Genomic DNA, 72,089 nt, shown 5'->3' with positions numbered 1-72,089 from the left:
CCATGTCTCTATGACTACACTCTAAATAACAGTTACCATAACAACACTAGAACAGTCCATGTCTCTATGACTACACTCTAAATAACAGTTACCATAACAACACTAGAACGGTCCATGTCTCTATGACTACACTCTAAATAGCAGTTACCATAACAACACTAGAACGGTCCATGTCTCTATGACTACACTCTAAATAACAGTTACCATAACAACACTAGAACAGTCCATGTCTCTATGACTACACTCTAAATAACAGTTACCATAACAACACTAGAACGGTCCATGTCTCTATGACTACACTCTAAATAACAGTTACCATAACAACACTAGAACAGTCCATGTCTCTATGACTACACTCTAAATAACAGTTACCATAACAACACTAGAACGGTCCATGTCTCTATGACTACACTCTAAATAACAGTTACCATAACAACACTAGAACGGTCCATGTCTCTATGTTTTGCAGTCTAACTAACAGTTACTATAGCAACACTAGAACGGTCCATGTCTCTATGACTACACTCTAAATAACAGTTACCATAACAACACTAGAACGGTCCATGTCTCTATGTTTTGCAGTCTAACTAACAGTTACCATAACAACACTAGAACGGTCCATGTCTCTATGTTTTGCAGTCTAACTAACAGTTACCATAACAACACTAGAACGGTCCATGTCTCTATGACTACACTCTAAATAACAGTTACCATAACAACACTAGAACGGTCCATGTCTCTATGTTTTGCAGTCTAACTAACAGTTACCATAACAACACTAGAACGGTCCATGTCTCTATGTTTTGCAGTCTAACTAACAGTTACCATAACAACACTAGAACGGTCCATGTCTCTATGTTTTGCAGTCTAACTAACAGTTACCATAACAACACTAGAACGGTCCATGTCTCTATGTTTTGCAGTCTAACTAACAGTTACCATAACAACACTAGAACGGTCCATGTCTCTATGACTACACTCTAACTAACAGTTACCATAACAACACTAGAACGGTCCATGTCTCTATGTTTTGCAGTCTAACTAACAGTTACCATAACAACACTAGAACGGTCCATGTCTCTATGACTACACTCTAACTAACAGTTACCATAACAACACTAGAACGGTCCATGTCTCTATGACTACACTCTAAATAACAGTTACCATAACAACACTAGAACGGTCCATGTCTCTATGACTACACTCTAAATAACAGTTACCATAACAACACTAGAACGGTCCATGTCTCTATGACTACACTCTAAATAACAGTTACCATAACAACACTAGAACGGTCCATGTCTCTATGTTTTGCAGTCTAACTAACAGTTACTATAGCAACACTTGAACGGTCCATGTCTCTATGACTACACTCTAAATAACAGTTACCATAACAACACTAGAACGGTCCATGTCTCTATGTTTTGCAGTCTAACTAACAGTTACCATAACAACACTAGAACGGTCCATGTCTCTATGACTACACTCTAAATAACAGTTACCATAACAACACTAGAACGGTCCATGTCTCTATGACTACACTCTAAATAACAGTTACCATAACAACACTAGAACGGTCCATGTCTCTATGTTTTGCAGTCTAACTAACAGTTACTATAGCAACACTAGAACGGTCCATGTCTCTATGTTTTGCAGTCTAACTAACAGTTACCATAACAACACTAGAACGGTCCATGTCTCTATGACTACACTCTAAATAACAGTTACCATAACAACACTAGAACGGTCCATGTCTCTATGTTTTGCAGTCTAACTAACAGTTACCATAACAACACTAGAACGGTCCATGTCTCTATGTTTTGCAGTCTAACTAACAGTTACCATAACAACACTAGAACGGTCCATGTCTCTATGACTACACTCTAAATAACAGTTACCATAACAACACTAGAACGGTCCATGTCTCTATGTTTTGCAGTCTAACTACCTAAAGTCATACTATCCCTCGTGCGTTGAGACAACCACCTTGCTAAATCACATCTTCAGCCGATACATCAGCCTGAAAACAACTGACAGTTTACACACTGAACCCAGTTGTAGACTTCATCCCAAACAGCAGTACTGCTGACCAAGGCCCGGACTATGTAGGGAGATGTCCATGTGCTGTCAGTTGTAGACTTCATCCCAAACAGCAGTACTGCTGACCAAGGCCCGGACTATGTAGGGAGATGTCCATGTGCTGTCAGTTGTAGACTTCATCCCAAACAGCAGAACTGCTGACCAAGGCCCGGACTATGTAGGGAGATGTCCATGTGCTGTCAGTTGTAGACTTCATGCCAAACAGCAGTACTGCTGACCAAGGCCCGGACTATGTAGGGAGATGTCCATGTGCTGTCAGTTGTAGACTTCATCCCAAACAGCAGTACTGCTGACCAAGGCCCGGACTATGTAGGGAGATGTCCATGTGCTGTCAGTTGTAGACTTCATCCCAAACAGCAGTACTGCTGACCAAGGCCCGGACTATGTAGGGAGATGTCCATGTGCTGTCAGTTGTAGACTTCATCCCAAACAGCAGTACTGCTGACCAAGGCCCGGACTATGTAGGGAGATGTCCATGTGCTGTCAGTTGTAGACTTCATCCCAAACAGCAGTACTGCTGACCAAGGCCCGGACTATGTAGGGAGATGTCCATGTGCTGTCAGTTGTAGACTTCATCCCAAACAGCAGTACTGCTGACCAAGGCCCGGACTATGTAGGGAGATGTCCATGTGCTGTCAGTTGTAGACTTCATCCCAAACAGCAGTACTGCTGACCAAGGCCCGGACTATGTAGGGAGATGTCCATGTGCTGTCAGTTGTAGACTTCATCCCAAACAGCAGTACTGCTGACCAAGGCCCGGACTATGTAGGGAGATGTCCTTGTGCTGTCAGTTGTAGACTTCATCCCAAACAGCAGTACTGCTGACCAAGGCCCGGACTATGTAGGGAGATGTCCATGTGCTGTCAGTTGTAGACTTCATCCCAAACAGCAGTACTGCTGACCAAGGCCCGGACTATGTAGGGAGATGTCCATGTGCTGTCAGTTGTAGACTTCATCCCAAACAGCAGTACTGCTGACCAAGGCCCGGACTATGTAGGGAGATGTCCATGTGCTGTCAGTTGTAGACTTCATGCCAAACAGCAGTACTGCTGACCAAGGCCCGGACTATGTAGGGAGATGTCCATGTGCTGTCAGTTGTAGACTTCATCCCAAACAGCAGTACTGCTGACCAAGGCCCGGACTATGTAGGGAGATGTCCATGTGCTGTCAGTTGTAGACTTCATGCCAAACAGCAGTACTGCTGACCAAGGCCCGGACTATGTAGGGAGATGTCCATGTGCTGTCAGTTGTAGACTTCATGCCAAACAGCAGTACTGCTGACCAAGGCCCGGACTATGTAGGGAGATGTCCATGTGCTGTCAGTTGTAGACTTCATCCCAAACAGCAGTACTGCTGACCAAGGCCCGGACTATGTAGGGAGATGTCCATGTGCTGTCAGTTGTAGACTTCATGCCAAACAGCAGTACTGCTGACCAAGGCCCGGACTATGTAGGGAGATGTCCATGTGCTGTCAGTTGTAGACTTCATCCCAAACAGCAGTACTGCTGACCAAGGCCCGGACTATGTAGGGAGATGTCCATGTGCTGTCAGTTGTAGACTTCATCCCAAACAGCAGTACTGCTGACCAAGGCCCGGACTATGTAGGGAGATGTCCATGTGCTGTCAGTTGTAGACTTCATGCCAAACAGCAGTACTGCTGACCAAGGCCCGGACTATGTAGGGAGATGTCCATGTGCTGTCAGTTGTAGACTTCATGCCAAACAGCAGTACTGCTGACCAAGGCCCGGACTATGTAGGGAGATGTCCATGTGCTGTCAGTTGTAGACTTCATCCCAAACAGCAGTACTGCTGACCAAGGCCCGGACTATGTAGGGAGATGTCCATGTGCTGTCAGTTGTAGACTTCATGCCAAACAGCAGTACTGCTGACCAAGGCCCGGACTATGTAGGGAGATGTCCATGTGCTGTCAGTTGTAGACTTCATGCCAAACAGCAGTACTGCTGACCAAGGCCCGGACTATGTAGGGAGATGTCCATGTGCTGTCAGTTGTAGACTTCATGCCAAACAGCAGTACTGCTGACCAAGGCCCGGACTATGTAGGGAGATGTCCATGTGCTGTCAGTTGTAGACTTCATGCCAAACAGCAGAACTGCTGACCAAGGCCCGGACTATGTAGGGAGATGTCCATGTGCTGTCAGTTGTAGACTTCATCCCAAACAGCAGTACTGCTGACCAAGGCCCGGACTATGTAGGGAGATGTCCATGTGCTGTCAGTTGTAGACTTCATCCCAAACAGCAGTACTGCTGACCAAGGCCCGGACTATGTAGGGAGATGTCCATGTGCTGTCAGTTGTAGACTTCATCCCAAACAGCAGTACTGCTGACCAAGGCCCGGACTATGTAGGGAGATGTCCATGTGCTGTCAGTTGTAGACTTCATCCCAAACAGCAGTACTGCTGACCAAGGCCCGGACTATGTAGGGAGATGTCCATGTGCTGTCAGTTGTAGACTTCATCCCAAACAGCAGTACTGCTGACCAAGGCCCGGACTATGTAGGGAGATGTCCATGTGCTGTCAGTTGTAGACTTCATCCCAAACAGCAGTACTGCTGACCAAGGCCCGGACTATGTAGGGAGATGTCCATGTGCTGTCAGTTGTAGACTTCATCCCAAACAGCAGTACTGCTGACCAAGGCCCGGACTATGTAGGGAGATGTCCATGTGCTGTCAGTTGTAGACTTCATCCCAAACAGCAGTACTGCTGACCAAGGCCCGGACTATGTAGGGAGATGTCCATGTGCTGTCAGTTGTAGACTTCATCCCAAACAGCAGTACTGCTGACCAAGGCCCGGACTATGTAGGGAGATGTCCATGTGCTGTCAGTTGTAGACTTCATCCCAAACAGCAGTACTGCTGACCAAGGCCCGGACTATGTAGGGAGATGTCCATGTGCTGTCAGTTGTAGACTTCATCCCAAACAGCAGTACTGCTGACCAAGGCCCGGACTATGTAGGGAGATGTCCATGTGCTGTCAGTTGTAGACTTCATGCCAAACAGCAGTACTGCTGACCAAGGCCCGGACTATGTAGGGAGATGTCCATGTGCTGTCAGTTGTAGACTTCATCCCAAACAGCAGTACTGCTGACCAAGGCCCGGACTATGTAGGGAGATGTCCATGTGCTGTCAGTTGTAGACTTCATGCCAAACAGCAGTACTGCTGACCAAGGCCCGGACTATGTAGGGAGATGTCCATGTGCTGTCAGTTGTAGACTTCATGCCAAACAGCAGTACTGCTGACCAAGGCCCGGACTATGTAGGGAGATGTCCATGTGCTGTCATAATCTTTAGGCCTTTAGATTACCCCACCTGCATGTGATACACTCATACACACACTCATACACACACTCATACACACACTCATACACACACTCATACACACACTCATACACACACTCATACACACACTTATACACACACTCATACACACACTCATACACACACTCATACACACACTCATACACACACACACACACACACACTCACACACTCACACACACACGCACACACACACACACACACACACACACACACACACACACACACACACACACACACACACACACACACACACACACACACACACACACACACATCAAAATATTTAGGAGCATATATATATTGTTTAATTTTACCTTTATTTAACTAGGCAAGTCAGTTAAGAACAAATTCTTATTTTACAATGACGGCCTAGGAACAGCGGGTTAACTACCTTGTTCAGGGGCAGAATGACAGATTTTTAACATTGTCAGCTCGGGGATTCTATCTTGCAACTTTTCGGTTACTAGTCCAACGCTCTAACCACTAGGCTACCTGCCCGCCTGCTCTAACCACAAGGCTACCTGTACGACCATAATGATCACACTGTAGAGCCCTGCCTGAGAGAGAGAAAGGGATGAGAGAGAAAGGGATGAGAGAGAAAGGGATGAGAGAGAAAGGGATGAGAGAGAGAGATGAGCGGAGAACAATAAAAAGTGGTGAGAAGTATCTCTCTTCTTAGGTCAATGTCTGTGGGATTCTGTTCTCCTTACTTCTGGTCAGCGAGCAAGTTTCCTCCTTCCTCCAGAGACATGTGATTATTATTTGTTCTCTCTCTCTAGCTAGGTTCCCATCCTATTGGCGACAGATTTGTATGCTAATTATTTTAAAATCCGCATTAATGAAAATATGCACACTTTCCCGCAAGTGGTGTGTTTCCACCAAACTGACTTGTTGCTGATAAAGATAAAGTGTGTGAGGATGTAATGTAAAGTACAAAATGTACTTTTTCGCTTACGTTTCTATGTACCGAATAAATGTTCAACGCATTTTCAACTCTACCGAAAGTTTTGTCTTAAAAAACAGTTGCAAACTTTGATATTGTCACGCTGCTCTAGTCAACAGCTTGCAAATGCAGTAGGCTGTGCTGTGATAGGCTAGTCTACTTTTGAGATTATTATGGAGATGAGTGAGAATATTTTTTTTCTCCATCCAACGGCAGTCAACCATCCATCGCCACAATAAGACCCTTTATAGGAAAGGAACATCAAGCTCCTTACTGTGATCTTTCGCCATCCTGTGACTTCATGACTTATTTAATGTCAAATCAAATGTTATTGGTCACATACACGTGGTTAGCAGATTTTTGTATTTTTTCTTTATTTCACCAGGCAGGTCAGTTAAGAACAAATTCTTATTTTCAATGACGGCCTAGGAACAGTGGGTTAACTGCTTTGTTCAGGGGCAGAACAACAGATTTTTACCTTGTCAGCTCGTGGATTCGATTTTGCAACCTTTCGGTTACAAGTCCAATGCTCTAACCACTAGGCTACCTGCGAGTGTGGTGAAATGCTTGTGCTTCTAGTTCCAACAGTTCAGTAATATCTAACAAATAATCAAACAATTACCCAACAACTACCGAATACACACAAATCTAAAAGGGGTGAATGAGAATATGTACATATAAATATATGGATGATTGATGGCCGAGCGGCATAGGCAAGATGCAGTAGATGGTATAAAATACAGTGTATACATATGAGATGAGTAATGTAAGATATGTGGACATTATTAAAGTGCCATCTGTTACCTAATAAACTGTATCATACAACCGTGGTCATGTGACTCCCAGCCGTCACCAGGTTTCCCGAGTCGTAGTGGGAGGACCACACAACATATCATCACGTGACTCCAAATTTACTGTTACCTAATAAACTGTATCATACCACCGTGGTCATGTGACTCCCAGCCGTAACCAGGTTTCCCGAGTCGTAGTGGGAGGACCACACAACATATCATCACGTGACTCCAAATTTACTTCGATACGATGGTTATTATATCAATATGTCAAGACGTGTCCACCTCCATTTCTCGCATCATTAATTAGACATAAAAAGATCCCACCATTTCTAACAAACAAATGATCTGTGTTGTGCTGTTATATTTGTTATGACACTTCCTGTTTCCATTACAGCTGTCGGGATTTTTTTTTTTATACGGTATGACTTTACTCGCATACAAACTGTGGATGGAAACGTGATTTATGTTGCTCTCTCTCTGTCTCTCTCTTTCAATTCAATTCAATTTCAATTCAAGGGGCTTTGTTGGCATGGGAAACATATGTTAACATTGCCAATGCAAGTGGCAACAGGTCACAAGTCTTGCTGCTGTGATGGCACACTGTGGTATTTCACCCAGTAGATATGGGAGTTTATCAAAACTGGGTTTGTTTTCTAATTCTTTGTGGATCTGTGTAATCTGAGGGAAATATGTGTCTCTAATATGGTCATACATTGGGCAGGAGGTTAGGAAGGGCAGCTCAGTTTCCACCTCATTTTGTGGGCAGTGTGCACATAGCCTGTCTTCTCTTGAGAGCCATGTCTGCCTACGGCGGCCTTTCTCAATAGCAAGGCTATGCTCACTGAGTCTGTACATAGTCAAAGCTTTCCTTAAGTTTGGGTCAGTCACAGTGGTCAGGTATTCTGCAACTGTGTATTCTCTGTTTAGGAACAAATAGCATTCTAGTTTGCTCTGTTTTTTTGTCAATTCTTTCCAATGTGTCAAGTAATTATCTTTTTGTTTTCTCATCATTTTGTTGGGTCTAATTGTGTTGCTGTCCTTGGGCTCTGTGGGGTGTGTTTGTGTTTGTGAACAGTGAGTTAGGTCTGCTCTATACCAGATTAGCATACCCCCTGAGTCCGTTCCTTGTTTCACACCTGGTAGTGTGGTGGATGGGACTACCAGCTCTCTGTAACCTAGAGGGCAACCAGTGGGTCAGTCTCCTCTATACCAGGTTTCTTGTCGGATGATATTCCAGGATGAGATAGTGAAGGCTTTGTGTTCCATAAAGTGTCCAATGTTGTTGGTCGTGTGGTTTGTCTTCAGACCAGTAAGTGTGAGCAGAGCCTCCTGAGCATCTGGTACATGCCATTGGCTTGGGCTAGTGTAAGAGTGGGGGTTGGGCCTGTTTGCCTGCTCACGACCTGGGCGTATGTGTGACTTACATGTTGAGGCCCTCTTTGCGGGGGTGGGGTGCATGGGGTGGGCAGCAGGGGTATAGGTCTGATCTGAGGGGGCCTAAATGGGGTGTGGGCATTGTTGACTTGGGGGGGGTGTTGATTGTTTGGGGTGTGGGTGTGGATGTGTCTGGTGGTGTTGTGGTCTGGATGGAGGTCCTCTATGTGTAGGTCCGGGGGAGGGGGGGGGGTCCCGCAGGTCTGGGAGAGTGTCTCGCTGGTCTGGGCGTCATATCTATTGATCTGTTGCTCCTCTGTGAAGTGTTGGGGCTGCGTTTGAGAGTGATGTCTTTTAGAGTCCTGGCGAATGTGGGCACTGCTGCCTTGTAGAGGTGGACCTGGTCATAAAGGTGGGCACTGCTGCCTTGTAGAGGTGGACCTGGTCATAAAGGTGGGCACTGCTGCCTTGTAGAGGTGGACCTGGTCATAAAGGTGGGCACTGCTGCCTTGTAGAGGTGGACCTGGTCATAAAGGTGGGCACTGCTGCCTTGTAGAGGTGGACCTGGTCATGAAGGTGGGCACTGCTGCCTTATAGAGGTGGGCACTGCTGCCTTGTAGAGGTGGACCTGGTCATAAAGGTGGGCACTGCTGCCTTGTAGAGGTGGACCTGGTCATAGAGGCTGTTCAAGTCCAGGGTGGAGTGGTGGGCCAGGAAAACATTTTGTTTTGAGGCACAGTTACGGGAAATATTTGTGTTTACCCGCTGTTGGTAGCAGGGTGGAATTCTTTTCATGGTAGCAGGGTGGAGATAACCACTTTTGCATTGGGGAAAGTAGAAGAAGCTTTTTCAAATTACTCTCTTGAATGCTGTGGCCACCCTTTCCTGCTGTGTTCTCAGGTCCTTTGTGTCTGTGTATATTATTATGTGGCTAGGTGAACCTAGTTGGTCCTCAGACAGAAGGTCTAGGGTGCGCTGAGTGTTTGGACACCAGAGTTTAGACACACTGTGTTTGGGGAAAAAGCTTTTTTTCTTGTATATATTTCCCAGTTGAGTCCATAAGGAGTAGAATATGTGTCTTGTGTATGTCCTCAGTGGGTGTGGGGGGGTTGTCAGGAGGGCTATCTGGGTGGCTGACAGGGGGGGTGCTCAGAGGGGGTGAGATCCCCTGGGCTTGGAGTTCTTCATTTGTCTGTTCTGCTGTGATGTCGAGGCTATGGTCAGGGTCTGGTGTGGACTGTTCTGCTGTGATGTGGAGGCTATGGTCAGGGTCTGGTGTGGACTGTTCTGCTGTGATGTGGAGGCTATGGTCAGGGTCTGGTGTGGACTGTTCTGCTGTGATGTTGAGGCTATGGTCAGGGTCTGGTGTGGACTGTTCTGCTGTGATGTCGACGCTATGGTCAGGGTCTGGGGTGGACTGTTCTGCTGTGGTGTGGAGGCTATGGTCAGGGTCTGAGGTGGACTGTTCTGCTGTGGTGTGGAGGCTATGGTCAGAGTCTGAGGTGGACTGTTCTGCTGTGGTGTAGAGGCTATGGTCAGGGTCTGGTGTGGACTGTTCTGCTGTGATGTTGAGGCTATGGTCTGGGTCTGATGTGGACTGTTCTGCTGTGATGTGGAGGCTATGGTCAGGGTCTGGTGTGGACTGTTCTGTTGTGATGTCGAGGCTATGGTCAGGGTCTGGTGTGGACTGTTCTGCTGTGGTGTTGAGGCTATGGTCAGGGTCTGGTGTGGACTGTTCTGTTGTGGTGTCGAGGCTATGGTCAGGGTCTGGGGTGGACTGTTCTGCTGGGATGTGGAGGCTATGGTCAGGGTCTGGGGTGGACTGTTCTGCTGTGGTGTCGACGCTATGGTCAGGGTCTGGTGTGGACTGTTCTGCTGTGATGTTGAGGCTATGGTCAGGGTCTGATGTGGACTGTTCTGCTGTGATGTTGAGGCTATGGTCAGGGTCTGATGTGGACTGTTCTGCTGTGATGTGGAGGCTATGGTCAGGGTCTGGTGTGGACTGTTCTGCTGTGATGTTGAGGCTATGGTCAGGGTCTGATGTGGACTGTTCTGCTGTGATGTGGAGGCTATGGTCAGGGTCTGATGTGGACTGTTCTGCTGTGATGTGGAGGCTATGGTCAGGGTCTGGTGTGGACTGTTCTGCTGTGATGTTGAGGCTATGGTCAGGGTCTAGGGTGGACTGTTCTGCTGTGATGTCAATACTTTTGTCGTGAGCTGACGTGGGCTGATCTGCTGGCTTCTCTGCATGGGTGGCCACCTCTCTAGTGGGTTGTTCTCTGTCACACGCCATCACCCTAGACCTCTCCTCCAGCAGTCTGATTCTCTCTTCCATCCCCCTCACCCTCTCCTCCAGCAGTCTGATTCTCTCCTCCATCCCTCCCACCCTCTCCTCCAGCAGTCTGATTCTCTCCTCCATCCCCCTCACCCTCTCCTCCAGCAGTCTGATCCTCTCATCCAGCAGTCTGATCCTCTCCTCAAGTGCTCTGTTCTTCTCCTGCTCTTGCTTTTTATATTGTTGACTTTGTCTCACCACAGTCCAGAGTGCAGATATGTCTCTCTCCACCTCCATCTCTCTGGGTCTGGCTAAGGGGGTGTTTTTGTGCTGGACTGTTGTCTGGGTCTGTGCTGACTGGAGTGTAATCACCTGCTGTTCCAGCTCCACCTGCCTTACCTCCAGCTGGGTAAATGTATCCTTCATTTCAATGAGGGGGTAGTACTCTGTGCTGGGAGGTTGATTTTCAGCTTGGGGTTGCTCATTTGTCGGGTTATATAATGAAGAGGTCTGGTCTGACCCGCTCGGGGTATCTTTATCAAGGGAGAGCTTCTCCTGCTGGGCTAATTCTTTGATTAGGTGAAAGTCCATCTGAAACTGTTTGGGGTTGCCCTGTACCAACACTGTTCCAGACTTATAGAGATTTATATCAGCTGACTCAGAGTCCTCGTTGTCTAGCATCCTGAGTTGCCTCCCCTCGTTAACACCCCCTCTCTTAACAGAGGGGTAGTGTGTTAATATAGCACAGTGCCATGCCAGGGGATGGTCTGTGTGGAAGATGAGGTTGCTGATGTTCCCATTTTCATAATAGTCAGCAAAAAGGAGCTTCATTTTGTGATCTTTTCTTGCCTTTTCATTGTTTACATACACAGGGTACTGTATTTTAATTACCTCTGAACAGCCATTTGGTTGGGGTAGACTATTCGACTCTCCTGCCATTGTTGGGCTAAAGGGCTTTGACACCTCTCACTTGACACGTCAGTGCTAATTGAAGTTGTATCAAGCTTGGCAGCCTTAATTTAGAATTCAGTCCTTATAAAGTAATGTCATGTATTTTTCTTCTTGGATTTTGGAAATAGAATATAGCTTCAGACTAAACGTTACTCACTCAGTTCCAGGTTGGATGGTGTTTTCAGGTCTCTGTTGTTTTCCAGAGAATTTGCTGTTATAGAGTTGGAATAATAATCTTTGGTAGTTGTAAGCTTTCCCAGGGGATTCCGTAATTCAGTCCAAAATCAGGTTGTATGTTTTGAGTTTTGATTTGGAGTGAAGGTTATGTAGTATCCTCTATATGTCCTGGTGACATAGTGAATGTTATGTAGCATCCTGTATATGTCCCTGACAAAAAAATCCAAGTTTATCTACCTCTAAATCTATCTTTTTTCAAGAACATGCAGTAAAATGCAGGAGCTCATCTGATCATGACCTCTCTCTCTCTCACAGAAAAAATACATATATAAAGAGAGAGAAAAGAAGTAGAGGAGAATAGATGTGGATTCACAAATGGCTCGTCTTTTGGAGTAGATGGGAAGTGACATCAGTCACAGTGAGTTAATTAAAGCATCACTGTAGAGTAAACGGGAGATGGCAGCATCACTGTAGAGTAAACGGGAGATGGCAGCAGTTAACGCATCACTGTAGAGTAAACGGGAGATGGCAGCAGTTAACGCATCACTGTAGAGTAAACGGGAGATGGCAGCAGTTAACGCATCACTGTAGAGTAAACGGGAGATGGCAGCAGTTAACGCATCACTGTAGAGTAAACGGGAGATGGCAGCAGTTAACGCATCACTGTAGAGGAAACGGGAGATGGCAGCAGTTAACGCATCACTGTAGAGTAAACGGGAGATGGCAGCAGTTAACGCATCACTGTAGAGGAAACGGGAGATGGCAGCAGTTAACGCATCACTGTAGAGTAAACGGGAGATGGCAGCAGTTAACGCATCACTGTAGAGTAAACGGGAGATGGCAGCAGTTAACGCATCACTGTAGAGTAAACGGGAGATGGCAGCAGTTAAAGCATCACTGTAGAGTAAACGGGAGATGGCAGCAGTTAACGCATCACTGTAGAGTAAACGGGAGATGGCAGCAGTTAACGCATCACTGTAGAGTAAACGGGAGATGGCAGCAGTTAACGCATCACTGTAGAGTAAACGGGAGATGGCAGCATCACAGTAGAGTAAACGGGAGATGGCAGCAGTTAACGCATCACTGTAGAGTAAACGGGAGATGGCAGCATCACTGTAGAGTAAACGGGAGATGGCAGCAGTTAACGCATCACTGTAGAGTAAACGGGAGATGGCAGCAGTTAACGCATCACTGTAGAGTAAACGGGAGATGGCAGCAGTTAACGCATCACTGTAGAGTAAACGGGAGATGGCAGCAGTTAACGCATCACTGTAGAGTAAACGGGAGATGGCAGCAGTTAACGCATCACTGTAGAGTAAACGGGAGATGGCAGCAGTTAACGCATCACTGTAGAGTAAACGGGAGATGGCAGCAGTTAACGCATCACTGTAGAGTAAACGGGAGATGGCAGCAGTTAAAGCATCACTGTAGAGTAAACGGGAGATGGCAGCAGTTAACGCATCACTGTAGAGTAAACGGGAGATGGCAGCAGTTAACGCATCACTGTAGAGTAAACGGGAGATGGCAGCAGTTAACGCATCACTGTAGAGTAAACGGGAGATGGCAGCATCACAGTAGAGTAAACGGGAGATGGCAGCATCACTGTAGAGTAAACGGGAGATGGCAGCAGTTAACGCATCACTGTAGAGTAAACGGGAGATGGCAGCATCACTGTAGAGTAAACGGGAGATGGCAGCATCACTGTAGAGTAAACGGGAGATGGCAGCAGTTAAAGCGTCACTGTAGAGTAAACGGGAGATGGCAGCATCACTGTAGAGTAAACGGGAGATGGCAGCGTCACTGTAGAGTAAACGGGAGATGGCAGCAGTTAACGCTTCACTGTAGAGTAAACGGGAGATGGCAGCATCACTGTAGAGTAAACGGGAGATGGCAGCATCACTGTAGAGTAAACGGGAGATGGCAGCATCACAGTAGAGTAAACGGGAGATGGCAGCAGTTAAAGCATCACTGTAGAGTAAACGGGAGATGGCAGCAGTTAAAGCGTCACTGTAGAGTAAACGGGAGATGGCAGCATCACTGTAGAGTAAACGGGAGATGGCAGCATCACTGTAGAGTAAACGGGAGATGGCAGCAGTTAAAGCATCACTGTAGAGTAAACGGGAGATGGCAGCATCACTGTAGAGTAAACGGGAGATGGCAGCAGTTAACGCTTCACTGTAGAGTAAACGGGAGATGGCAGCAGTGAAAACATCACTGTAGAGTAAACGGGAGATGGCAGCATCACAGTAGAGTAAACGGGAGATGGCAGCAGTTAAAGCATCACTGTAGAGTAAACGGGAGATGGCAGCATCACTGTAGAGTAAATGGGAGATGGCAGCAGTTAAAGCATCACTGTAGAGTAAACGGGAGATGGCAGCATCACTGTAGAGTAAACGGGAGATGGCAGCAGTTAAAGCATCACTGTAGAGTAAACGGGAGATGGCAGCAGTTAAAGCGTCACTGTAGAGTAAACGGGAGATGGCAGCATCACTGTAGAGTAAACGGGAGATGGCAGCAGTGAAAACATCACTGTAGAGTAAACGGGAGATGGCAGCATCACAGTAGAGTAAACGGGAGATGGCAGCATCACTGTAGAGTAAACGGGAGATGGCAGCATCACTGTAGAGTAAACGGGAGATGGCAGCAGTGAAAACATCACTGTAGAGTAAACGGGAGATGGCAGCATCACAGTAGAGTAAACGGGAGATGGCAGCATCACTGTAGAGTAAACGGGAGATGGCAGCATCACAGTAGAGTAAACGGGAGATGGCAGCATCACTGTAGAGTAAACGGGAGATGGCAGCAGTTAAAGCATCACTGTAGAGTAAACGGGAGATGGCAGCATCACTGTAGAGTAAACGGGAGATGGCAGCAGTTAAAGCGTCACTGTAGAGTAAACGGGAGATGGCAGCATCACTGTAGAGTAAACGGGAGATGGCAGCATCACTGTAGAGTAAACGGGAGATGGCAGCATCACTGTAGAGTAAACGGGAGATGGCAGCAGTTAAAGCATCACTGTAGAGTAAACGGGAGATGGCAGCAGTTAACGCTTCACTGTAGAGTAAACGGGAGATGGCAGCATCACTGTAGAGTAAACGGGAGATGGCAGCAGTTAACGCTTCACTGTAGAGTAAACGGGAGATGGCAGCATCACTGTAGAGTAAACGGGAGATGGCAGCAGTTAACGCTTCACTGTAGAGTAAACGGGAGATGGCAGCATCACTGTAGAGTAAACGGGAGATGGCAGCAGTTAAAGCGTCACTGTAGAGTAAACGGGAGATGACAGCATCACTGTAGAGTAAACGGGAGATGGCAGCAGTTAAAGCGTCACTGTAGAGTAAACGGGAGATGGCAGCATCACTGTAGAGTAAACGGGAGATGGCAGCAGTTAACGCTTCACTGTAGAGTAAACGGGAGATGACAGCAGTTAACGCATCACTGTAGAGTAAACGGGAGATGGCAGCAGTTAAAGCGTCACTGTAGAGTAAACGGGAGATGGCAGCATCACTGTAGAGTAAACGGGAGATGGCAGCAGTTAAAGCGTCACTGTAGAGTAAACGGGAGATGGCAGCATCACTGTAGAGTAAACGGGAGATGGCAGCAGTTAACGCTTCACTGTAGAGTAAACGGGAGATGACAGCAGTTAACGCATCACTGTAGAGTAAACGGGAGATGGCAGCAGTTAAAGCGTCACTGTAGAGTAAACGGGAGATGGCAGCAGTTAAAGCGTCACTGTAGAGTAAACGGGAGATGGCAGCATCACTGTAGAGTAAACGGGAGATGGCAGCATCACTGTAGAGTAAACGGGAGATGGCAGCAGTTAAAGCGTCACTGTAGAGTAAACGGGAGATGGCAGCATCACTGTAGAGTAAACGGGAGATGGCAGCATCACTGTAGAGTAAACGGGAGATGGCAGCATCACAGTAGAGTAAACGGGAGATGGCAGCGTCACTGTAGAGTAAACGGGAGATGGCAGCAGTTAACGCTTCACTGTAGAGTAAACGGGAGATGGCAGCAGTTAACGCTTCACTGTAGAGTAAACGGGAGATGGCAGCATCACTGTAGAGTAAACGGGAGATGGCAGCATCACAGTAGAGTAAACGGGAGATGGCAGCGTCACTGTAGAGTAAACGGGAGATGGCAGCAGTTAAAGCATCACTGTAGAGTAAACGGGAGATGGCAGCATCACTGTAGAGTAAACGGGAGATGGCAGCAGTTAACGCATCACTGTAGAGTAAACGGGAGATGGCAGCATCACTGTAGAGTAAACGGGAGATGGCAGCAGTTAAAGCGTCACTGTAGAGTAAACGGGAGATGGCAGCATCACTGTAGAGTAAACGGGAGATGGCAGCAGTTAACGCTTCACTGTAGAGTAAACGGGAGATGACAGCAGTTAACGCATCACTGTAGAGTAAACGGGAGATGGCAGCAGTTAAAGCGTCACTGTAGAGTAAACGGGAGATGGCAGCATCACTGTAGAGTAAACGGGAGATGGCAGCAGTTAAAGCGTCACTGTAGAGTAAACGGGAGATGGCAGCATCACTGTAGAGTAAACGGGAGATGGCAGCAGTTAACGCTTCACTGTAGAGTAAACGGGAGATGACAGCAGTTAACGCATCACTGTAGAGTAAACGGGAGATGGCAGCAGTTAAAGCGTCACTGTAGAGTAAACGGAAGATGGCAGCAGTTAAAGCGTCACTGTAGAGTAAACGGGAGATGGCAGCATCACTGTAGAGTAAACGGGAGATGGCAGCATCACTGTAGAGTAAACGGGAGATGGCAGCAGTTAAAGCGTCACTGTAGAGTAAACGGGAGATGGCAGCATCACTGTAGAGTAAACGGGAGATGGCAGCATCACTGTAGAGTAAACGGGAGATGGCAGCATCACAGTAGAGTAAACGGGAGATGGCAGCGTCACTGTAGAGTAAACGGGAGATGGCAGCAGTTAACGCTTCACTGTAGAGTAAACGGGAGATGGCAGCAGTTAACGCTTCACTGTAGAGTAAACGGGAGATGGCAGCATCACTGTAGAGTAAACGGGAGATGGCAGCATCACAGTAGAGTAAACGGGAGATGGCAGCGTCACTGTAGAGTAAACGGGAGATGGCAGCAGTTAAAGCATCACTGTAGAGTAAACGGGAGATGGCAGCATCACTGTAGAGTAAACGGGAGATGGCAGCAGTTAACGCATCACTGTAGAGTAAACGGGAGATGGCAGCATCACTGTAGAGTAAACGGGAGATGGCAGCAGTTAACGCTTCACTGTAGAGTAAACGGGAGATGGCAGCATCACTGTAGAGTAAACGGGAGATGGCAGCAGTTAAAGCGTCACTGTAGAGTAAACGGGAGATGGCAGCATCACTGTAGAGTAAACGGGAGATGGCAGCAGTTAACGCTTCACTGTAGAGTAAACGGGAGATGACAGCAGTTAACGCATCACTGTAGAGTAAACGGGAGATGGCAGCAGTTAAAGCGTCACTGTAGAGTAAACGGGAGATGGCAGCAGTTAAAGCGTCACTGTAGAGTAAACGGGAGATGGCAGCATCACTGTAGAGTAAACGGGAGATGGCAGCATCACTGTAGAGTAAACGGGAGATGGCAGCAGTTAAAGCGTCACTGTAGAGTAAACGGGAGATGGCAGCATCACTGTAGAGTAAACGGGAGATGGCAGCATCACTGTAGAGTAAACGGGAGATGGCAGCATCACAGTAGAGTAAACGGGAGATGGCAGCGTCACTGTAGAGTAAACGGGAGATGGCAGCAGTTAACGCTTCACTGTAGAGTAAACGGGAGATGGCAGCAGTTAACGCTTCACTGTAGAGTAAACGGGAGATGGCAGCATCACTGTAGAGTAAACGGGAGATGGCAGCATCACAGTAGAGTAAACGGGAGATGGCAGCGTCACTGTAGAGTAAACGGGAGATGGCAGCAGTTAAAGCATCACTGTAGAGTAAACGGGAGATGGCAGCATCACTGTAGAGTAAACGGGAGATGGCAGCAGTTAACGCATCACTGTAGAGTAAACGGGAGATGGCAGCATCACTGTAGAGTAAACGGGAGATGGCAGCAGTTAACGCTTCACTGTAGAGTAAACGGGAGATGGCAGCAGTGAAAGCAGGAGTTCCTAAACTTTTTGGGCGCCATTTTGATCTAGACTTTTTTTTGCGACCTCGCCCCATGTAAAAAAAAAAAAAAAGGTAATGCAATCAATATCCAATGTTTATTTTTATTTGTTCTGCGACAGTCTATTACAAAATCAGTCTGACAGTATTTTTTGACAGTATTTCAATCTGAAGACAGTATTGTTTGAAGTGAAATGCATCAGAAACGTATGGGATAGTTCAGAAGATTATCTGTGCAGAAAATAACATCATCGTTGATTAAGTCCTTTTCCCCACAGTCTGTTTTAGTGCCTGGTCTTGTCCACTCCATTCTAATGGTTTGTGGTCATAGTAGAGGGAAACAGTACGTACATTGTCTTCAGAAAGTATTCATACCTCTGGACTTATTCTACATGTTGTTGTGTTACAGCCTGAATTGAACATGGATTATCACCCATCTACACACAATACGTCATAATGACAAAGTGAAAACATGTTTTTATAACTTTTTCAAATTTATAAAAAATTAAATACAGAAATGCAGTACCAGTCAAAAGTTTTGGACACACCTACTCATTCAAGGGTTTTTCTGATTTTTTTTACTATTTTCTACATCTTAGAATAATAGTGAAGACATCAAACTATAAAATAACATATGGGATCATGTAGTAACCAAAAAAGTGTTAAACAAATCAAAATATTATTTATATTTGAGATTCTTCAAAGTAGCCACCCTTTTCCTTGATAAAAGCTTTGCACACTCTTCCCATTCTCTCAACCAGCTTCATGAGGTAGTCACCTGGAATGCATTTCAATTAACAGTTGTGGAGAAGGAATTTCTTTCTTTCTTAATATGCATTAATTCCACAAATTCACTTTTATCAAGGCACACCTGTACACTACATACACACACACACACACACACACACACACACACACACACACACACACACACATACACACACACACACACACACACACACACACACACACACACACACACACACACACACACACACACACACACACACACACACACACACACACACACACACACACTTTTACACTCATCATTTGCTGCTGCTACTCTGTTCTTTGTTTTACTCGTATTATTATCTATCCTGATGCCTTCATGTACATATCTACCTCAAATACCTTATTATTATCTATCCTGATGTCTAGTCACTTTACCCTGCCTTCATGTACATATCTACCTCAAATACCTTATTATTATCTATCCTGATGCCTTGTCACTTTACCCTGCCTTCATGTACATATCTACCTCAAATACCTTATTATTATCTATCCTGATGCCTTCATGTACATATCTACCTCTAATACCTTATTATTATCTATCCTGATGTTTAGTCACATTACCCTGCCTTCATGTACATATCTACCTCAAATACCTTAGTATTATCTATCCTGATGCCTAGTCACTTTACCCTGCCTTCATGTACATATCTACCTCAAATACCTTATTAGTATCTATCCTGATGCCTAGTCACTTTACCCTGCCTTCATGTACATATCTACCTCAAATACCTTATCATTATTTATCCTGATGCCTAGTCACTTTACCCTGCCTTCATGTACATATCTACCTCAAATACATTGTACCTATGCTCAATGATCTGGTACTGATACTCCCTGTATATAGCTCCACATTGATCTGGTACTGTTACTTCCTGTATATAGTTCCACATTGATCTGGTACTTCCTGTATATAGCTCTACCTTGATCTGGTACTTCCTGTATATAGCTCTACATTGATCTGGTACTTCCTGTATATAGCTCCACATCGATCTGGTACTTCCTGTATATAGCTCCACATCGATCTGGTACTTCCTGTATATAGCTCTACCTTGATCTGGTACTTCCTGTATATAGCTCTACATTGATCTGGTACTTCCTGTAAATCGCTCTACATTGATCTGGTACTTCCTGTATATATCTCTACATTGATCTGGTACTTCCTGTATATAGCTCCACATCAATCTGGTACTTCCTGTATATAGCTCCACATTGATATGGTACTTCCTGTATATAGCTCTACATTGATCTGGTACTTCCTGTATATAGCTCCACATCGATCTGATACTTCCTGTGTATTTTTTTTCCTCTTGTATCACTATAATAAATATGTATATCTTTTTTAAACTCTGCATCGTTGGGAAGGGCTCATAAGCAAGCATTTCACGGTAAAGTCTACACACACACACACACACACACACACACACACACACACACACACACACACACACACACACACACACACACACACACACACACACACACACACACACACACACACACACACACACACACACACACACACACACACACACACACACATAATAGGCTTATGAAAGGACAATTGCAAATAAGCATGGTGTTTCATTGTGTTTCGCCCCTGCAGGGCTGACAAAGAGAGCGAGGGAGAACGAGAGCAGCTTCTAAGGTCTTGGATATTTGAGCTACACTTGAACCCTACCGTGTAATATCCTAAATTACATTTCTGACTGACCGTGAAAAAAAAGGAATTGAGTGAAAGTGATATCACTGTATAGAGCTGAATACTGCATGTCTGTTTTCTTATAAAATACCTCATTAATGCAGAAAGAGTGCTTTTATAGCCGAATTAAGGCAAAAGAAGAGTGTTTTTGTAGAGATGACAGATTTGTGTATGTAATGGAAAATGCGTGCTTTGTTGAGGAATATGCTACCAGGCTTTGTTGAGTTATATGCTACCAGGCTTTGTTGAGTTATATGCTACCAGGCTTTGTTGAGTTGTATGCTACCAGGCTTTGTTGAGTTATATGCTACCAGGCTTTGTTGAGTTATATGCTACCAGGCTTTGTTGAGTTATATGCTACCAGTCTTTTTTGAGTTATATGCTACCAGTCTTTGTTGAGTTATATGCTACCAGGCTTTGTTGAGTTATATGCTACCAGGCTTTGTTGAGTTATATGCTACCAGTCTTTGTTGAGTTATATGCTACCAGGCTTTGTTGAGTTATATGCTAACAGGCTTTGTTGAGTTATATGCTAACAGGCTTTGTTGAGTTATATGCTACCAGGCTTTGTTGAGTTATATGCTAACAGGCTTTGTTGAGTTATATGCTAACAGGCTTTGTTGAGTTATATGCTAACAGGCTTTGTTGAGTTATATGCTAACAGGCTTTGTTGAGTTATATGCTAACAGGCTTTGTTGAGTTATATGCTACCAGGCTTTGTAAATAATATGTACGTACGGATATTTGAGTGTCATCATTTTGTCTCAACACTCTTGTACCACACGTTGTTGTAACTAAACATGAACATTTGAGTACCATGGTTGAGCTTGGGGGCTGCATTTCTCTGTTGAATTATTCTGTCTTTAGAGTAGCAGGTAAAACATGTAAAAACTGAACGGTCTGGTAATAATCACAGCTCTTTGTTTACATGTTATGAGGTGTGGAGAGTTAGACAACATTCCCATGATCAGAGGTGCATGTTTACCCGCTGTGTACAAGATATACAATTGTGTGTGTGTGTGTGTGTGTGTGTGTGTGTGTGTGTGTGTGTGTGTGTGTGTGTGTGTGTGTGTGTGTGTGTGTTTCTATGTGGTGTTGTGGGTATCACCGTCCCCGCTCCCCTCCACATTCCCTCCTCAGCAACACAAAGAGAACAGATTTACATTACTCTACAGACAGACAGACCCACATTACTCTACAGACAGACAGATTCACATTACTCTACAGACAGACAGACCCACATTACTCTACAGACAGACAGACCCACATTACTCTACAGACAGACAGACCCACATTACTCTACAGACAGACAGACCCACATTACTCTACAGACAGACTCTACCCTTTGTCCTTATAGCTTACAACACTAGTTCATATAGGTCAGGGTGTGTGTGTGTGTGTGTGTGTGTGTGTGTGTGTGTGTGTGTGTGTGTGTGTGTGTGTGTGTGTGTGTGTGTGTGTGTGTGTGTGTGTGTGTGTGTGTGTGTGTGTGTGTGTGTGTGTGTGTGTGTGTGTGCGTGTCTTAGAGTTCAGTCTGAGCAGTTCTGACAGACTCACTCAATGAAGGCAGGGTCAGCTCTCCCCCAAGGCTCCCTCTGTCCCCTGTAAGCCTCATCTCAACTCCCTTTCACTCTGTCTACACGTCTTTGTGTGTGTCTGTCTGTCTGTCTGTCCGTCCATCCCTTCTCACTGTCTGTCGATGTTTCTCACACAGGCAAATATTGTCTTTATTATATTTATATTTCTCTCATGAAGACACGTTCTTTCTTTCTCTCTCTCTCTCCATCTAACAACGGCTAACGTTTACAGATCATCTCTGTATATTTTACAGGGCTCTAAAGTGCGACAAAATATATTACTGTGCAAACAGGAGTTTCATTTTAGGACCCCTGTTGCGACAATGAAAAAAAATCCCCCAGAAAATAATTTGTTGTAATAATAGCAATAATGATAATAATAATTTATTCATTTGATATAGTGCTTTACAAAGAATCTCAAAGCGCATTTAATTAAAGCACAAAAAAACAACAATTAGTAATTTAGAAAAACAAAATGAGATGGAGAGGAGATAGGAGAGGAGATAGGAAAGGAGATAGGAGGAAGGTACATGTTGTAATGATGAGAAGATAGATTAGTTATAATGATAAGCTAACATAAACCTTGATAAGGTTTCACCGTTGTTCCCAGGTGCCCTAGAGAAACAATCTAGTTGAACCCTGATGCTCTAGAGAAACAAGGGACTTGATCCCTGATGCCCTAGAGAAACAAGGGACTTGATCCCTGATGCCCTAGAGAAACAAGGGACTTGATCCCTGATGCCCTAGAGAAACAAGGGACTTGAACCCTGATGCCCTAGAGAAACAAGGGACTTGATCCCTGATGCTCTAGAGAAACAAGGGACTTGATCCCTGATGCCCTAGAGAAACAAGGGACTTGAACCCTGATGCCCTAGAGAAACAAGGGACTTGATCCCTGATGCCCTAGAGAAACAAGGGACTTGATCCCTGATGCCCTAGAGAAACAAGGGACTTGATCCCTGATGCCCTAGAGAAACAAGGGACTTGATCCCTGATGCCCTAGAGAAACAAGGGACTTGATCCCTGATGCCCTAGAGAAACAAGGGACTTGTTCCCTGATGCTCTAGAGAAACAAGGGACTTGTTCCCTGATGCTCTAGAGAAACAAGGGACTTGAACCCTGATGCCCTAGAGAAACAAGGGACTTGTTCCCTGATGCTCTAGAGAAACAATCTAGTTGAACCCTGATGCTCTAGAGAAACAATCTAGTTGATCCCTGATGCCCTAGAGAAACAAGGGACTTGAACCCTGATGCCCTAGAGAAACAAGGGACTTGATCCCTGATTCCCTAGAGAAACAAGGGACTTGATCCCTGATGCTCTAGACAAACAAGGGACTTGATCCCTGATGCTCTAGACAAACAAGGGACTTGATCCCTGATGCCCTAGAGAAACAAGGGACTTAATCCCTGATGCCCTAGACAAACAAGGGACTTGATCCCTGATGCCCTAGAGAAACAAGGGACTTGATCCCTGATGCCCTAGAGAAATAATCTAGTTGATCCCTGATGCCCTAGAGAAACAATCTAGTTGATCCCTGATGCTCTAGAGAAACAATCTAGTTGAACCCTGATGCTCTAGAGAAACAATCTAGTTGATCCCTGATGCCCTAGAGAAACAAGGGACTTGATCCTTGATGCCCTAGAGAAACAAGGGACATGATCCCTGATGCTCTAGAGAAACAAGGGACTTGTTCCCTGATGCTCTAGAGAAACAAGGGACTTGATCCCTGATGCCCTAGAGAAACAAGGGACTTGAACCCTGAAGCCCTAGAGAAACAAGGGACTTGATCCCTGATGCTCTAGAGAAACAAGGGACTTGATCCCTGATGCCCTAGAGAAACAAGGGACTTGATCCCTGATGCCCTAGAGAAACAAGGGACTTGATCCCTGATGCCCTAGAGAAATAAGGGACTTGATCCCTGATGCCCTAGAGAAACAATCTAGTTGAACCTTGATGCCCTAGAGAAACAAGGGACTTGATCCCTGATGCTCTAGAGAAACAAGGGACTTGAACCCTGATGCTCTAGAGAAACAATCTAGTTGATCCCTGATGCTCTAGAGAAACAAGGGACTTGATCCCTGATGCCCTAGAGAAACAAGGGACTTGATCCCTGATGCTCTAGAGAAACAATCTAGTTGAACCCTGATGCTCTAGAGAAACAATCTAGTTGATCCCTGATGCTCTAGAGAAACAAGGGACTTGATCCCTGATGCCCTAGAGAAACAAGGGACTTGATCCCTGATGCTCTAGAGAAACAATCTAGTTGAACCCTGATGCTCTAGAGAAACAAGGGAATTGATCCCTGATGCCCTAGAGAAACAATCTAGTTGAACCCTGATGCCCTAGAGAAACAAGGGAATTGATCCCTGATGCTCTAGAGAAACAAGGGACTTGATCCCTGATGCCCTAGAGAAACAAGGGACTTGATCCCTGATGCCCTAGAGAAACAAGGGACTTGATCCCTGATGCCCTAGAGAAACAAGGGACTTGAACCCTGATGCCCTAGAGAAACAAGGGACTTGATCCCTGATGCCCTAGAGAAACAAGGGACTTGATCCCTGATGCTCTAGAGAAACAATCTAGTTGAACCCTGATGCTCTAGAGAAACAATCTAGTTGAACCCTGATGCCCTAGAGAAACAAGGGACTTGATCCCTGATGCTCTAGAGAAACAAGGGACTTGATCCCTGATGCCCTAGAGAAACAAGGGACTTGATCCCTGATGCTCTAGAGAAACAATCTAGTTGAACCCTGATGCCCTAGAGAAACAAGGGACTTGATCCCTGATGCCCTAGAGAAACAAGGGACTTGATCCCTGATGCCCTAGAGAAACAAGGGACTTGATCCCTGATGCTCTAGAGAAACAATCTAGTTGAACCCTGATGCCCTAGAGAAACAAGGGACTTGAACCCTGATGCCCTAGAGAAACAAGGGACTTGAACCCTGATGCCCTAGAGAAACAAGGGACTTGAACCCCGATGCCCTAGAGAAACAAGGGACTTGATCCCTGATGCCCTAGAGAAATAAGGGACTTGATCCCTGATGCCCTAGAGAAACAAGGGACTTGATCCCTGATGCCCTAGAGAAACAAGGGACTTGATCCCTGATGCCCTAGAGAAACAAGGGACTTGATCCCTGGTGCTCTAGAGAAACAAGGGACTTGATCCCTGATGCCCTAGAGAAACAAGGGACTTGATCCCGGATGCCCTAGAGAAACAAGGGACTTGATCCCTGATGCCCTAGAGAAACAAGGGACTTGATCCCTGATGCCCTAGAGAAACAAGGGACTTGATCCCTGATGCCCTAGAGAAATAAGGGACTTGATCCCTGATGCCCTAGAGAAACAAGGGACTTGATCCCTGATGCCCTAGAGAAACAAGGGACTTGATCCCTGATGCTCTAGAGAAACAATCTAGTTGATCCCTGATGCCCTAGAGAAACAAGGGACTTGAACCCTGATGCCCTAGAGAAATAAGGGACTTGATCCCTGATGCCCTAGAGAAACAAGGGACTTGATCCCTGATGCCCTAGAGAAACAAGGGACTTGATCCCTGATGCCCTAGAGAATCAAGGGACTTGATCCCTGATGCCCTAGAGAAACAAGGGACTTGATCCCTGATGCCCTAGAGAAATAAGGGACTTGATCCCTGATGCTCTAGAGAAACAATCTAGTTGATCCCTGATGCCCTAGAGAAACAAGGGACTTGAACCCTGATGCCCTAGAGAAATAAGGGACTTGATCCCTGATGCCCTAGAGAATCAAGGGACTTGATCCCTGATGCCCTAGAGAATCAAGGGACTTGATCCCTGATGCCCTAGAGAATCAAGGGACTTGAACCCTGATGCCCTAGAGAAACAAGGGACTTGAACCCTGATGCCCTAGAGAAACAAGGGACTTGATCCCTGATGCTCTAGAGAAACAAGGGACTTGATCCCTGATGCCCTAGAGAAACAAGGGACTTGTTCCCTGATGCTCTAGAGAAACAATCTAGTTGAACCCTGATGCCCTAGAGAAACAAGGGACTTGTTCCCTGATGCTCTAGAGAAACAAGGGACTTGATCCCTGATGCCCTAGAGAAACAAGGGACTTGATCCCTGATGCTCTAGAGAAACAAGGGACTTGATCCCTGATGCCCTAGAGAAACAAGGGACTTGATCCCTGATGCCCTAGAGAAACAAGGGACTTGATCCCTGATGCCCTAGAGAAACAAGGGACTTGATCCCTGATGCTCTAGAGAAACAAGGGACTTGATCCCTGATGCCCTAGAGAAACAAGGGACTTGATCCCTGATGCCCTAGAGAAACAAGGGACTTGATCCCTGATGCCCTAGAGAAATAAGGGACTTGAACCCTGATGCCCTAGAGAAACAATCTAGTTGAACCCTGATGCCCTAGAGAAACAAGGGACTTGAACCCTGATGCCCTAGAGAAACAAGGGACTTGTTCCCTGATGCTCTAGAGAAACAAGGGACTTGTTCCCTGATGCCCTAGAGAAACAAGGGACTTGATCCCTGATGCCCTAGAGAAACAAGGGACTTGATCCCTGATGCCCTAGAGAAACAAGGGACTTGTTCCCTGATGCTCTAGAGAAACAAGCGACTTGATCCCTGATGCCCTAGAGAAACAAGGGACTTGAACCCTGATGCCCTAGAGAAACAAGGGACTTGATCCCGGATGCCCTAGAGAAACAAGGGACTTGATCCCTGATGCCCTAGAGAAACAAGGGATTTGATCCCTGATGCTCTAGAGAAACAAGGGACTTGATCCCTGATGCTCTAGAGAAACAAGGGACTTGATCCCTGATGCCCTAGAGAAACAAGGGACTTGATCCCTGGTGCTCTAGAGAAACAAGCGAGTGCAAATTGGTTAACGTCATGGTTGCACGATTACTACAGCGAAAACGGCTTGCTGCTAGCTCAACCAGGTCAAAGATCTGACCCTTATTGCCAGAACAACATTTTATATTCCGATAGCGGATCTCTGGGATGATTTTACATTCATAAACCATGTTGTAGACCATTCTAAGCTACTCGCGCGTCGACTTTAACCATTTGTTTACACTTTGTTCAGTCATGAATATCTCAGCTAAACATCGAATGAAGATGTCTCTCTGTGCCAAAAAACGTAATAGATTAATATAAATAGCCTAAGAAAATGTGCACTGCTATAAACAAGCAAAGGATGCATTTATTTTTTTAAGAAAACCGAGATAACTGAATTATATAACAGCTAGTTTATTAGGCTAAATATTACACTTCCATGTATGTGGAATCGACCTCCCTAGTAGTAAGACATTAGGCCACATCAGAGCTGCTTCAATGTCTGTATCAATTAGGCCTACTAGGGTATAGACTATTGTTAATTAGAAACTCACGCATTTCACTGAGGCCTAACCAATAACCTAAAGGTCAACAAATTAGGTCTTTGGCAATGTTGCTTTTAACTTGCTACTTCATGTTGAATTATTTTAATCGCTGAATTATTAAATTGTCGAATATCTGTACCACTACTTGAAGCCCAATTCCTGCCTGCCATTATACTACAATGACTTGTTGAGCAATTATGAAAACCATTGTAATCATATCCTATTTTTAGGTCAAGATGATATTGTCTAGAGAGAACGAGGGAATGAGTGACTTTGGCTTTATTCATTCTTGCTCAGTTTACACAAACTGAAGAAATAAAGAATTTACATCATCTAACATTGCGTACAGAATAGCAGGAGAAAACACCTAGAATACAGAACACATGGCCAACATATTATAGAAACACTTAGAATACAGAACACATGACCAAACACTTAGAATACAGAACACATGACCAAACACTTAGAATACAGAACACATGACCAACATATTATAGAAACACTTAGAATACAGAACACATGACCAAACACTTAGAATACAGAACACATGACCAAACACTTAGAATACAGAACACATGACCAAACACTTAGAATACAGAACACATGACCAACATATTATAGAAACACTTAGAATACAGAACACATGACCAAACACTTAGAATACAGAACACATGACCAACATATTATAGAAACACTTAGAATACAGAACACATGACCAAACACTTAGAATACAGAACACATGACCAAACACTTAGAATACAGAACACGTGACCAAACACTTAGAATACAGAACACATGACCAAACACTTAGAATACAGAACACATGACCAAACACTTAGAATACAGAACACATGACCAACATATTATAGAAACACTTAGAATACAGAACACATGACCAAACACTTAGAGTACAGAACACATGGCCAACATATTATAGAAACACTTAGAATACAGAACACATGACCAAACACTTAGAATACAGAACACATGGCCAAACACTTAGAATGCAGAACACATGACCACCATATTATAGAAACACTTAGAGTACAGAACACATGGCCAACATATTATAGAAACACTTAGAATACAGAAGACATGACCAACATATTATAGAAACACTTAGAATACAGAACACATTACCAACATATTATAGAAACACTTAGAATACAGAACACATGACCAAACACTTAGAATACAGAACACATGGCCAAACACTTAGAATGCAGAACACATGACCAACATATTATAGAAACACTTACAATACAGAACACATGGCCAACATATTATATAAACACTTAGAATACAGAACACATGACCAAACACTTAGAATACAGAACACATGACCAACATATTATAGAAACACTTAGAATACAGAACACATGGCCAAACACTTAGAATGCAGAACACATGACCACCATATTATAGAAACACTTAGAGTACAGAACACATGGCCAACATATTATAGAAACACTTAGGATACAGAACACATGGCCAAACACTTAGAATGCAGAACACATGACCAACATATTATAGAACCATTTAGAATACAGAACACATGGCCAACATATTATAGAAACACTTAGATAACAGAACACATGACCAATCACTTAGAATACAGAACACATGGCCAACATATTATAGAAAACACTTAGAGTATATAATAGTCTATAGGACATTTCTTCTCCTGATGAAAAACTATTGTGTAAAAAAAAAAAAGGCTGAAAAGAAATATCCGTAATTCATTTAAGTGCTACATCGAGCTTTTTAGCCTATATTCTGTAATTATTTTCAGCACGGGACAGCTCCTGTAAAGTCACAGTATGTCGAAACATTTGGGCTACAGAAAGAAAAGGACAGCTTCTTCAGGAGAACAATGATCATAGCAATGAATGAATGAGAAATATCTAGCATGTTGTCGTCACAAACCTGACGTTTTTAAAGAGACAGTGTACCATTTCCAACGTAATTCATCTCAATAGGAAAATAGTGCTTTTTACACCATGTAAAAACCCAATATTCCCAAAATTATGTTGTAATTTCAATGACAGGTATTGCTATTTCTTTATAATAAACTTATGTATTTACAATGCTACATATTCGTTTTTAGGGCACAATATGTGCTTCAAAATTAGTTTGAATTTATTTTAATATATTTTAAATAAATAAAAATGTACTAATTAAATTCATTATTCTCATATAGGCCCAATATAGGTTGTATCTCAATCAATAACACAACAATATATATTCTGGTGCTCCTAAATTTCATGTTGTGTTCCTAAGTTTTTAAAGTTGTGAGCACTAGTGCTACCAAGGATGTGTATTTATTTAGAGGCGTGATACTGTATAACCTAGAAGCTATATCCAGCTCTTTGGAGGTCACCCATTCTCCATAGACCAGGGATCCAAGTCGATACTATACAGTATGTGCTGCGTCTCAAATGACACGTTATTCCCCTTTATAGTGCTATCTCTGTGTGTGTGTGTGTGTGTGTGTGTGCCAATTTGACTGATCAAACACTGATAAAGAGGGTATGGCTGCCAGTGTGTTCCCCTGGAATGTGTTCCCAGGGAATAGCGGAGCGGCATTGGCTATAGAGTGGAGAAAAGGAGAAATGAGAGGAGCTGGACCACTAGTGGTGTCACGCCAAATACAGTCCCCTCGGTCACTTCTTGACGAATAGTCTCACGCCAAATACAGTCCCCTCGGTCACTTCTTGACGAATATTCTCGTCGGTGGTGTCACGCCAAATACAGTCCCCTCGGTCTCTTCATGACGAATAGTCTCGTCGGTGGTGTCACGCCAAATACAGTCCCCTCGGTCGCATCATGAGGAATAGTCTCGTCGGTGGTGTCACGCCAAATACAGTCCCCTCGGTCACTTCATGAGGTATAGTCTCGTCGGTGGTGTCACGCCAAATACAGTCCCCTCCACCGCGCCCTGACGAATGGTCTCATCGGTGGTGTCACACCAAATGCATTCCCTCAAGCACTCCCATGCCAAAAGCTAGTCAGGTGAAACCTGTCATCAAGTGATGTTTACACTCTCACTGTCACCCAAACCAGATGCAAAGAGGAAAATGTGTATTTGAAACGAGAAGTTGATCATAATGTTTTTGAGGAAGCCATCTTTGTATTGACTCTTGTGGATGAAGTTGAACGGGAAAAAGATTGACTTTATAATCGGATCCAAAAGGGTTCTAATTCACTCAATTCTATTTTGTAAAACAGCACTTGGGTTTAAACACAGCTTTGTAGGCCAATCTAGTGCAGTGATAAGGTAGTTATCTAGACACAATCTCTTCTCTGTCTTGATCAGATAATAATAAGAATAGGTCAGTCTCATATCTACATCCCAAACGGCATCCGATTCTCCTAATAGTGCATGACTTTAGACCAGAGCCCTGTAGACCGAGGTCAAATGTAGTGCACTATATAGGGAATAGGGTTCTATAGGGCTCTGGTCTAAAGTAGTGCACTATATAGGGAATAGGGTTCCATAGGGCTCTGGTCTAAAGTAGTGCACTATATAGGGAATAGGGTACAATTTGGGATGCACACTCTGTCTCTCATTCTCTCCCCTCTCTGTTTGGTTTCCCAGCTCTCCCCTCTCTGGCCCTCTATGCTCTACTTCCCCTCTCTGTTTGGTTTCCCAGCTCTCCCCTCTCTGACCCTCTATTCTCTACTTCCTCTCTCTTTTTGGTTTCCCAGCTCTCCCCTCTCTGGCCCTCTATTCTCTACTTCCTCTCTCTTTTTGGTTTCCCAGCTCTCCCTTCTCTGGCCCTCTATTCTCTACTTCCTCTCTCTGTTTGGTTTCCCATCTCTCCCCTCTCTGGCCCTCTATGCTCTACTTCCCCTCTCTGTTTGGTTTCCCAGCTCTCCCCTCTCTGGCCCTCTATTCTCTACTTCCTCTCTCTGTTTGGTTTCCCAGCTCTCCCCTCTCTGGCCCTCTATGCTCTACTTCCCCTCTCTGTTTGGTTTCCCAGCTCTCCCCTCTCTGGCCCTCTATTCTCTACTTCCCCTCTCTGTTTGGTTTCCCAGCTCTCCCCTCTCTAGCCCTCTATTCTCTACTTCCTCTCTCTTTTTGGTTTCCCAGCTCTCCCTTCTCTGGCCCTCTATTCTCTACTTCCTCTCTCTGTTTGGTTTCCCAGCTCTCCCCTCTCTGGCCCTCTATTCTCTACTTCCCCTCTCTGTTTGGTTTCCCAGCTCTCCCCTCTCTGGCCCTCTATGCTCTACTTCCCCTCTCTGTTTGGTTTCCCAGCTCTCCCCTCTCTGGCCCTCTATTCTCTACTTCCCCTCTCTGTTTGGTTTCCCAGCTCTCCCCTCTCTAGCCCTCTATTCTCTACTTCCCCTCTCTGTTTGGTTTCCAAGCTCTCCCCTCTCTAGCCCTCTATTCTCTACTTCCCCTCTCTGTTTGGTTTTCCAGCTCTCCCCTCTCTAGCCCTCTATTCTCTACTTCCCCTCTCTGTTTGGTTTCCAAGCTCTCGCCTCTCTGGCCCTCTATTCTCTACTTCCCCTCTCTGTTTGGTTTCCAAGCTCTCCCCTCTCTAGCCCTCTATTCTCTACTTCCCCTCTCTGTTTGGTTTCCCAGCTCTCCCCTCTCTAGCCCTCTATTCTCTACTTCCCCTCTCTGTTTGGTTTCCCAGCTCTCCCCTCTCTGGCCCTCTATTCTCTACTTCCTCTCTCTGTTTGGTTTCCCAGCTCTCTCTCTCTCTCTCTCTCTCTCTCTCTCTCTCTCTCTCTCTCTCTCTCTCTCTCCACGTGACTGGTGGATTGATCTGATTGATAGCCTATAGGCACGGTATCCGTAGCAACCCCACGGAGACCAGATCAAAGATAATCAAATGATCTAATCCCATGCTTTCCAGAAAAGAGACAGTCCTTCCTTCCTTCCTTCCTTCCTTCCTTCCTTGCTTCCTTGCTTCCTTCCTTCCTTCCTTCCTTCCTTCCTTCCTTCCTTGGACAGGTGAAAGGAAGGACTCTTTTACATGGCTTTCTCCTAACCCGTCATGTCATATCACTGTTATTCTCTATCAGTACCTCTAGGGCTATTCTGCTTTGAAGTTGCTGTTAGGTAAAGGGGGTGGTGGGTTGTTTAAAACTGACCATGTCAGATCAATATAACTACACTGGTTACAATATGTTATTATCAATGTGTCTAGGCGAGGTGATATCTCTAGGGGAGGTATTATCTCTAGGGGTGGTATTATCTCTAGGGGAGGTATTATCTCTAGGGGAGTTATTATCTCTAGGGGAGGTATTATCTCTAGGGGAGGTATTATCTCTAGGAGAGGTATTATCTCTAGGGGAGGTATTATCTCTAGGGGAGGTATTATCTCTAGGGGAGGTATTATCTCTAGGAGAGGTATTATCTCCAACAGAGGTATTATCTCCAGCGGAGGTATTATCTATAGGGGAGATATTATCTTTAGGGGAGGTATTATCTCTAGGGGAGGTATTATCTCTAGGGGAGGTATTATCTCTAGGGGAGGTATTATCTCTGGCGGAGGTATTATCTATAGGGGAGATAGTATCTATAGGGGAGGTGTTATCTCTGGTGGAGGTATTATCTCTAGGGGAGGTATTATCTCCAGCAGAGGTATTATCTCTAGTGGAGGTATTATCTCTAGGGGAGGTATTATCTCTGGAGGAGGTATTATCTTTAGGGGAGGTATTATCTCCAGGGGAGGTATTATCTCTAGGGGAGGTATTATCTCTGGAGGAGGTATTATCTTTAGGGGAGGTATTATCTCTAGGGGAGGTATTATCTCTAGGGGAGGTATTATCTCTGGAGGAGGTATTATCTTTAGGGGAGGTATTATCTCCAGGGGAGGTATTATCTCTAGGGGAGGTATTATCTCTGGAGGAGGTATTATCTTTAGGGGAGGTATTATCTCTAGGGGAGGTATTATCTCTAGGGGAGGTATTATCTCTAGGGGAGGTATTATCTCTAGGGGAGGTATTATCTTTAGGGGAGATATTATCTATAGGGGAGGTGTTATCTCTGGTGGAGGTATTATCTCTAGGGGAGGTATTATCTCTAGGGGAGTTATTATCTCTAGGGGAGGTATTATCTCTGGAGGAGGTATTATCTTTAGGGGAGGTATTATCTCTAGGGGAGGTATTATCTCTAGTGGAGGTATTATCTCTAGTGGAGGTATTATCTCTAGTGGAGGTATTATCTCTAGGGGAGGTATTATCTCTAGGGGAGGTATTATTTCTAGTGGAGATATTGTCTGACTTCTTGAAATGGAGACATACTGTATTTGGGCCTGTAGTTATTTAGGGTTTTAGCTGTTTTCTGTAGAATTAGGAAGTTGATCAGTGACATCAGATTCTCAGAAACAGTACGTCTCTGTTTTTTATACTCCACTCAACTGTGTGCATTTATATTTGTGTGCTCTGCATGAGTGTGTGTGTGTGTCTAGGCCTCTGTGTGTTTCTCATGCGCGTTCTGCAGAAGTGTGTGTGTGTGTGTGTGTGTGTGTGTGTGTCTAGGTCTTTGTGTGTTTCTCATGCGCGTTCTGCAGAAGTGTGTGTGTGTGTGTGTGTGTGTGTGTGTGTGTGTGTCTAGGCCTTTGTGTGTTTCTCATGCGCGTTCTGCAGAAGTGTGTGTGTGTGTGTGTGTGTGTGTGAGTGTGTGTGTCTAGGCCTCTGTGTGTTTCTCATGCGCGTTCTGCAGAAGTGTGTGAGTGTGAGTGTGTGTGTGTGTGTGTGTGTGTGAGTGTGAGTGTGTGTGTGTTTGTGTGTGAGCTCTCTGGTCAGTGTCATGCCTTGTCATGCCTTGACGGAGAGAGAGAGAGGAAACTGTTGGTCAGGACTCTCTGTATCTTCCGATGGACATAGTTTCACGTTGACCGTTCTAACGAAGACACTAACTACGGCTAATTGGAGTCGAGTACGTTGGGACTGTCACCAAACATTGACTGTGAGATACATGACAGAGTAGCTATCTGAACCTCTGCCATGGAGAACAAAGTTAACCAAGTTCTTTAGAAGGATTTCTATTGGGTTATGGAAAAGTATTATATATTAAAGAGCCTGATTGCTGATGTATTCTATCTGTAAAGAACGGCTTGTGAGAAGAGTCTTGGGGAAAGTAACCCCATTAATTCCAGCCAGTCTTACTACCCCACCTAATTGGTTACGTCTGATATAACTTCCCATCTGTCTGTCTCTGTTGCGCTCTCTCTCTGTCTCTCTGTGTGTCTCTCTCTCTGTCTCTGTGTGTGTCTCTCTCTCTGTGTGTGTCTCTATGTGTGTCTCTCTCTCTATCTAATGGAATATCTCTGTCTCTCTATCTCTGTCTCTCCCTCTATCTCTCTCTCTGTCTCTGTGTGTGTCTCTCTCTCTATCTAATGGAATGTCCATCCTCCCCAATACTGACCCCTCTAAGCCCCCCCCCCCCCCCCCCCCCACACACACAAAAAAGATCATACGCACTCAAATTTACACACTCGTTCCCAGGACTCACATGTCAATCTCAATGTGACTACAAAGATTTTACTGAAGGATAGAAAATCTTTTTTTTCTTCATTTTGTTATTCCAGTCCAGACATTTAGCTTTCTAATCTGTGGACTCGAACGTTCTAAAACAACAACAAACATAAACAACAACAAACATAAACAACAACAACTTTATGTGTTACTAGGATTAGTAAGACTCAGATCCAAATAAGAAAAACTGAAATATCACATTTATATAAGTATTCAGACCCTTTACTCAGTACTTTGTTGAAGCACATTTGGCAGCGATTACAGCATTGAGTCTTCTTGGGTATGACGCTACAAGCTTGGCACATCTGTATTTGGGGAGTTTCTCCCATTCTTCTCTGCAGATCCTCTCAAGCTCTGTCAGGTTGGATGGGGAGGGTCGCTGCACAGCTATTTTCAGGTCTCTCCAGAGATGTTCGATCATGTTGAAGTCCGGGCTCTGACTGGGCCACTCAATGACAATCAGAGACTTGACCCGAAGCCACTCCTGCGTTGTCTTGGCTGTGTGCTTAGGGTCGTTGTCCTGTTGGAAGGTGAACCTTCACCCCAGTCTGAGGTCCTGAGCGTTCTGGAGCAGGTTTTCATCAAGGTGCTCTGTACATCTTTCCCTCGATCTTGACTAAACATCCCCACAACACGATGCTGCCACCACCATGCTTCACTGTAGTGATGGCCAGGTGATGAGCAGGGCTTGTTTTCCTCAAGACGTGGCGCTTGGCATTCCGGCCAAAGAGTTCAATCTTGGTTTCAACAGACCAGAGAATCTTTTTTCTCATAATCTGAGAGTCCTTTATGTGCCGTTTTGGAAAACTCCAAGTGGGCTGTCATGTGCCTTTTACTGAGGAGTGGCTTCCATCTGGCCACTCTACCATAAAGGTATGATTTGGTGCTGCAGAGATGGTTGACCTTCTGGAAGGTTCTCACATCTCCACAGAGGAACTCTGTAGCTCTGTCAGTGTGACCATCGTGTTCGTGGTCACCTCCCTGTTTGGCCGGCCAGCTCTAGTATGAGTCTTGGCGGTTCCAAACTTCTTCAATTTTAGAATGATGGATCTGTGCATTGACACAATCCTGTCTCGGTGCTCTACGGACAATTCCTTTGACCTCATGACTTTGGTATTTGCTCTGACATGCACTGTCAACTGTGTGACCTTTAAATAGACATGTGTGTGCCTTTCCAAATCATGTCCAATCAAATCAAATCAAATTTATTTATATAGCCCTTCGTACATCAGCTGATGTCACAAAGTGCTGTACAGAAACCCAGCCTAAAACCCCAAACAGCAAGCAATGCAGGTGTAGAAGCACGGTGGCTAGGAAAAACTCCCTAGAAAGGCCGGAACCTAGGAAGAAACCTAGAGAGGAACCAGGCTATGAGGGGTGGCCAGTCCTCTTCAGGCTGTGCCGGGTGGAGATTATAACAGAACATGGCCAAGATGTTCAAATGTTCATAAATGACCAGCATGGTCAAATAATAATAATCACAGTAGTTGTCGAGGGTGCAGCAAATCAGCAGGAAGTTAAAATCAGCAGGAGTAAAGAAGAAGAAGGAAGTAAGTCAGCAGGAAGTTAAAGTCAGCAGGAGTAAAGAAGAAGAAGGAAGTAAGTCAGCAGGAAGTTAAAGTCAGCAGGAGTAAAGAAGAAGAAGGAAGTAAGTCAGCAGGAAGTTAAAGTCAGCAGGAGTAAAGAAGAAGAAGGAAGTAAGTCAGCAGGAAGTTAAAGTCAGCAGGAGTAAAGAAGAAGAAGGAAGTAAGTCAGCAGGAAGTTAAAGTCAGCAGGAGTAAATTCAATTTTCCACAAGTTGTAGAAACATCCCAAATATCTCAGTGTCGAGTCTCAAAGGGTCTGAATACTTATGTAAATGTATTAATATATGTAAATGTATTAATATATGTAAATGTATTAATATATGTAAATGTATTAATATATGTAAATGTATTAAATATTTTTAATACATTAGCAACATTTTTGAAAAAACAGTTTTTGCTTTGTCATTATATGGCCTATTGTGTGTAGATTGATGAGAAAAAAAACCAAAATATAATCATTTTAAAATAAGACTGTAACGTAACAAAATGTCAAGGGGTCTGAATATTTTTCTGATTATTGATTCTTGTTCTATTTTATTTCTCTTGAAATACTATTATTTATCATGTCTTTTCACGGTTAAGTCTACACCCGTTGTATTCATCCCATGTGACAAATTAAACTTTTATCTGATTAGAGTTTCAATGAATCTCACGTCGCAAAATATACCACATTCTACTCAATAAACCAATAAAAGCTATTATTAGAATTAATTAAAGGCAGAAGACATATTATGAGATGTGTGGATGATACCATTTCTAATATATGTCATATTCAGGTTGGTTGTCACATAGCTGTTTACTGTTGATACTGAACACACCGTCACCGTAGGCCCTTCTCCTATATTGAAGATCAGAGGAAATCATCACACACACTCTCTCTCACACACACACACACACACACACACACACACACACACACACACACACACACACACACACACACACACACACACACACACACACACACACACACACACACACACACACACACACACACACACACACACACACACACACACACACACAAACACACACAATAACAGGCTACAGAGAACACTGAGAGGTTACCAGTGACACTACAGCACCTCCCCCCTTCCTCAACCCCTCCCCCCCTTCCTCACCCTCAAACCTCCCTTCCCCAACCATGACAATCACACACCCTGACCCATATTACATGTAACCAGTGCATTAGGGGACAAAAGGGTTTGTCCATACAGTAATGGAAGAGAGGGGTGCAGTCAAATATGGACAGAGGAAGGGAGAGGGAGGAGACACAGATAGATAACTGTCACCGGCCTCCCGAGTGGCGCAGTGGTCTAAGGCTGAGAGGAGAGGAGTTACTACAGACCCGGGTTCGATTCCAGGCTGTGTCACAACCGGCCTTGATCGGGAAAACCATAGGGCGGCGCACAATTGGCCCAGCCTCGTCCGGGTTAGGGGAGGGTTTAGCCGAGGGTGCTTTACTTGGCTCATCACGCTCTAGTGACTCCTTGTGGCGGGCCGGGCGCCTGCAGGCTGACTTCGGTCGTCAGTTGAACAGTTTTTTCCTTCGACACATTGGTGCGGCTGGCTTTCGGGTTAAGCGAGTGGGTGTTAAGGAGCGAGGTTTGGCGGATCGTGTTTCGGAAGACACATGACTCGACCTTCGCCTCTTCCCGAGCCCGTTGGGGAGTTGCAGCGATGAGACAAGATCGTAATTGGGTCGCAATTGGATATCACGAAATTGGAAAAATACATACAGAAAACCAACATAACAAAGCCATCACCTACAGAGAGATGAACCTGGAGAAGAGTCCCCAAAGCAAGCTGGTCCTGGGACTCTGTTCACAAACACAAACACACCCCACAGAGCCCCAGGACAGCAACACAATCAGACCCAACCAAATCATGAGAAAACAAAAAGTGAATTACTTGGAAAGAATTGACCAAAAAAACAGAGTATGCTATTAGAATGCTATTTGGCCCTAAACAGAGACACAGTGACAGAATACCTATGTGCACACTGCCCACAAAATGAGGTGGAAACTGAGCTGCAATTCCTAACCTCCTGCCCAATGTATGACCATATTAGAGACACATATTTCCCTCAGATTACACAGATCCACAAAGAATTAGAAAACAAATCCAATTTTGATAAACTCCCATATCTACTGGGTGAAATACCACAGTGTGCATCACAGCAGCAAGATGTGTGACCTGTTGCCACAAGAAAAGGGCAACCAGTGAAGAACAAACACCATTGTAAATACAACCCATATTTATGCTTATTTATTTTCCCTTGTGTACTTTAACCATTTGTACATCGTTACATCACTGTATATAGACATAATATGACAATTGAAATGTCACTTTTCATTTGAAACTCTTGTGAGTGTAATGTTTATTGTAAAAGTGTCATTGTTTCACTTTTATTTCTTATCTATTTTACTTGCTTTGGCAATGTAAACATGTGTTTCTCATGCCAATAAAGCCCTTTGAATTGAATTGAGGGACCAAGAGAGAGAGAGTGGGGAGGGGGGGGGAGAGAAAGAGAGAGAGACAGAGATACAAAGAGACAGACAGAGAGAGCATGAGATGGACAGATGCAGAAAGAGGGGGGGGGGGGGGGGGGGGGGGGGGGGGGGGGGGGGGGGGGGGGGGGGGGGGGGGGGGGGGGGGGGGGGGGGGGGGGGTGAGAAAGACAAAGGCTGAGAGGCCTAGTAATACTATATCAACCAACCCTCTCAGGACAATCTCTCTCTCTCTCTCTCTCTCTCTCTCTCTCTCTCTCTCTCTCTCTCTCTCCAGTCTCTCTCTCCAGTCTCTCTCTCTCTGCCTCTCTCTCTCTGTCTCTCTCTCTCTGTCTCTCTGCCTCCCTCTCTCTCTGCCTCTCCCTCCCTTCCTCTCTTTCTCTCTCCCTGCCTCCCTCTCTCTCTCTCTCTCTGCCTCCCTCCCTCCATCTCTCTCTCTCTCCCTCCCTCCCTCCATCTCTCTCTCTCTCCCTTCCTCCCTCCATCTCTCTCTCTCTACCTCCCTCCCTCCATCTCTCTCTCTCTGCCTCCCTCCCTCCCTCCATCTCTCTCTCTCTCCCTCCCTCCCTCCATCTCTCTCTCTCCCTCCCTCCCTCCATCTCTCTCTCTCTCCCTTCCTCCCTCCATCTCTCTCTCTCTCCCTTCCTCCCTCCATCTCTCTCTCTCCCTTCCTCCCTCCATCTCTCTCTCTCTCCCTTCCTCCCTCCCTATCTCTCTCTCTCTCCCTTCCTCCCACCCTATCTCTCTCTCTCTCTCCCTTCCTCCCTCCATCTCTCTCTCTACCTTCCTCCCTCCATCTCTCTCTCTCTCTCCCTTCCTCCCTCCATCTCTCTCTCTCTCTCCCTCCCTCCCTCCATCTCTCTCTCTCTGCCTCCCTCCCTCCATCTCTCTCTCTCTGCCTCCCTCCCTCCATCTCTCTCTCTCCCTTCCTCCCTCCATCTCTCTCTCTCTCTCCCTTCCTCCCTCCATCTCTCTCTCTCTGCCTCCCTCCCTCCATCTCTCTCTCTCTCTCCCTTCCTCCCTCCATCTCTCTCTCTCCCTCCCTCCCTCCCTCCATCTCTCTCTCTCTCCCTCCCTCCCCACATGCCTTCCTTCTGCCTCATCAAACATAACAGTTATGACACATAGCTAAGCATAATGAGGTACTGTATCTTAAACAGACAGTAGACTCCTATCTGTAATTATACAGTATATTGTACTACTGACTGTAAGCTCATATCTCATATTTCATAGCTCATATTTCATATTACTGTTACTGTGCTTCTACATAATCACTTGTAGCAAAACTGAATTTAAGTTTGTGATATCAGGATGGTTCGTACGAGGCTCATATAATGTGTCCGTCACCATTTTGTAACATACATCAAATCAAATCACGTTTTATTGGTCACATGTTATTGCGAGTGTAGCGAAATGCTTGTGCTTCTAGTTCTGAATTTGACTGTATGGGGGGCGGAAATAATTGGATGGCATGTGTGGTTGTTGAGAGGTAACATTGACAAATAAAAGGCTTAGGGAGATACTGTAGACAGACAGACAGACACACAGACAGACACACAGACACACAGACAGACAGACAGACAGACAGACAGACAGACAGACAGACAGACAGACAGACAGACTGACTGACTGACTGACTGACTGACTGACTGACTGACTGACTGACTGACTGACTGACTGACTGACTGACTGACTGACTGACTGACTGAAATATGGAAAAGAGAGAGAGAATGACAAAGACAGGGAAAAGAAAGGAGAGGGATTTAAAAAAGAGAAAGAAAGAAACAAAGAGGGATGGATGGAGAGAGAGGGAGAGATAAAGAGAGGAAGAGAGGGATGGATGGAGAGAGAGGGAGAGATAAAGAGAGGAAGAGAGGGATGGATGGAGAGAGAGGGAGAGATAAAGAGAGGAAGAGAGGGATGGATGGAGAGAGAGGGAGAGAGAGATAAAGAGAGGAAGAGAGGGATGGATGGAGAGAGAGGGAGAGAGGGATGGATGGAGAGAGATGGAGAGAGGGATGGATGGAGAGAGAGGGAGGGAGAGAGGGAGAGATAAAGAGAGGAAGAGAGGGATGGATGGAGAGAGAGGGAGAGATGGAGAGAGAGGGAGAGATAAAGAGAGGAAGAGAGGGATGGATGGAGAGAGAGGGAGGGAGAGAGGGAGAGATAAAGAGAGGAAGAGAGGGATGGATGGAGAGAGAGGGAGAGATGGAGAGAGAGGGAGAGATAAAGAGAGGAAGAGAGGGATGGATGGAGAGAGAGAGAGGGAGAGAGGGAGAGATAAAGAGAGGAAGAGAGGGATGGATGGAGAGAGAGGGATGGATGGAGAGAGAGGGAGAGAGAGAGGAAGAGAGGGATGGATGAGAGAGAGGGAGAGATGGAGGGATGGATGGAGAGAGAGGGAGAGATGGAGGGATGGATGGAGAGAGAGGGAGAGATAAAGAGAGGAAGAGAGGGATAGATGGAGAGAGAGGGAGAGATAAAGAGAGGAAGAGAGGGATGGATGGAGAGAGAGGGAGAGATGGAGAGAGGAAGAGAGGGATGGATGGAGAGAGATGGAGAGAGGAAGAGAGGGATGGATGGAGAGAGAGAGATAAAGAAGGGCATGTTTCTATGGGAGGAACAAGAGGGATGGATGGAGAGAGAGAGATAAAGAAGGGCATGTTTCTATGAGAGGAACAAGAGGGATGGATGGAGAGGGAGAGATAAAGAAGGGCATGTTTCTATGAGAGGAACAAGAGGGATGGATGGAGAGAGAGGGAGAGATGGATGGAGAGAGAGGGAGAGATGGAGAGAGAGGGAGAGATAAAGAGAGGAAGAGAGGGATGGATGGAGAGGGAGAGATAAAGAAGGGCATGTTTCTATGGGAGGAACAAGAGGGATGGATGGAGAGGGAGAGATAAAGAAGGGCATGTTTCTATGGGAGGAACAAGAGGGATGGATGGAGAGGGAGAGATAAAGAAGGGCATGTTTCTATGGGAGGAACAAGAGGGATGGATGGAGAGGGAGAGATAAAGAAGGGCATGTTTCTATGGGAGGAACAAGAGGGATGGATGGAGAGGGAGAGATAAAGAAGGGCATGTTTCTATGGGAGGAACAAGAGGGATGGATGGAGAGGGAGAGATAAAGAAGGGCATGTTTCTATGGGAGGAACAAGAGGGATGGATGGAGAGGGAGAGATAAAGAAGGGCATGTTTCTATGAGAGGAACAAGAGGGATGGATGGAGAGAGAGGGAGAGATGGATGGAGAGAGAGGGAGAGATGGAGAGAGAGGGAGAGATAAAGAGAGGAAGAGAGGGATGGATGGAGAGGGAGAGATAAAGAAGGGCATGTTTCTATGGGAGGAACAAGAGGGATGGATGGAGAGGGAGAGATAAAGAAGGGCATGTTTCTATGGGAGGAACAAGAGGGATGGATGGAGAGGGAGAGATAAAGAAGGGCATGTTTCTATGGGAGGAACAAGAGGGATGGATGGAGAGGGAGAGATAAAGAAGGGCATGTTTCTATGGGAGGAACAAGAGGGATGGATGGAGAGGGAGAGATAAAGAAGGGCATGTTTCTATGGGAGGAACAAGAGGGATGGATGGAGAGGGAGAGATAAAGAAGGGCATGTTTCTATGGGAGGAACAAGAGGGATGGATGGAGAGGGAGAGATAAAGAAGGGCATGTTTCTATGGGAGGAACAAGAGGGATGGATGGAGAGGGAGAGATAAAGAAGGGCATGTTTCTATGGGAGGAACAAGAGGGATGGATGGAGAGGGAGAGATAAAGAAGGGCATGTTTCTATGAGAGGAACAAGAGGGATGGATGGAGAGAGAGAGAGAGATAAAGAAGGGCATGTTTCTATGAGAGGAACAAGAGGGATGGATGGATGGAGAGAGAGAGATAAAGATGTTTCTATGGGAGGAACGAGAGGGATGGATGGAGAGAGAGAGATAAAGATGTTTCTATGGGAGGAACAAGAGGGATGGATGGAGAGAGAGAGAGAGATAAAGAAGGGCATGTTTCTATGGGAGGAACAAGAGGGATGGATGGAGAGAGAGAGATAAAGAAGGGCATGTTTCTATGGGAGGAACAAGAGGGATGGATGGAGAGGGAGAGATAAAGAAGGGCATGTTTCTATGGGAGGAACAAGAGGGATGGACGGAGAGAGAGAGAGAGAGATAAAGAAGGGCATGTTTCTATGGGAGGAACAAGAGGGATGGACGGAGAGAGGGAGAGATGGAGAGAGATGGAGAGATAAAGAAGGGCATGTTTCTATGGGAGGAACAAGAGGGATGGACGGAGAGAGGGAGAGAGAGGGATGGATGGAGAGAGGAAGAGAGGGATGGATGGAGAGAGAGAGATAAAGAAGGGCATGTTTCTATGGGAGGAACAAGAGGGATGGATGGAGAGGGAGAGATAAAGAAGGGCATGTTTCTATGGGAGGAACAAGAGGGATGGAGAGAGAGGGAGAGATAAAGAAGGGCATGTTTCTATGAGAGGAACAAGAGGGATGGATGGAGAGAGAGAGATAAAGAAGGGCATGTTTCTATGGGAGGAACAAGAGGGATGGATGGAGAGAGAGGGAGAGATAAAGAAGGGCATGTTTCTATGGGAGGAACAAGAGGGATGGATGGAGAGAGAGGGAGAGATAAAGAAGGGCATGTTTCTATGGGAGGAACAAGAGGGATGGATGGAGAGAGAGGGAGAGATAAAGACAGGCATGTTTCTATGGGAGGAACAAGAGGGATGGAGAGAGAGGGAGAGATAAAGAAGGGCATGTTTCTATGGGAGGAACAAGAGGGATGGATGGAGAGAGAGGGAGAGATAAAGAAGGGCATGTTTCTATGGGAGGAACAAGAGGGATGGATGGAGAGAGAGGGAGAGATAAAGACAGGCATGTTTCTATGGGAGGAACAAGAGGGATGGATGGAGAGAGAGGGAGAGATAAAGAAGGGCATGTTTCTATGGGAGGAACAAGAGGGATGGATGGAGAGAGAGGGAGAGATAAAGAAGGGCATGTTTCTATGGGAGGAACAAGAGGGATGGACGGAGAGAGAGAGAGAGATAAAGAAGGGCATGTTTCTATGGGAGGAACAAGAGGGATGGACGGAGAGAGGGAGAGATGGAGAGAGATGGAGAGAGGAAGAGAGGGATGGATGGAGAGAGAGAGATAAAGAAGGGCATGTTTCTATGAGAGGAACAAGAGGGATGGACGGAGAGAGGGAGAGATGGAGAGAGATAAAGAGAGGAAGAGAGGGATGGATGGAGAGGGAGAGATAAAGAAGGGCATGTTTCTATGAGAGGAACAAGAGGGATGGATGGAGAGGGAGAGATAAAGAAGGGCATGTTTCTATGGGAGGAACAAGAGGGATGGAGAGAGAGAGATAAAGAAGGGCATGTTTCTATGAGAGGAACAAGAGGGATGGATGGAGAGAGAGAGATAAAGAAGGGCATGTTTCTATGAGAGGAACAAGAGGGATGGGTGGAGAGAGAGAGATAAAGAAGGGCATGTTTCTATGAGAGGAACAAGAGGGATGGATGGAGAGAGAGGGAGAGATAAAGAAGGGCATGTTTCTATGAGAGGAACAAGAGGGATGGATGGAGAGAGAGAGATAAAGAAGGGCATGTTTCTATGAGAGGAACAAGAGGGATGGATGGAGAGGGAGAGATAAAGAGAGGCATGTTTCTATGAGAGGAACAAGAGGGATGGATGGAGAGAGAGAGATAAAGAAGGGCATGTTTCTATGGGAGGAACAAGAGGGATGGATGGAGAGAGAGAGATAAAGAAGGGCATGTTTCTATGAGAGGAACAAGAGGGATGGATGGAGAGAGAGGGAGAGATAAAGAAGGGCATGTTTCTATGGGAGGAACGAGAGGGATGGATGGAGAGAGAGGGAGAGATAAAGAAGGGCATGTTTCTATGGGAGGAACAAGAGGGATGGATGGAGAGAGAGGGAGAGATAAAGAAGGGCATGTTTCTATGAGAGGAACAAGAGGGATGGATGGAGAGAGAGAGATAAAGAAGGGCATGTTTCTATGAGAGGAACAAGAGGGATGGATGGAGAGAGAGAGATAAAGAAGGGCATGTTTCTATGAGAGGAACGGGAGATATTTGGGCTGAGAGAATCTTGCAACATGGCCGGCAGCCAATCAGTGCGCTCGGTTAAAATGTTGAAAGGGAGTGTCCTAGCAACAGCGGAGTAAATACCAGAGCAGCCATCATCCAATCATCCAAAGAGCACACAATACATTGTTAACATACGTTTGCCACGTACAGTATGTCAGTCCTTTCTGTGTGCTGTGAGGGTTATCGTAAACATCATTGTGTGTATAGCTGCATGACACAAATGGATAGAGCTTACTCTTCTACACTTGCACACACTGTACATAGATTTTTCTATTGTGTTATTGACTGTACGTTTGTTTATGTGTAACTCTGTGTTGTTGTTTGTGTCGCACTGCTTTGCTTTATCTTGGCCAGGTTGCAGTTGTAAATGAGAACTTGTTCTCAACTGGCCGACCTGGTTAAATATTAGGGTTATATTAGGGTTAGGGTTATATATATAATATATTAATACCTGGTTAAATAAAGGTGAAATAACTAGCCTACCTGGTTAAATAAAGGTGAAATAACTGGCCTACCTGGTTAAATAAAGGTGAAATAACTGGCCTACCTGGTTAAATAAAGGTGAAATAACTAGCCTACCTGGTTAAATAAAGGTGAAATAACTAGCCTACCTGGTTAAATAAAGGTGAAATAACTAGCCTACCTGGTTAAATAAAGGTGAAATAACTAGCCTACCTGGTTAAATAAAGGTGAAATAACTAGCCTACCTGGTTAAATAAAGGTGAAATAACTAGCCTACCTGGTTAAATAAAGGTGAAATAACTAGCCTACCTGGTTAAATAAAGGTGAAATAACTAGCCTACCTGGTTAAATAAAGGTGAAATAACTAGCCTACCTGGTTAAATAAAGGTGAAATAACTAGCCTACCTGGTTAAATAAAGGTGAAATAACTAGCCTACCTGGTTAAATAAAGGTGAAATAACTAGCCTACCTGGTTAAATAAAGGTGAAATAACTAGCCTACCTGGTTAAATAAAGGTGAAATAACTAGCCTACCTGGTTAAATAAAGGTGAAATAACTAGCCTACCTGGTTAAATAAAGGTGAAATAACTAGCCTACCTGGTTAAATACAGGTGAAATAACTAGCCTACCTGGTTAAATAAAGGTGAAATAACTAGTCTACCTGGTTAAATAAAGGTGAAATAACTAGCCTACCTGGTTAAATAAAGGTGAAATAACTAGCGTACCTGGTTAAATAAAGGTGAAATAACTAGCCTACCTGGTTAAATAAAGGTGAAATAACTAGCCTACCTGGTTAAATAAAGGTGAAATAACTAGCCTACCTGGTTAAATAAAGGTGAAATAACTAGCCTACCTGGTTAAATAAAGGTGAAATAACTAGCCTACCTGGTTAAATAAAGGTGAAATAACTAGTCTACCTGGTTAAATAAAGGTGAAATAACTAGCCTACCTGGTTAAATAAAGGTGAAATAACTAGCGTACCTGGTTAAATAAAGGTGAAATAACTAGCCTACCTGGTTAAATAAAGGTGAAATAACTAGCCTACCTGGTTAAATAAAGGTGAAATAACTAGCCTACCTGGTTAAATAAAGGTGAAATAACTAGCCTACCTGGTTAAATAAAGGTGAAATAACTAGCCTACCTGGTTAAATAAAGGTGAAATAACTAGCCTACCTGGTTAAATAAAGGTGAAATAACTAGTCTACCTGGTTAAATAAAGGTGAAATAACTAGCCTACCTGGTTAAATAAAGGTGAAATAACTAGCGTACCTGGTTAAATAAAGGTGAAATAACTAGCCTACCTGGTTAAATAAAGGTGAAATAACTAGCCTACCTGGTTAAATACAGGTGAAATAACTAGCCTACCTGGTTAAATAAAGGTGAAATAACTAGTCTACCTGGTTAAATAAAGGTGAAATAACTAGCCTACCTGGTTAAATAAAGGTGAAATAACTAGCCTACCTGGTTAAATAAAGGTGAAATAACTGGCCTACCTGGTTAAATAAAGGTGAAATAACTAGTCTACCTGGTTAAATAAAGGTGAAATATTGTTGCCGACAAATCAATACATATGGAGGCTAATAATATTTATAGGAGCATCTATTCCATATAGGAATCTCCATCTATATAGAAACAAACAGGAAATGCATAAACACCGTGTCTGTTCCGTTATATAACATCTATATTAGAAACTGGGTGGTTCGAGCCCTGAATGCTGATTGGCTGACAGCCATGGTATATCAGACCGTATACCACGGGTATGACAAAACATTTATTTTCACTGCTCTAATTACATTGATAACCAGTTTATAATACTAATAAGGCACCTCAGGGGGGTATGTGGTATATGGCCAATATACCACGGCTAAGAGCTGTGTCCGGCACTCCGCGTTGCGTCGTGCTGAAGAACAGCCCTTAGCCGTGGTATATTGGCCATATACCACACCCCCTCGGGCCTTATTTGCTTAATTATAGACGATAGTCGCGTCTATATAGGCATTGGTTGAAGCTCAGTGTTAAATTCAAAAATCTCCCTACCAACATATCTAAGCCAATAGGACACCAATCTCGATGAAAATTTGCAAATCAACTTGATTGGAGGTACACAACACAATCCCCGCCTCTCGTCATGAGCCGTCCGGCCGTTACCAAGATCCACATACCAGATTTTTAACAGGGTTGTTCGCATTAGGGTGGTCAGACAATATTTTGGCCCAAAACTAGCTCAATATCTAGGTGTCGGAGAAGAACGAGACTACAGAACGAGACTACAGAACGAGACTACAGAAGGAGACTACAGAAGGAGACTACAGAAGGAGACTACAGAACGAGACTACAGAACGAGACTACAGAACGAGACTACAGAACGAGACTACAGAACAAGACTACAGAACGAGACTACAGAGTCCATAAAGTGACCATTAGACTTGCCAACTTTCGGACTGAATAAGTTTGTATCATTTATCACTCTCACGTGCTAATTTTTGTCCATTAAGAACCAACAATGTGTTACCTTTTTGTAGCATTCTTGACAATGCTAACATCTTTTCAGCCAAATCTCAGAGTTCTAACACCGGTCGGTTGCTCGGCAACAACACAGCTGCTTGCGCCATGCTGCCAGTCATAAGAAGTGTACGCCAACAAACCTAGGCTACTTTACATAGCTAGCTACAGTATATGGTGGAATTCAAGCTGAGGTTTATCAATAAATGCAAACAGATATTTTGATTAGCTAGGTACCTAACTATCGAACATTACCTAGCTAACATTAGCTTGCTTTTGCAAAGTCCAGCAGCTAGCCTCTGTAGCTAGCAAACACCAGTCAGCTGAAAGCTAGCTCACTAACGAACAGGCAAATAAAGGTAGTTAGCCAATGCTTATCTAGGTAGTTAGCTAGCTAGTTAGCTAATGTAACATTATACCAGTCAGATGAGGGCTAACATTGGTTAGGTAGCTAACCAACAAACAAGGAAAGCTAGCTAGCTATATTTTGCCAAGTAAGTCTTTCCAAGTAAGGCTTACTGATCTAGACACTTGCACGAGCACAAATATGCACAAATAAGATAGCAAATGTCCTTAGCTGCTACGATAGCCAGTTAACATTAACTAGCTAGTTAACATTAGCCAACATAAGACTGTAACGTTAGCTAATGTGTATGGTCAATTCATACACCACAATGTATCATACTTTCTTACACAAAACATAGCTAGTTACGTTAAGTTTCAAACCACCAAACTTTGGGAAAACTGCCCCCCCCCCCTTAAGAAAAAACGATTGCAGTCAGAGTGCAGTATAACTGCAGTTCAAAATACTGCGTCCAAAATACCACAGTCGACGGCAGTTACTGCACTTTTACTGCCGTTTCAAGAACCGCATTCTTTTTTGTTGTAACGGCCACACCGCTCATGTCCGTTTGCGTTGCGCAGACCAAGCTACGGTGAGACGACGTAGACACATTTCAGACCGGAAAAACACTGTAATTAACTACGTTGCATTTCCTCAACGTAGAACAACCAAAGACCACGACACAAACCATAGCCCAGAAAACAAAAATTGCTTTGTTAAGAAATGGTCAACTTGTTATGAGTCGCATATAGCTATAGTCAATGGTTAAACCCCCAAACACACATGTAAACAGAGCCTCTGTTCAGCTGAGCACGTCAAGGCACTTATCACACTCGACGGAAAGCATCTCTGTTTCGAAAACATGTCGAATACATTCCAATTCCTGCCTTGTCGTTATTCTAATCCATGTTTGTGCTGACTGATTAACACTGTGTCAAGTTACTTTTCAGGGTGTTCCCATCTACAAGTAAACAGTTGTCAGGGGGGTGTGGGTACTGCACACGGGTAAACAGTAGTCAGGGGGTGTGGGTACTGCACACGGGTAAACAGTAGTCAGGGGGTGTGGGTACTGCACACGGGTAAACAGTAGTCAGGGGGTGTGGGTACTGCACACGGGTAAACAGTAGTCAGGGGGTGTGGGTACTGCACATGGGTAAACAGTAGTCAGGGGGTGTGGGTACTGCACACGAGTAAACAGTAGTCAGGGGGTGTGGGTACTGCACACGGGTTAACAGTAGTCAGGGGGGTGTGGGTACTGCACACGGGTAAACAGTAGTCAGGGGGTCTGGGTACTGCACACAGGTAAACAGTAGTCAGGGGGTGTGGGTACTGCACACGGGTTAACAGTAGTCAGGGGGTGTGGGTACTGCACAAGGGTAAACAGTAGTCAGGGGGTTTGGGTACTGCACACGGGTAAACAGTAGTCAGGGGGGTATGGGTACAGCACATGGGTAAACAGTAGTCAGGGGGTGTGGGTACTGCACACGGGTTAACAGTAGTCAGGGGGTGTGGGTACTGCACACGGGTAAACAGTAGTCAGGGGGGTATGGGTACTGCACATGGGTAAACAGTAGTCAGGGGGTGTGGGTACTGCACACGGGTTAACAGTAGTCAGGGGGGTGTGGGTGCTGCACACGAGTAAACAGTAGTCAGGGGGTGTGGGTACTGCACACGGGTAAACAGTAGTCAGGAGGTGTGGGTACTGCACACGGGTTAACAGTAGTCAGGGGGTGTGGGTGCTGCACACGAGTAAACAGTAGTCAGGGGGTGTGGGTACTGCACACGGGTAAACAGTAGTCAGGAGGTGTGGGTACTGCACACGGGTTAACAGTAGTCAGGGGGTGTGGGTACTGCACACGGGTAAACAGTAGTCAGGGGGGTGTGGGTGCTGCACACGAGTAAACAGTAGTCAGGGGGTGTGGGTACTGCACACGGGTTAACAGTAGTCAGGGGGGTGTGGGTACTGCACACGGGTAAACAGTAGTCAGGGGGTGTGGGTACTGCACTCGGTTAAACAGTATTCAGGGGGGTGTGGGTGCTGCTCTTCGAGTAAACAGTAGTCAGGGGGTGTGGGTACTGCACTCGGGTAAACAGTAGTCAAGGGGTGTGGGTACTGCACATGGGTAAACAGTAGTCAGGGGGGTGTGGGTACTGCACATGGGTAAACAGTAGTCAGGGGGTGTGGGTACTGCACACGGGTTAACAGTAGTCAGGGGGTGTGGGTACTGCACACGGGTAAACAGTAGTCAGGGGGTCTGGGTACTGCACACGGGTAAACAGTAGTCAGGGGGTGTGGGTACTGCACACGAGTAAACAGTAGTCAGGGGGTGTGGGTACTGCACACGGGTAAACAGTAGTCAGGGGGTGTGGGTACTGCACACACGGGTTAACAGTAGTCAGGGGGGTGTGGGTACTGCACACGAGTAAACAGTAGTCAGGGGGTGTGGGTACTGCACACGGGTAAACAGTAGTCAGGGGGTGTGGGTACTGCATATGGGTAAACAGTAGTCAGGGGGTGTGGGTACTGCACACGAGTAAACAGTAGTCAGGGGGTGTGGGTACTGCACACGGGTAAACAGTAGTCAGGGGGTGTGGGTACTGCACACACGGGTTAACAGTAGTCAGGGGGTGTGGGTACTGCACATGGGTAAACAGTAGTCAGGGGGTGTGGGTACTGCACACGAGTAAACAGTAGTCAGGGGGTGTGGGTACTGCACACGGGTAAACAGTAGTCAGGGGGTGTGGGTACTGCACATGGGTAAACAGTAGTCAGGGGGTGTGGGTACTGCACACGAGTAAACAGTAGTCAGGGGGTGTGGGTACTGCACACGGGTAAACAGTAGTCAGGGGGTGTGGGTACTGCACACGGGTAAACAGTAGTCAGGGGGTGTGGGTACTGCACATGGGTAAACAGTAGTCAGGGGGTGTGGGTACTGCACATGGGTAAACAGTAGTCAGGGGGTGTGGGTACTGCACATGGGTAAACAGTAGTCAGGGGGTGTGGGTACTGCACACGGTGCACTCGGGTAAACAGTAGTCAGGGGGTGTGGGTACTGCACACGGGTTAACAGTAGTCAGGGGGGTGTGGGTACTGCACACGAGTAAACAGTAGTCAGGGGGTGTGGGTACTGCACACGGGTAAACAGTAGTCAGGGGGTGTGGGTACTGCATATGGGTAAACAGTAGTCAGGGGGTGTGGGTACTGCACACGGGTAAACAGTAGTCAGGGGGTCTGGGTACTGCACACGGGTAAACAGTAGTCAGGGGGTGTGGGTACTGCACACGAGTAAACAGTAGTCAGGGGGTGTGGGTACTGCACACGGGTAAACAGTAGTCAGGGGGTGTGGGTACTGCACACACGGGTTAACAGTAGTCAGGGGGGTGTGGGTACTGCACACGAGTAAACAGTAGTCAGGGGGTGTGGGTACTGCACACGGGTAAACAGTAGTCAGGGGGTGTGGGTACTGCATATGGGTAAACAGTAGTCAGGGGGTGTGGGTACTGCACACGAGTAAACAGTAGTCAGGGGGTGTGGGTACTGCACACGGGTAAACAGTAGTCAGGGGGTGTGGGTACTGCACACACGGGTTAACAGTAGTCAGGGGGTGTGGGTACTGCACATGGGTAAACAGTAGTCAGGGGGTGTGGGTACTGCACACGAGTAAACAGTAGTCAGGGGGTGTGGGTACTGCACACGGGTAAACAGTAGTCAGGGGGTGTGGGTACTGCACATGGGTAAACAGTAGTCAGGGGGTGTGGGTACTGCACACGAGTAAACAGTAGTCAGGGGGTGTGGGTACTGCACACGGGTAAACAGTAGTCAGGGGGTGTGGGTACTGCACACGGGTAAACAGTAGTCAGGGGGTGTGGGTACTGCACATGGGTAAACAGTAGTCAGGGGGTGTGGGTACTGCACATGGGTAAACAGTAGTCAGGGGGTGTGGGTACTGCACACGAGTAAACAGTAGTCAGGGGGTGTGGGTACTGCACACGGGTAAACAGTAGTCAGGGGGTGTGGGTACTGCACACGGGTAAACAGTAGTCAGGGGGTGTGGGTACTGCACACGGGTAAACAGTAGTCAGGGGGTGTGGGTACTGCACACGGGTAAACAGTAGTCAGGGGGTGTGGGTACTGCACACGGGTAAACAGTAGTCAGGGGGTGTGGGTACTGCACACGGGTAAACAGTAGTCAGGGGGTATGGGTGCTGCACACGGTGCACTCGGGTATCATTGAGAGGGTTTGATTAATCTTGCCCGTGTATAGCATGTGTGTTTTGCACTACCTGAAAGACAGTTTCTATCTTAAGGCCATCAGACTGTTAAGCAGCCATCACTAGCACATTAGAGACTGCTGCCTATAGGCATAGACAAGACATCCCTGACCACTTTAAGGAATGAAACGCTAGTCACTTCAATAAGGTTTACATATCTGGCATTACTCATCTCATATGTATATACTGTATTCTATACTATTCTACTGTATCTTAGTCTATGTATTACTCATCTCATATGTATATACTGTATTCTATACTATTCTACTGTATCTTAGTCTATGTATTACTCATCTCATATACTGTATTCTATCCTATTCTACTGTATCTTAGTCTATGTATTACTCATCTCATATGTATATGCTGTATTCTATACTATTCTACTGTATCTTAGTCTATGTATTTCTCATCTCATATGTATATACTGTATTCTATACTATTCTACTGTATCTTAGTCCGTTCTGCTCTGACATCGCTCGTCCATATGTATATCGTCTTAATCTATTCCTACTTAGATTTGTGTGTATTGGGCATATGTTGTGAAACGGTTGAGATATTACTTGTTAGACATTACTGCACTGTTGGAGCTAGAAACACAAGCATTTCACTACACCCGCAATAACATTCGCTAATCACGTGTACGAGACCAATAACATTGTATTTTATTTTAATTTGATTGCATTCGATTTGGAACCGGGCTGCGAGCCAGGTGATCTGTCCGTCTGTGAAGTCGGCTCAAAACAAACACAATTAAGCATTTTTACTATTCATTTTGTATTTAAATTTTTTATTTAACCTTTAATTAACTAGGCAAGTCAGTTAAGAACAAATTCTTATTTTACAACGACGGCCTACCCCGGCCAAACCCGGACAACGCTGGGCCAACCCCGGCCAAACCCGGACAACGCTGGGCCAACCCCGGCCAAACCCGGACAACGCTGGGCCAACCCCGGCCAAACCCGGACAACGCTGGGCCAACCCCGGCCAAACCCGGACAACGCTGGGCCAACCCCGGCCAAACCCGGACAACGCTGGGCCAACCCCGGCCAAACCCGGACAACGCTGGGCCAACCCCGGCCAAACCCGGACAACGCTGGGCCAACCCCGGCCAAACCCGGACAACGCTGGGCCAACCCCGGCCAAACCCGGACAACGCTGGGCCAACCCCGGCCAAACCCGGACAACGCTGGGCCAAGTTGTGCTGAGTAATGAGTAGGATTCTGTGTTTTCACATGCAAAAGTGATTGGTTTGGATTTTTTTTTTAAACGCTTTATCTGCCTTCGCCCGATGATGTGACGTTTTCAACAAATCAACTGTTTTAGACTATTGGATTTTAACCAAGCAAGAGAAATAAACAAACAAAATCATTTTTCAATGAATGTTTCACGACTGTCATTTGAATGATCTGTGGAAATCAGTGTTTTAAGAAGAGGGTTCATAGCGTAATGACTAGGGACCACCTGTGTATCTGAAGACCGTGGGGTTGGCCTCCCGGAGGGTATATTTGGACAATTATTTAGTTTATAGTTTTGATATCCTCCTACCGACACACACAGACACACACACAAGCACACACACACACACATACACTTATATTCATTTATTTTTTTAGGTGGCTCTTTCAAAAGAGCCGTTCGGTTCGTGGCTTGTCAGGCAAACGTCAGTGGGTGTGGTGGTGTGTACTACTGCGTGTGTCTTTGTTAGAATGGAGGAGAGACCAGCTCTCAGACTCTCAAGGAAGAAAGAGATCGTTGCCCTCATCGGTGAGATGCAAGCCATCCCTTACAGTACTGTCTAGGGACACAGTGCTTTATGGCAGAGTGGCGGATTGTGGTAATGACTCTGTCACGGAGAAATGCAAAGCTGGTCCCCATGTGGAACGAACTTTGCCAATTCAAATGCACGAAGTAAACATGGTACAACACTCTATCAATACTTCACATATATGTTCTGTTCCACATCTATGAGGACTCCCTAAGGCTGTTGCGTTGACCATGTTACCGCCACACCGGCAGTCATGAGTGATGACTGCAGTAAAATTACACGTGACTGTTGAGTCACGGAAATCTCCTCTTATGCACGCTGGACATGCTTTGCTAGTACCCAACATGCTAATGACCATCAAGTCCTAATGGTCTTGTACTCAGGGCTCTATTGTCCCTCCATCAGGTCCTAATGACCTGATACTCAGGGGTCTATTGTCCCTCCATCAGGTCCTAATGGCCTGGTACTCAGGGCTCTATTGTCACTGACATCAGCTCCTAATGGCCTGGTACTCAGGGGTCTATTGTCCCTCCATCAGGTCCTAATGGCCTGATACTCAGGGCTCTATTGTCCCTCCATCAGGTCCTATTGGCCTGGTACTCAGGGGTCTATTGTTCCTCCATCAGGTCCTAATGGCCTGGTACTCAAGGATCTATTGTCCCTCCATCAGGTCCTAATGGCCTGGTACTCAGGGCTCTATTGTCCCTCCATCAGGTCCTACTGGCCTGGTACTCAGGGCTCTATTGTCCCTCCATCAAGTCCTAATGGCCTGGTACTCAGGGCTCTATTGTTCCTCCATCAGGTCCTAATGGCCTGGTACTCAGGGCTCTATTGTCCCTCTAACCACTCTGACATCAATGCAAATACAATCTAAAATCACATCCAACACTAATCATCAAAACAGTATCCTGCTTTTTTTAAACTCCCCTCGCTGTGATTGATCAGCTGGAAGAAAGGAGTTCAACAGCAGGTTGAAACTGAGTGTGGACGTTGTTTCAAAGACTGACACGACGAAATGGACAGCAACGTTGTAAGGTGATGAATCATTCAAAACCTCCATATTAAGAGAGCTTGTGCATACACACACATAGGCTTATGAGCCCAAGCCTGAGAAAAAAAATAACAGAATTAAAAGTATGATTGTGCCTCATACAATACATAGCCTACTACATATTACGCATCAGCAGAAAAACATTTGTAAAAAAAATTAAAAAACGGATTTAAGAGGTCTCTGGTACATAGTAGTTGGTCTAGCCTAAATTCAAGTCATGTCCTTTGAGTGTGTACTCTATCATTATTCATACTGGATGGACCGGTTACCTCATGCTCCTCTCCAACAGGTCTATCCATGAGTCTGGGAGAGAACGTATAGCCCAAGGCCATGCTGTTGGTTCATTGATTGTGCAAGGCAGCTTACAGATAGCCTACAAATACAGTGAATTTCTATTTGATGTTGAATAGCCTAATAATAGTGATTTTTTCCCCCCATAATTAATTGGGTGACACATTACCGTTAGCTATACAGAATATCTGTCACGTTCCTGACCGGTTTTCTGTTATTTTGTATGTGTTTGACGGTCAGGGCGTGAGTTTGGGTGGGTAGTCTATGTTATGTGTTTCTATGTTGGTTAAAGGGTGACCTGATATGGTTCTCAATTAGAGGCAGGTGGTTTTCATTTCCTCTGATTGAGAGCCATATTAAGGTAGGTGTTTTCACATTGATTGTTGTGGGTGGTTGTTTCCTGTATCTGTGTTTGTTGCACCATACGGGACTGTATCGTTCGTTCGTTTTGTTTGTAGTCAGTACTGGTTCGTTCGTTCTTCGTTACGTGTAAGTTCGTAGTCCAGGTCTGTCTACTTCGTTTGTTGTTTTTGTATTGTTGTTCAAGAGTTTTTCCGTCTTCGTCTGTTCCTTGTAATAAATAATATGTATAACTCCAACGCTGCATTTTGGTCGAATCCTTGCTACTCCTCTTCGGATGAAGAGAAGGAGGAAGCCCGTTACAATATCTCACCACCATCTGTTTCCATCTCCTCACCTCTCTGTCCTTTATTAATTTCTCTAACATGCTGAGGGGCTTCCATCTCCTCACCTCTCTGTCCTTTATTAATTTCTCTAACATGCTGAGGGGCTTCCATCTCCTCACCTCTCTGTCCTTTATTAATTTCTCTAACATGCTGAGGGGCTTCCATCTCCTCACCTCTCTGTCCTTTATTCATTTCTCTAACATGCTGAGGGGCTTCCATCTCCTCACCTCTCTGTCCTTTATTCATTTCAACCGTTTACTGAAATATAATATACAAAAAACACATCACTATCGATGTTCTGAACAGATTTCAATTCCTTTCCCAAATGAAGAATTTGGGGCACGGGGTAGCTGCAGGAACAGGGTTAGAGAGCCCATGGCATACGGAGGACGGGGTAGCTGCAGGAACAGGGATGGAGAGCCCATGGCATACGGAGGACAGGGTAGATGCAGGAACAGGGTTGGAGAGCCCATGGCATACGGAGGACGGGGTAGCTGCGGGAACAGGGTTGGAGAGCCCATGGCATACGGAGGACGGGGTAGCTGCGGGAACAGGGTTGGAGAGCTCATGGCATACGGAGGACGGGGTAGCTGCAGGAACAGGGTTGGAGAGCCCATGGCATACGGAGGACGAGGTAGCTGCAGGAACAGGGTTAGAGAGCCCATGGCATACGGAGGACGGGGTAGCTGCAGGAACAAGGATGGAGAGCCCATGGCATACGGAGGACAGGGTAGCTGCAGGAACAGGGTTGGAGAGCCCATGGCATACGGAGGACGGGGTAGCTGCAGGAACAGGGTTAGAGAGCCCATGGCATACGGAGGACGGGGTAGCTGCAGGAACAGGGTTAGAGAGCCCATGGCATACGGAGGACGGGGTAGCTGCAGGAACAAGGATGGAGAGACCATGGCATACGGAGGACAGGGTAGCTGCAGGAACAGGGTTGGAGAGCCCATGGCATACGGAGGACGGGGTAGCTGCAGGAACAGGGATGGAGAGCCCATGGCATACGGAAGACGGGGTAGCTGCAGGAACAGGGTTGGAGAGCCCATGGCATACGGAGGACGGGGTAGCTGCGGGAACAGGGTTGGAGAGCCCATGGCATACGGAGGACGGGGTAGCTGCGGGAACAGGGTTGGAGAGCCCATGGCATACGGAGGACGGGGTAGCTGCAGGAACAGGGTTGGAGAGCCCATGGCATACGGAGGACAGGGTAGCTGCAGGAACAGGGTTGGAGAGCCCATGGCATACGGAGGACGGGGTAGCTGCAGGAACAGGGTTGGAGAGCCCATGGCATACGGAGGACGGGGTAGCTGCAGGAACAGGGTTGGAGAGCTCATGGCATACGGAGGACGGGGTAGCTGCAGGAACAGGGTTGGAGAGCTCATGGCATACGGAGGACGGGGTAGCTGCGGGAACAGGGTTGGAGAGCCCATGGCATACGGAGGACGGGGTAGCTGCAGGAACAGGGTTGGAGAGCCCATGGTATACGGAGGACGGGGTAGCTGCAGGAACAGGGTTGGAGAGCCCATGGCATACGGAGGACAGGGTAGCTGCAGGAACAGGGTTGGAGAGCTCATGGCATACGGAGGACGGGGTTGCTGCAGGAACAGGGTTGGAGAGCTCATGGCATACGGAGGACGGGGTAGCTGCAGGAACAGGGTTGGAGAGCCCATGGCATACGGAGGACGGGGTAGCTGCAGGAACAGGGTTGGAGAGCACATGGCATACGGAGGACGGGGTAGCTGCAGGAACAGGGTTGGAGAGCCCATGGCATACGGAGGACAGGGTAGCTGCAGGAACAGGGTTGGAGAGCCCATGGCATACGGCGGACGGGGTAGCTGCAGGAACAGGGTTGGAGAGCTCATGGCATACGGAGGACGGGGTAGCTGAAGGAACAGGGTTGAGAGCCCATGGCATACGGAGGACGGGGTAGCTGCAGGAACAGGGTTGGAGAGCCCATGGCATACGGAGCACGGGGTAACTGCAGGAACAGGGTTGGAGAGCACATGGCATACGGAGGACGGGGTAGCTGCAGGAACAGGGTTGAGAGCCCATGGCATACGGAGGATGGGGTAGTTGCAGGAACAGGGTTGAGAGCCCATGGCATACGGAGGACGGGGTAGCTGCAGGAACAGGGTTGGAGAGCCATGGCATACGGAGGACGGGGTAGCTGCAGGAACAGGGTTGGAGAGCACATGGCATACGGAGGACGGGGTAGCTGCAGGAACAGGGTTGGAGAGCCCATGGCATACGGAGGACGGGGTAGCTGCAGGAACAGGGTTGGAGAGCCCATGGCATACGGCGGACGGGGTAGCTGCAGGAACAGGGTTGGAGAGCCCATGGCATACGGAGGACGGGGTAGCTGCAGGAACAGGGTTGGAGAGCCCATGGCATACGGCGGACCGGGTAGCTGCAGGAACAGGGTTGGAGAGCCCATGGCATACGGCGGACGGGGTAGCTGCAGGAACAGGGTTGGAGAGCCCATGGCATACGGAGGACGGGGTAGCTGCAGGAATACGGTTGGAGAGCGGAGTTTGGGCGGAATATCACCTGTAGCTCAGTGAGAGCATGCTCCTCAAACAGTGGTTGATGCTTGCAGGAAAAATAAGCGTTTTATAGCACAACTCCCGCTATAAAAACGATGTAGCCTACCAGGCGTCATTGAAAAACGGACCGGTGGGAAAGCGTGCGGCCTCCATTCACTATTGGAGTGCATAAAGATCACGTGTCTTTTTTTCCCCGCCCCTGATCCTGCACATTTGATAACGGGGCCATTCTAAATCAAAACTAACGATACATATTAGTAAAGAGGAGATGAATTGGAGTATAGTCTGATGGGTGGAAATGGGATCATTTGATGAGAGAACAGGGTGTGCAGCCTAAGGCAAGGAAGAGAGCGTAAGTTTTCTTTTATCTCTCTACTTTCTCAAATCATCGATAGTCTATTGTCGCATCATGAAGCCCATACATGTTCTGATTTCTAAGACATTGTAAGGTTTGTATCATTGACAACTAAAGTTGCCAAATAACTATACATCTAGTGAATGGGACCTGTAACAAATCATCACTGTTACGCTCAACATGGCCGCTTCATATCCACACTCGCTCCGGAAATGGGAAAAATATCCATTCTATTTTATTCATTTAAGTTCAATTATATTTTTCTTACTATAAAATCATAGTACGAGACTTATACGGATATATTTTATTTTAGCATGACAACTGGCAGACAGAAGTCCATGACCGACACAGCCCTAGTTCTTATAAATGAGGATATGTGTGATCTTATACTGCAGTTGGACAGCATTACTTAGGACAATTGTAGCTGAGGTTTTTTATTCACAGGTTTAGAGCACCTATCTGATTTCAGATCTGTAAATATATCTATTATTTATCTTAAGAGTTTTGTACTTTTGTCTAATGACTTTGTATTTTGCAGGTGTTTCTCAGCACTTTGTCAATTCGTTACAGTGTTTGTATCAGGAGTTAGAAAAATTGCTCTTGAAGATTCACAGCGTTATGCAGACTTTTCTGTTCAAGCTGTTCATCCAGACCTCGGCTGTTCACCGAGACCTCGGCTGTTCATCGAGACCTCGGCTGTTCATCCAGACCTCGGCTGTTCATCGAGACCTCGGCTGTTCATCGAGACCTCAGCTGTTCATCCAGACCTCGGCTGTTCATCGAGACCTCGGCTGTTCATCGAGACCTCAGCTGTTCATCCAGACCTCGGCTGTTCATCCAGACCTCGGCTGTTCATCGAGACCTCGGCTGTTCATCGAGACCTCGGCTGTTCATCGAGACCTCGGCTGTTCATCGAGACCTCGGCTGTTCACCGAGACCTCGGCTGTTCATCCAGACCTCGGCTGTTCATCCAGACCTCGGCTGTTCATCCAGACCTCGGCTGTTCATCCAGACCTCAGCTGTTCATCGGGACCTCGGCTGTTCATCGAGACCTCAGCTGTTCATCCAGACCTCGGCTGTTCATCGAGACCTCGGCTGTTCATCCAGACCTCGGCTGTTCACCGAGACCTCGGCTGTTCATCCAGACCTCGGCTGTTCATCCAGACCTCAGCTGTTCATCCAGACCTCGGCTGTTCATCGAGACCTCAGCTGTTCATCCAGACCTCGGCTGTTCATCGAGACCTCGGCTGTTCATCCAGACCTCGGCTGTTCACCGAGACCTCGGCTGTTCATCCAGACCTCGGCTGTTCATCCAGACCTCAGCTGTTCATCGGGACCTCGGCTGTTCACCGAGACCTCGGCTGTTCATCCAGACCTCGGCTGTTCATCCAGACCTCAGCTGTTCATCGGGACCTCGGCTGTTCACCGAGACCTCAGCTGTTCATCCAGACCTCGGCTGTTCACTGAGACCTCAGCTGTTCATCGGGACCTCGGCTGTTCATCGAGACCTCAGCTGTTCATCCAGACCTCGGCTGTTCATCGAGACCTCAGCTGTTCATCCAGACCTCAGCTGTTCATCCAGACCTCGGCTGTTCATCCAGACCTCAGCTGTTCATCCAGACCTCGGCTGTTCATCGAGACCTCGGCTGTTCATCCAGACCTCGGCTGTTCATCGAGACCTCGGCTGTTCATCCAGACCTCGGCTGTTCATCGAGACCTCGGCTGTTCATCGAGACCTCGGCTGTTCATCCAGACCTCGGCTGTTCATCCAGACCTCAGCTGTTCATCGGGACCTCGGCTGTTCACCGAGACCTCAGCTGTTCATCCAGACCTCGGCTGTTCACTGAGACCTCAGCTGTTCATCGGGACCTCGGCTGTTCATCGAGACCTCAGCTGTTCATCCAGACCTCGGCTGTTCATCGAGACCTCAGCTGTTCATCCAGACCTCAGCTGTTCATCCAGACCTCGGCTGTTCATCCAGACCTCAGCTGTTCATCCAGACCTCGGCTGTTCATCGAGACCTCGGCTGTTCATCCAGACCTCGGCTGTTCATCGAGACCTCGGCTGTTCATCCAGACCTCGGCTGTTCATCGAGACCTCGGCTGTTCATCGAGACCTCAGTTGTTCATCGAGACCTCGGCTGTTCATCGAGACCTCGGCTGTTCATCCAGACCTCGGCTGTTCATCGAGACCTCGGCTGTTCATCCAGACCTCGGCTGTTCATCGAGACCTCGGCTGTTCATCGAGACCTCAGTTGTTCATCGAGACCTCGGCTGTTCATCGAGACCTCAGCTGTTCATCGAGACCATGAATAGTAGAATCAAGTGTGCTAGAACTGGTCTTGTACAGAAAAGGCTGCATAAAACCTGTAGCTTGTCAAGTGCAATTGCGGCCATCCCTGAATTCCGTTTACAAAGTTGACTATATCTGATGAATGTACATTTGGTTGTACGTTTTACATTTAGTGATAACTCATCTTTTTTGTTTACAGGTAATGTAGTACTAGGACTTTCTACAGTAAACTTGAAGGAACATTTTCATGTACATAGTTAACGAGTTTGTGTTGATTATTTGTGTATTTTCCAGGAGCCTATAATTGTCAAAGAGAGATCAATGATCATTTTATTTTAACTCTTCTAATTACGTCGGTAATTTTTACAATTATTATTATTAAATTATAGTTTATAATAGCAATAAAACACCTCAAGTATGAATTAGGTTGTTTGAGAAGGTTTGAATCCTAAGAATCCTGCCTACACATAGTTTGAGGCATTGTGGTGCTGTAAAACCTTGGTAGAGCATGGGTGGAATAGGCATTGTGGTGCTGTAAAACCTTGGTAGAGCATGGGTGGAATAGGCATTGTGGTGCTGTAAAACCTTGGTAGAACATGGGTGGAATAGGCATTGTGGTGCTGTAAAACCTTGGTAGAACATGGGTGGAATAGGCATTGTGGTGCTGTAAAACCTTGGTAGAACATGGGTGGAATAGGCATTGTGGTGCTGTAAAACCTTGGTAGAACATGGGTGGAATAGGCATTGTGGTGCTGTAAAACCTTGGTAGAACATGGGTGGAATAGGCATTGTGGTGCTGTAAAACCTTGGTAGAGCATGAGTGCAGTAGGCATTGTGGTGCTGTAAAACCTTGGTAGAGCATGGGTGGAATAGGCATTGTGGTGCTGTAAAACCTTGGTAGAGCATGGGTGGAATAGGCATTGTGGTGCTGTAAAACCTTGGTAGAGCATGGGTGGAATAGGCATTGTGGTGCTGTAAAACCTTGGTAGAGCATGGGTGGAATAGGCATTGTGGTGCTGTAAAACCTTGGTAGAGCATGGGTGGAGTAGGCATTGTGGTGCTGTAAAACCTTGGCAGAGCATGGGTGGAATAGGCATTGTGGTGCTCATGAGAATTTCCTTAATTTTTTCAGCTTCAGACCAATGCCTATTCTCACTTAAAACATATTTTTTGTTTTGAATAATACCATTATCAGATGCTTTTATCCAAAGTGACTTACTCATGCATGAATACATTTTACGTATGGGTGGTTCTGGGAATCAAACCCACCATCCTGGCGTTGCAAGCACTATGCTCTACCAACTGAGCTACAGGATGGTCGATGATGATCAATGTAATACTGAATTACAGAGATAATTACACATATAGGATGCCCTGCCTGCCTGCCTGCCTGCCTGCCTGCCTGCCTGCCTGCCTGCCTGCCTGCCTGCCTGCCTGCCTGTCTGCCTGCCTGCCTGCCTGTCTGCCTGTCTGCCTGTCTGCCTGGCCTGCCTGGCCTGCCTGCCTGCCTGCCTGCCTGTCTGCCTGCCTGGCCTGCCTGGCCTGCCTGCCTGCCTGCCTGCCTGCCTGCCTGCCTGCCTGCCTGCCTGCCTGCCTGTCTGCCTGCCTGCCTGCCTGTCTGCCTGTCTGCCTGTCTGCCTGGCCTGCCTGGCCTGCCTGCCTGCCTGCCTGCCTGTCTGCCTGCCTGGCCTGCCTGGCCTGCCTGCCTGCCTGCCTGCCTGTCTGCCTGACTCTATCTCTCCGTCTCTCCATATATCCTTCCAAAATGCCCCAAACATAACAGGGTTATTCTCTCCATTCATCCTTTCATTCATTTTTTCCTCCCTCTCTGTCTCTCCTCCCTAAACTACCCACAATGCACCCTTTCTGCATGCACTGTGATCTATGACTATTGTTTTTTTGACAGTGTGTTTGTGTGTGTGTTTGCATAGCAGCAGGGCAGACAGTAAGTCGGGTTATCCACGGTAGAGGGGGAGGAAGGTAGATGGGAGACATGCAGAGAGAGTCAGCTGGTAGTGCAGACTGACCATGCTGAGGTGTGTGTGTCTGCAATGTACTGCAGTGAAAGGGGACAAGCCCTAGGTTGACTGACTTAAGAGATGCTACCACTACACTATCACATCCATAGGACAGCACAGCACACACTAATGGTTAAAAACGTTAGTAACCGAAAGGTCTCTGGTTTGAATCCCTGAGCAGGCAAGCTGGGAAAAAATCTATGGTTCTACCCTTGAGCAAGGCAGTCAACCCCCCAAAAACAACTTCCCCGTGGACGTCGATTAAGGCAACCCCCTGCACCTCTCTGGTTCAGAGGGGTTGGGTTAATTGTAATATACACATTTCGGTTGAATGCATTCAGTTGTACAATTGACTAGGTATCCCCCTTTCCCTTAAACAACCCCGGCATCCGCCATCCAACCTTGTAACCTCTCTTACCCTCTCTCTCTCTCTCTCTTGCTTTCTCTATCTCCATCCAACCTTGTAACCTCTCTTACCCTCTCTCTCTCTCTCTCTTGCTTTCTCTATCTCCATCCAACCTTGTAACCTCTCTTACCCTCTCTCTCTCTTGCTTTCTCTATCTCCATCCAACCTTGTAACCTCTCTTACCCTCTCTCTCTCTTGCTTTCTCTATCTCCATCCAACCTTGTAACCTCTCTTACCCTCTCTCTCTCTCTCTCTTGCTTTCTCTATCTCCATCCAACCTTGTAACCTCTCTTACCCTCTCTCTCTCTTGCTTTCTCTATCTCCATCCAACCTTGTAACCTCTCTTACCCTCTCTCTCTCTCTCTCTTGCTTTCTCTATCTCCATCCAACCTTGTAACCTCTCTTACCCTCTCTCTCTCTTGCTTTCTCTTTCTCCATCTAACCTTGTAACCTCTCTCTTTCTCTATCCATCCAACCTTGTACCGTCTCTCTCTCTCTCTCTCTCTCTCTCTCTCTCTCTCTCTCTCTCTCTCTCTCTCTCTCTCTCTCCATCCAACCCAGTACTATTTTCTCTCTCTCCATTCCTCTTTAGCCCTCTATTCTCATCCTCCTGCTTAGCCTCCATTTCCTACAGAATTCTTCCTCTCATTCTCCATACCTCCACAACCCTACCCTGTCTCCCTTCCTCTTTCTCCAGAAAATCCGCCCCTCTGGATCAGCCACATGCAGCCAGAGCTTATTAACCTAATTTCTGGGCTGTAGCATCTTATCCAGCCTTACCCTCTCCTCTCCTCTCCTCTCCTCTCCTCTCCTCTCCTCTCCTCTCCTCTCCTCTCCTCTCCTCTCCTCTCCTCTCCTCTCCTCTCCTCTCCAGCCTTACCCTCATTCTCTCTCTCTCTCCTGTGTAACGTCCTGCACTCTTCTCCCCCAGCTAAGCCCTCTCTTCCAGCAGCATCCTCTCCTTTATTCTCATTCTCATAGCATCCACCTCCAGCCCTACAGTATACCCTCTCCTCCCCAGCGTCTCTCTCTCTCTCCAGCCCTACAGTATACCCTCTCCTCCCCAGCGTCTCTCTCTCTCCAGCCCTACAGTATACCCTCTCCTCCCCAGCGTCTCTCTCTCTCCAGCCCTACAGTATACCCTCTCCTCCCCAGCGTCTCTCTCTCCAGCCCTACAGTATACCCTCTCCTCCCCAGCGTCTCTCTCTCTCCAGCCCTACAGTATACCCTCTCCTCCCCAGCGTCTCTCTCTCTCCAGCCCTACAGTATACCCTCTCCTCCCCAGCGTCTCTCTCTCTCCAGCCCTACAGTATACCCTCTCCTCCCCAGCGTCTCTCTCTCCAGCCCTACAGTATACCCTCTCCTCCCCAGCGTCTCTCTCTCTCCAGCCCTACAGTATACCCTCTCCTCCCCAGCGTCTCTCTCTCTCCAGCCCTACAGTATACCCTCTCCTCCCCAGCGTCTCTCTCTCTCCAGCCCTACAGTATACCCTCTCCTCCCCAGCGTCTCTCTCTCCAGCCCTACAGTATACCCTCTCCTCCCCAGCGTCTCTCTCTCCAGCCCTACAGTATACCCTCTCCTCCCCAGCGTCTCTCTCTCTCCAGCCCTACAGTATACCCTCTCCTCCCCAGCGTCTCTCTCTCCAGCCCTACAGTATACCCTCTCCTCCCCAGCGTGTCTCTCTCTCCAGCCCTACAGTATACCCTCTCCTCCCCAGCGTCTCTCTCTCTCCAGCCCTACAGTATACCCTCTCCTCCCCAGCGTCTCTCTCTCCAGCCAAGTCCTCTCGTGCTTGGCTCGCATCCAGAGTGGTGTAGTGATGGAGCGGGTGGCTTTCCAACCTCTCTCACCATCTCACTATCAGTTCAACGCGTCAAGCATGAATGCAGAGAGAGAGAGAAAGAGTCGGAAGAGAGGGAGGAAAAGAGAGAGGGATGATTCTGCTTACCGGCTGAACGTGTTGGAGAGCGTCTCCGGGTTGTTCCTCCTTCCGCCGGACCCGAGGTGAAAGAAGGATGGATAAAAAACAAATTGAGAGAAGAACAAAGAAAATAAACACAAAACCTCTGGTAGGTAAAGAGAGGGAGTGCTTTTTTTTCCCCTCTCTTCCTTTCTGCAATCCTTTATCCTTGTGAGCCAGAGGGCTACGGATTCTCCTCAACACAGCCTCCTCACGCCACACAGCCACACTCTCTCTCTCTCTCTCTCTCTCTCTCTCTCTCTCTCTCTCTCTCTCTCTCTCTCTGCTCTCTCTGCTCTCTCTGCTCTCTCTCTATCTCTCTCCGCTTGCTCACTCAGTGTCTCTCTGCACTCAACACAGAAGCCTCGGCCCAGCAGCTGTTAGGCTATAGGAAATAGAACGCTGTGTACTCTCTATCGCTCTCTTGCTCTCTTTCTTGCTTTCTCTCTCTCTCTCTCGCTCACAAAGAACCCCCGCAGTTTTTCCTCATAACACCTCCCCCCACCTCCCTCCTCACCCCACCTCCCTCCTCCCCCCACCTCCCTCCTCCCCCCACCTCCCTCCTCACCCCCGCCCCCGACGAACAACTGACATTACAAGCCTGCTGGCAACAAGGGGAGGCCAAATTGTGTGTTCAAATGTGTGTGTGTGTGTGTGTTTGTCTGTGTGAGTACGAGGTTGTATTCATTCTGTGTAGGTGTTTGAGTGTGGTTATTTGTGTGTCCGAGATTAGCAAGTGTATATTTGTACATGCGTGAAGCAGTGATGTGTAATCACGGATGCCAAGGGATGGCTTCCCCAAATATTTGACCAATAAATAAATTACAATTATAAAATAATTTCATCTCTCTCTCTGAGTTTTAATAATTTTCCGTAAAATTCAGACTTGTTCCTGGACTTGTGGTTTTGACTTAATTCTCTGTACAGGCCAATGATTAATGGCGGGCGATTCTGATCGAACCATGAATTAATATGTTGTACCACTGGCCTGAGAGGACTGAAGTTCAAGATGTAGCCTAGATGTAGCCTAGTAGGCTAACGCTAACTAGCTAGCTAACTTAGCTGGTTCATTGTTGCCCATGCGAGGAAGTTAGGCGAGCAAAAATTTTAGCCAGTTAGCCTTATGAAAAACAAACAGTAAAAGTGTACTGTATGGCAGAGACATAGACCATGTTGACAACATGAAATAGAGGAGGATGGCATTGGAGTGCAAATAGTCTACAAATAGGGTGAGTAAACATTTTTGGTTTTTACTTGCGCGTGCATGTATGCACACACACACACAGCCGGACGGACGGACGGACGGACGGACAGACAGACAGACACACACAGACACACAGACACACAGACACAGACAGACACACAGACAGAAATCAGTACCATGGACAGCCACATGAAATTTAGAAACATTGATTGGACTAAATCGTTTTTAGTTAGTTTGTTATTTAAACTAAGCATATATAGCCTTGTTGATTTGATGATGTTGAAATGGTGCTGGAATAGAGGACTCCGTTCTCACGTTGTCTTGGTGATGACTTGTGGGTAACTCTGTGGTTTCTAAATCACTTAGTTGTTTAGTTGTTGAACTTTTGTGAACGTCACCCGGACAAGATGTTGTTTTTTTTGGTTTTGTGATGAAACAAAAGTGTTGTCCAGTCGAATATATTCCCCGCCGCCGTGTGACCGTTGCCGTTTTGTTGTCACGGCCTTATTGAATATATCGCGTGTAGCGTGTTATAGAGCCAACAACGGCCATTATCACAACACAGGGCTTAACATGGCTTTTACTGGCTTCCTCAAGGATTTTACCCACGCACCACTGCTGCTGTGAAGGAACGTTTGTAGGTGATTGGTTGATTCATTATTTTCTGAGTGTGTTTTTTTTCTACATTTAAACACAGTCTACATGAGAGAGTTTATTTTATGGTGTATGTTAGAGTGGGGTCATCGAGGGTAAACTTTTAACTGTTCTCTCTCTCTGTCCCTTCGCGTGTGTGTGTGTGTGTGTGTGTGTGTGTGTGTGTGTGTGTGTGTGTGTGTGTGTGTGTGTGTGTGTGTGTGTGTGTGTGTGTCTGCGGCTCAATTCAGCTTTCTTTAAGGACCCCAGGTCGCAGTCATGACGATGGGGTAGGGTAAAATGATGCGTGTCTAACTGCCCACTGTGGGTGTGCATGCCTGGCCGGTGTGTGTGTGTGTGCGTGAGGGAGGAAGGAATAGAATTACCATTGTCTATCACTATGGTGTCCTGCCGCCCAATCAGCCATCTGAGGCCCCAGCCAACCCAGGGGGGAGGGGGAGAGCAGCGGTGTGCAGCAGTTTTACAGCCCCCCCCCCCCCCCCCCCGCATGGGAGTAGGAGGGGGAGGAGAGGAGAGGAGAGGGACAGGGGGAGGAGAGGAGAGTGGAGGATGAGAGGGGAGAGGAGAGGAGGAGGAGAAGAGGGGGACCGCGGGTCAGAGACTGATCCCTAGGCAGTGCTCGTGTGTCTGGGTGAGGGGGACAGCGGGTCAGAGACTGATCCCTAGGCAGTGCTCTTGTGTCTTGGTGAGGGGGACAGCGGGTCAGAGACGGATCCCTAGGCAGTGCTCATGTGTCTGGGTGAGGGGGACAGCGGGTCAGAGACTGATCCCTAGGCAGTGCTCGTGTGTCTGGGTGAGGGGGACAGCGGGTCAGAGACTGATCCCTAGGCAGTGCTCTTGTGTCTTGGTGAGGGGGACAGCGGGTCAGAGACTGATCCCTAGGCAGTGCTCTTGTGTCTTGGTGAGGGGGACAGCGGGTCAGAGACGGATCCCTAGGCAGTGCTCATGTCTCTGGGTGAGGGGGACAGCGGGTCAGAGACTGATCCCTAGGCAGTGCTCATGTGTCTGGGTGAGGGGGACAGCGGGTCAGAGACTGATCCCTAGGCAGTGCTCATGTGTCTGGGTGAGGGGGACAGCGGGTCAGAGACGGATCCCTAGGCAGTGCTCTTGTGTCTTGGTGAGGGGGACAGCGGGTCAGAGACTGATCCCTAGGCAGTGCTCGTGTGTCTGGGTGAGGGGGACAGCGGTCAGAGACGGATCCCTAGGCAGTGCTCTTGTGTCTTGGTGAGGGGGACAGCGGGTCAGAGACTGATCCCTAGGCAGTGCTCGTGTGTCTGGGTGAGGGGGACAGCGGGTCAGAGACGGATCCCTAGGCAGTGCTCTTGTGTCTTGGTGAGGAGGACAGCGGGTCAGAGACTGATCCCTAGGCAGTGCTCGTGTGTCTGGGTGAGAGGGACAGCGGGTCAGAGACTGATCCCTAGGCAGTGCTCTTGTGTCTTGGTGAGGGGGACAGCGGGTCAGAGACGGATCCCTAGGCAGTGCTCATGTGTCTGGGTGAGGGGGACAGCGGGTCAGAGACTGATCCCTAGGCAGTGCTCGTGTGTCTGGGTGAGGGGGACAGCGGGTCAGAGACGGATCCCTAGGCAGTGCTCTTGTGTCTTGGTGAGGGGGACAGCGGGTCAGAGACTGATCCCTAGGCAGTGCTCGTGTGTCTGGGTGAGAGGGACAGCGGGTCAGAGACTGATCCCTAGGCAGTGCTCTTGTGTCTTGGTGAGGGGGACAGCGGGTCAGAGACGGATCCCTAGGCAGTGCTCATGTGTCTGGGTGAGGGGGACAGCGGGTCAGAGACTGATCCCTAGGCAGTGCTCATGTGTCTGGGTGAGGGGGACAGCGGGTCAGAGACGGATCCCTAGGCAGTGCTCATGTGTCTGGGTGAGGGGGACAGTGGGTCAGAGACTGATCCCTAGGCAGTGCTCATGTGTCTGGGTGAGGGGGACAGCGGGTCAGAGACTGATCCCTAGGCAGTGCTCATGTCTCTGGGTGAGGGGGACAGCGGGTCAGAGACTGATCCCTAGGCAGTGCTCATGTGTCTGGGTGAGGGGGACAGCGGGTCAGAGACGGATTCCTAGGCAGTGCTCATGTCTCTGGGTGAGGGGGACAGCGGGTCAGAGACTGATCCCTAGGCAGTGCTCATGTCTCTGGGTGAGGGGGACAGCGGGTCAGAGACTGATCCCTAGGCAGTGCTCATGTGTCTGGGTGAGGGGGACAGCGGGTCAGAGACTGATCCCTAGGCAGTGCTCATGTCTCTGGGTGAGGGGGACAGCGGGTCAGAGACTGATCCCTAGGCAGTGCTCATGTGTCTGGGTGAGGGGGACAGCGGGTCAGAGACTGATCCCTAGGCAGTGCTCATGTGTCTGGGTGAGGGGGACAGCGGGTCAGAGACTGATCCCTAGGCAGTGCTCATGTGTCTGGGTGAGGGGGATGTTTGTTATGTTTTAACATTTTGGGGGGAAGACCTACATCAACCCTAGATGAGATAATTATGCCCTCTAATAGGCTCCATTTATGTATATTTTGGAGTATTTTTAGATCCTGTTCCTGGTCTTTAGATCCTGTTCCTGGCCTTTAGATCCTGTTCCTGGTCTTTAGATCCTGTTCCTGGTCTTTAGATCCTGTTCCTGGTCTTTAGATCCTGTTCCTGCCCTTTAGATCCTGTTCCTGGCCTTTAGATCATGTTCCTGGTCTTTAGATCCTGTTCCTGACCTTTAGATCCTGTTCCTGACCTTTAGATCCTGTTCCTGGCCTTTAGATCCTGTTCCTGGTCTTTAGATCCTGTTCCTGACCTTTAGATCCTGTTCCTGGTCTTTGGATCCTGTTCCTGGCCTTTAGATCCTGTTCCTGGTCTTTGGATCCTGTTCCTGGTCTCTAGATCCTGTTCCTGGTCTTTAGATTCTGTTCCTGGTCTTTAGATCCTGTTCCTGGCCTTTAGATCCTGTTCCTGGTCTTTAGATCCTGTTCCTGGTCTTTAGATCCTGTTCCTGACCTTTAGATCCTGTTCTTGGACTTCCTGTTCCTGGTCTTTAGATCCCGTTCCTGGCCTTTAGATCCTGTTCCTGACCTTTAGATCCTGTTCCTGGTCTTTAGATCCTGTTCCTGGTCTTTAGATCCTGTTCCTGGTCTCTAGATCCTGTTCCTGGTCTTTAGATCCTGTTCCTGGTCTTTAGATCCTGTTCCTGGCCTTTAGATCCTGTTCCTGACCTTTAGATCCTGTTCCTGGTCTTTAGATCCTGTTCCTGGTCTTTAGATCCTGTTCCTGGTCTTTAGATCCTGTTCCTGGTCTTTAGATCCTGTTCCTGGCCTTTAGATCCTGTTCCTGGACTTCCTGTTCCTGGCCTTTAGATCCTGTTCCTGGCCTTTAGATCCTGTTCCTGGCCTTTAGATCCTGTTCCTGGTCTTTAGATCCTGTTCCTGGTCTTTAGATCCTGTTCCTGGTCTTTAGATCCTGTTCCTGGACTTCCTGTTCCTGGTCTTTAGATCCTGTTCCTGGCCTTTAGATCCTGTTCCTGGTCTTTAGATCCTGTTCCTGGTCTTTAGATCCTGTTCCTGGTCTTTAGATCCTGTTCCTGGTCTTTAGATCCTGTTCCTGACTTTTAGATCCTGTTCCTGGACTTCCTGTTCCTGGCCTTTAGATCCTGTTCCTGACCTTTAGATCCTGTTCCTGGTCTTTATATCCTGTTCCTGGTCTTTATATCCTGTTCCTGGTCTTTAGATCCTGTTCCTGGTCTCTAGATCCTGTTCCTGGTCTTTAGATCCTGTTCCTGGTCTTTAGATACTGTTCCTGGTCTTTAGATCCTGTTCCTTGTCTTTAGATCCTGTTCCTGGCCTTTAGATCCTGTTCCTGACCTTTAGATCCTGATCCTGGTCTTTAGATCCTGTTCCTGGTCTTTAGATCCTGTTCCTGGTCTTTAGATCCTGTTCCTGGCCTTTAGATCCTGTTCCTGACCTTTAGATCCTGTTCCTGGTCTTTAGATCCTGTTCCTGGTCTTTAGATCCTGTTCCTGGTCTTTAGATCCTGTTCCTGGCCTTTAGATCCTGTTCCTGACCTTTAGATCCTGTTCCTGGCCTTTAGA

The sequence above is a fragment of the Salvelinus namaycush genome, chromosome 27 (genome assembly GCF_016432855.1).
Source record: "Salvelinus namaycush isolate Seneca chromosome 27, SaNama_1.0, whole genome shotgun sequence".
Taxonomy (NCBI): Eukaryota; Metazoa; Chordata; class Actinopteri; order Salmoniformes; family Salmonidae; genus Salvelinus; species Salvelinus namaycush.
This window is presented reverse-complemented; position numbering follows the sequence as displayed.